The 68396-nt window shown below is 50.9% G+C and overlaps 7 protein-coding genes across 7 annotated transcripts; 5 read left to right on the plus strand and 2 right to left on the minus strand.

Annotated features, from left to right (window-relative positions):
• The first annotated feature begins 10094 nt into the window (after nucleotides 1–10094).
• On the plus strand, nucleotides 10095–13902 carry LOC142881435 (ectonucleotide pyrophosphatase/phosphodiesterase family member 7-like). The gene is made up of 5 exons (XM_076015721.1): nucleotides 10095–10402; nucleotides 10900–11045; nucleotides 11534–12163; nucleotides 12665–12884; nucleotides 13626–13902. Exons 1-5 carry the CDS (start codon nucleotides 10150–10152, stop codon nucleotides 13769–13771), a joined length of 1395 nt encoding a protein of 464 aa, XP_075871836.1. The 5' UTR covers nucleotides 10095–10149; the 3' UTR covers nucleotides 13772–13902.
• Nucleotides 13903–15711: 1809 nt separating this feature from the next.
• Nucleotides 15712–19600, plus strand: LOC142881469 (ectonucleotide pyrophosphatase/phosphodiesterase family member 7-like). Its single transcript, XM_076015766.1, has 6 exons — nucleotides 15712–15998; nucleotides 16223–16368; nucleotides 17277–17906; nucleotides 18640–18877; nucleotides 19122–19251; nucleotides 19411–19600. The coding sequence occupies exons 1-6, from the start codon at nucleotides 15755–15757 to the stop codon at nucleotides 19463–19465; spliced, it is 1443 nt and encodes a 480-aa protein (XP_075871881.1). The 5' UTR covers nucleotides 15712–15754; the 3' UTR covers nucleotides 19466–19600.
• Nucleotides 19601–20915: 1315 nt separating this feature from the next.
• cbx2 (chromobox homolog 2 (Drosophila Pc class)) lies at nucleotides 20916–25354 on the plus strand. The gene is made up of 5 exons (XM_076015771.1): nucleotides 20916–21064; nucleotides 21271–21314; nucleotides 22581–22646; nucleotides 22740–22809; nucleotides 22893–25354. The coding sequence occupies exons 1-5, from the start codon at nucleotides 20993–20995 to the stop codon at nucleotides 24012–24014; spliced, it is 1374 nt and encodes a 457-aa protein (XP_075871886.1). The 5' UTR covers nucleotides 20916–20992; the 3' UTR covers nucleotides 24015–25354.
• A 10186-nt stretch (nucleotides 25355–35540) lies between these two features.
• On the minus strand, nucleotides 35541–36889 carry nog1 (noggin 1). Its single transcript, XM_076015719.1, has one exon. The coding sequence runs from the start codon at nucleotides 36642–36644 to the stop codon at nucleotides 35946–35948; it is 699 nt and encodes a 232-aa protein (XP_075871834.1). The 5' UTR covers nucleotides 36645–36889; the 3' UTR covers nucleotides 35541–35945.
• Nucleotides 36890–52103: 15214 nt separating this feature from the next.
• Nucleotides 52104–56559, minus strand: pctp (phosphatidylcholine transfer protein). The gene is made up of 6 exons (XM_076015772.1): nucleotides 56229–56559; nucleotides 55202–55319; nucleotides 54557–54636; nucleotides 54042–54219; nucleotides 53882–53949; nucleotides 52104–52994 (listed from the first exon to the last, which is right to left on the minus strand). Exons 1-6 carry the CDS (start codon nucleotides 56355–56357, stop codon nucleotides 52902–52904), a joined length of 666 nt encoding a protein of 221 aa, XP_075871887.1. The 5' UTR covers nucleotides 56358–56559; the 3' UTR covers nucleotides 52104–52901.
• Nucleotides 56560–56817: 258 nt separating this feature from the next.
• On the plus strand, nucleotides 56818–60375 carry tmem100a (transmembrane protein 100a). The gene is made up of 2 exons (XM_076015774.1): nucleotides 56818–57812; nucleotides 59197–60375. Exon 2 carries the CDS (start codon nucleotides 59255–59257, stop codon nucleotides 59672–59674), a length of 420 nt encoding a protein of 139 aa, XP_075871889.1. The 5' UTR covers nucleotides 56818–57812; nucleotides 59197–59254; the 3' UTR covers nucleotides 59675–60375.
• A 6878-nt stretch (nucleotides 60376–67253) lies between these two features.
• On the plus strand, nucleotides 67254–68014 carry LOC142881467 (small integral membrane protein 36-like). Its single transcript, XM_076015764.1, has one exon. The coding sequence runs from the start codon at nucleotides 67619–67621 to the stop codon at nucleotides 67919–67921; it is 303 nt and encodes a 100-aa protein (XP_075871879.1). The 5' UTR covers nucleotides 67254–67618; the 3' UTR covers nucleotides 67922–68014.
• The last annotated feature ends 382 nt before the right edge of the window (nucleotides 68015–68396 follow it).

Consider the following 68396-nt stretch of genomic DNA (forward strand, 5'->3'; position numbering starts at 1 on the left):
TAGCAGCGAGCGGTGTTTGAACCACAGTTGGTTCGTCAAGCAGAGGCGACAATGTCAGTGATTCGTCAGGCTGAAGGCCACAGAGGAGGGGCCGCCGCTCGCTAAAGACGACGCCAACAAAACCCGACCTTTGACCCCTGGATTTTTTTTATCAAATCGTTTTGACCTTTTGTCGACCGACCCTCGGTGAGTGTGGCCGGGGGCGGGGGGCGGGGCTTCCTCTCCGCCGCTGATCTTTCACCACGACGGGAACGAATGAGGATGGAGACTGACTCTGCCGTGGAGAATCACATGATGAGGTCGCTCGAGATGATTGGTGTTTGTAACAACGTGGAATTCTGGCTCCTCCCACTGATTCATTTTTAGTTTTTAGTTTGTTTGTTTGTTTGTTTGTTTGTTTTTGCAAACAAATTTGGCTGGGCCCCCTGCTGACCAAAACACAGACTTGCAGGCTTTGGTTACATTTTTGAAAGTTGAAGCTCCGCCCCCCTTTTTAATACAAACAATGTATCAAACTGCTGCTGCTGCCTTCAGACTGGAATTGGTGGCCTGGACTGTGTGTGTGTGTGTGTGTGTGTGTCCTGGCTCTTGATTATGATGATTGGCACCTACTGTGAGCGAGGGGCCGGCCGGACGGGGGGGTGGGGGGGACCATATCGAGGAGGATCAGCCGGGGGGGCGGCCGCTGACCCGACTGTTATGAGCTGCCGAAATGAAATGGTGGTGGCGCCGCAGAGCAGCCTCCAGAAATCATTTAAGCAGTCCCTCCCGCTCAGAGGCACGCACGCACACTCACACACACACACACACACACACACACACACACACACACACACACAGGCCAGGCTCATACACATTGTAACTATGAGCGTTAAAAAACATCAGTGACAAAGGTCAGGGCAGAACTAAGTCCAGTTGTTTGAAATCCATCTGTGGAGGATCTGCTGGGGGGGGGGGGGGCATGGATGGAAAAATCAAAGACTGAGATTCACTGCAGATGTTAGAGGAGGGTGGGGGTGGGGGATTTGGGGGTCAAGGACAGCAAACTGGGGGTCTCGGAGGCCAGAAGTCAAACAAACCAACAAACAACAACACTTCTACACAATAAAATCCTTTCAGCGACGCAATCAGACTCAGGAGGGGGAAAAATGTAATCATTTAGCAGCCCACCCCCCCCCCCCACTGATCAGCCACATCTATTGTTGTGCCCCTCCCCCTCCCCCCTCTCCCCGGCCCGGGGGAGCGCCTCACCCGTTGCCTCCCACCGTCGTGTCTCTGCCTTTTGCACAAACATATCGATCACTTTCACCCCCCCCCCCACCCCCACCCCCACCCCCACACGCCCTCCCCCCTTGTCACCTTTTCTGTCCTGGGCTAAAAATACGTTTTCACAACCCGTCCCCGCCGCCGCCAGCGACCGCCTCCCCTTCCCCCAACCCCTCCCCCTCCCGCTTTAATCCCCCTCCTATATTTTCCGGGGGAGAGTTTACGGCTTGTCCGGGGTTGAAGGAACGTGTTCGAGTCAAAAGTGCAATTAAAGCCGTTTAACGCAGATTCAGTCGCTCGTTAACTTCCAGCGACCCCTACAGGCAGCCAGGGGGCAGCGCTGCGCCGGAACCGCGCTTCAAAACTGAAGAAAAGAAAAAAAAATTCCACCGCTCTGATGCAAACAACACGAAAGCGGTGGGGGGGGGGGGGGGAGAGAAAAGAAAGATCAAAACGTCGGGCACTCGATACAGAGAGCGTCTCAAGTCTGCCCTTGTTTAGCCCCATCAATGAGATCTCACCTGTGATCCTCTTATCGCCTTGACGAGGCTGAAAACAACAAGCGCCAAGGTCACACCGCCAGGGCGCCGCTTTGAAAAATAAACAAGTTGGGCTTCGGCCGATCGGCGGAACAACGTCCGGATCAGCGGAACAGGAAAAGGTCGTTTTATCGGCAGGTCCGGCAAGGTCGCCGTGGCCGAGGAGGAGGAGGAGGAGGAGCAAGTCACAAACTGGAAGGTGCTAGCACGAATTAGCACGTGTTAGCAGGAGCGTGAAGACGCTCAAAGTTTCATCGAGGGCGGATACACGAACCACCACCAGAGGGCCTCGTCCGCCTGGCCGAGCTCCCCCCTCTGGAATCTATAGATACATAGGACTGTATATACACACACATTTATGTATAAACACACACACACACACACACACACACACATATATAGAGAAGGATGGAAGGTTGAGAAAATCAAAATCAAGGGAATACGGCAACGTTCCAGGTACAGCGTCATAAAGATTTTGCTTTTTGGATGGAACAGCAGAGGACGTTCTGAAAACGTTGCCGCTTGTACGAATATTTGTACGCAACCTCCTCGATGACAAACGCCGTCGCAAAAAAGACAAACGAGGGAGGAAAAGAAAAAACCCACAAAGCTACGACGACAACATATTAAATCTGATGGCGGCGGCGGCGGCGGCAACGGGGGGTGGGGGGGGGGGGGGGCAGCCAGCGGTGATAATAATAAGGCCTGATGGGCGGCTCTTATGGCCCATCGATTTCCAATAGGCCGGATCATAGGAAGCAGGCCGGCGTAATTACACTGTGCAAGCAGAGGTCGTCCTCGGCAAATATCATTATCATCAGATTAGAATGAAAGGCCGACGCGACGCGGCGAGGCCCGGCGAGGCCCGGCGAGGCCCGGCGAGGGTCGGCACGCCGTCCAAGGTGAAGGAGAGCCAGAGGAGAGGCCAGCCTGACCCCGCCCCCGCCCCTGCCCCCACGCCAAGCCCCGCCCACCTCGAGGCAAGGTGGGTCACGACGAGACGAAGAACCGGCATCGGGAGGGGGCAAGGACAGGAGGCGGAGCCACGAGGAGGATGAATGACAATAGACGACCAATGAGGTTCGTTCGCTCCGCCGATCGATCGGGTGCACACGTCGTCTTCAGTTCATAAAACGAGTGCGCGGCTGTTTTACGGAGCGCTGACGGCGGTCTTGCCGCGTCGGTTGATGAGTTATCAATAAAGTTTGCTTGTAACAATCGATGTTGGAGGGACGACGCGTTAAACTCATCATTTTCAGATGTAGGATGATAATCATTGGTGCGTGACGCTCCAGTGGTTTTAGTGTCACATGACCTCTGGCTATTGATGGCCCCGCCCAGCTAAAGCTATGCTGGTGGGTATAAACCCTAATGAAGCAATAATGATGGTGTTTCCAAGGGGACAACTATCAGTGACGGACCTGCATCCCACACAGAACCATGCATGTATTATAAGAACTGGATACCGCACTGGCAATACGGTGGCGCGCTGATTATGTTTTTTTCCCAGTGGCCACTCGAGGTACTGCAAGAATGGGCCCGAAAAGCATTTTTCCCATGGAGCACAATGAGAAAAAATAAAAGGCCTTTGAAACGGCCGACGTCTGAAATGTGATTGACGATTCCCGACGTGTCTGTGAGTGACATTCTCCAGGATCCTTCTGATTGGCCAAATAGATCAAGTGAGTTACAGAGGCATGATGGGAAGTGAGGCTATTGCGCTGAGACGCATCCTCTTCCTCCCCCTCCTCCTCTTCGAGGCTCACCCATCACGTCACCCCTGGGCGCCGCCCCTCCTCCGCTTCCTGCCGCAGACATCCGTCCCGCCCAGAGGCTCCTGACATTAACATAAACAAGGCGTGCTGCTGTCAGCCGCTGCCACAGCACAGACGCCTCGGCATTAACCTCCGGGCGTATCGAGCCTCTCTGCGAGTCCCGCCAAGAAAGGAAAAAAAGAAGAAGAAGAAGAAGAAGAAGAAGAAGAAGAAGACGGAGAGATTAGCGCTTACTGTCTCTCTCACTCTTCCTCTTATCCCTCCCTCTCTTTCTCTCTCTCTCTCTCTCTCTCTCTCCCAGCGGGCGGGAATCCCCAGGGTGTCAGGGAGCGCCGGGGCTCCCTCCCTTGGCTCTCTGGCGCCCACCTCTGGCGGGAGGCCGTCACTGCGGGGCCGTAGCGCCTGCGGCTACATAAACCGCCCGAACGACTCGTCGCAGCAGCGGCTCAAGAATAAAGGAGGCCTCTTTGAGAAAGAAATAACTAAAAAATATAAATGTGAGTGAAAACCACATGAGAGGAGAGTCCAACAGAGCCCCAGTGCATCCTGGGAATGGGCCGACTTCCTGTGGAGTCCTTCCAAAGTCTCTTAGTAGGGATCCCACTGCGGCGAGCAGAGCACCACTCCTCCAGCTGAACGTCGGGACAAACAAGTAACAAATGGGCGGAGCTAAACGCTCTGATTTCTAGCCGTCTCATTCACTGATATTTTATTTGTCGATTTAACATTTTTTTTTCGAGTTTGTTGGAATTGTTTGAAACCTCTGGCAGCGCGAGGGACCGATTTAAATAAACGGTCAATGAAGTTGTTTTCATTCTTATTTTTAAGTGCATGCTGGACAATATGAGAGAAATTCCATGCAACATATAAAGTGGAATGAAATTCCTCTTGAATGAACCCAGTTTAATCGTAATGGCGTTCACTCAAGAGTTCTTTCAAAATAAAATAAAATAAACGGACTGGGGACAGAGCATTTTTGCCTTTGCTAAATGTTGCTGATGTTGATGATGGGAAACTCATAAATAAACACCAGAAGTGAACATGGCAGCGACTCCACAGGCTTCCTCTCAGGGCTGACCGCTCCTTCAACTTCCCTCCTCGCTTCCCCAAGTCCTTTCCAGTAACGCGGCGTGGCCGGCGGCCAGCAAACGGGCCTAATCCATATCTCCAGACCTCAGGCCCAATCAGACGGGCCGAGCGGACGGCGAGGAGTCAATAGCTGCTTAATTACTAACGAGCGGCGGTGACAATAGCAATCGCGCTCCTCTTCCGGCTGACGTGATTAAGCGACGAGGCGCAGCAGCAGCAGCAGCAGCAGCAGGCGGGGGAGGGAGGAGGCGGAGGGGGAGGGGGCGGGGCTTCCTCCGAGCAAGGCAGCAGACACTCACTTTCAGTGAGTGTCTGGAAACAGAATAAATATCAATTTCCCGACCTTCCGACATTTATTCCTCCGTTTATTCGGAAAAAAAGTGATGCGGCATCGCAGCAAAGGGAGCTGATGAGGGAACTGATTCCTCTTCAACAGACGACTCCTGCTCTTTAATTCCCGATCGAAAGCGACCCCGCGACCCCTCGCAGTGAGAAGGGCGGGGGGGGCGGGGGGGGTAGAGAGACTATTCCAGTAGCCCCGACAGTCACCCAGAGTTCAGGCGAGGAAAAACAGACTCTCCGCCGCCTCCAAATGAATATTTAACGACGTGCGTTGACGGCTATCGACTCGCCGTCTCGCCGCTGCGCCGTGCACGCCGCGTCCGCGCCTCCCTCAGGTAGTGCGGCTGCGGCGCGAAGGCGGGCGAGCGGACGCACCGACGCACAGGAGGACGGACGTCTGGCCGACGGTTAATTAAACGGAGTCGGGCGGCGGGCGGCCACCCCCATCCGTCACTGCCCAGCTGCCGATACGCGCTCGATACGCTTGTATGGACACAAAATATAATTAGCGGGATGCGGCGGCGGTGGCGGCGGCGTTTCTTGACGTGCAGCCACGCTGATGCCCCACCAGGGTGCGCTGTCAGCACCGGACCGAGCCGACAGTGAGGCTGTGGGTGGGACGCAGCAGCCTTTGAACTGAAGTATTTCCCACAGGAGCGGCCTGGCCACGCCCCCATTAGTAAGCCTGGCCACACACCCCATCCACTAACCTGGGCCACGCCCCCATCCTCTTCCAACAACAGCTGCGTTCCACCTGGCAAACGGCGCCTCCACATCCATGTGAGCCACCTTTTTAACAATGACACGAACCAACGCAAGCTGCTGGCGCCGCCCTGGTGGTAGTGACGGGCAATGCAACCAGAACAGAAATGCTTCTTTTGTTTTGCTGGGAAAAGTCACTCAGTGGAGAGAACAATGTGTCCGGTGGAGAATCAGAAGGAACTGTATTAAAAAATATGAGTTTTTTTTTCTCCTTTTTTCCCCAAAAACTCCAGCTAAAAAACATCTTTGTCAACACGCATGGTCTGATTTCTTTTCTTTTCTATTTCACTTTGGCAGCACTGATATATTTTTGAGCAGGCGGGCCGGGAGGGAGTCCGGTCCAGTGGTGGGGAGGCGGGAGGAGGCCACTCTGGGAGCGACGAGTGGAGAGTCGGCCCTCAGCAGCGCTGAGTCACAGCCGCTAGCTGCTGCTGCTGCTGCTGCTGCTGCTGCTGCGGAGGCTTGAGGATATTATTAGGGAGCTGCTGCTGCTGCTGCTGCTGCTGCTGCTGCAACCAGAGCTTCTCAGCTGCACAGGATGCTTCACCTGCCACGAGTTGCTACACCTGGTTGGGAGTGGGGGGGGGGGTCCTCATCCACCAAACAAATTAGCAGGTCGACGTGCTCACAACCCGCATTCAGTTATTTCCCACTGACCTCTAAATAATAACAATAAATCAGCACGGATTGAACAATCTTCAAACAGTGTTTGCCACTGTGATGAGGAAAAGAAACTCGCACAAGTTGTCTGAGGAGAGACGAGACGACAACAGCAAAACTAAAGAGGCTTGTTAGCAAACGGAGGTCAACGTGAGGAGGGAATCTTCCACTCATTAAACTGCTTATTACAGCCAATCAAAAGAATCCTCCCTACCTACTGGAGGCAGGGAGGGGGCGGAGATTGTCCTCTTCCTGGTTCAGCTGACGGCGCCTCCACTGGTGAAACAGCGGCGCTGCACTTCACTTCCCCGGCAGCGTCTTTAACGCTCTTAAATAAATGATTGGATGTGTTTGAGCGCCAAGTGGGGGGAAGGAGTGGGAGGAGGAGGGAGGGGGGGGGTGCTGAAATGTCACTGATGAGCTCCACCCTCACCCACCCCTCTTACCCCCCCTCGTCTTTTTATTGAAGTCAGACGTGAGAAGAGAAAAAAGGGTGTGGAAAAAAGAAAAACACAAAGGCGGAAAAAGGAAAATGTTAATGAATTGTCTGAGGAGGAGACGATCAGAGGAGCCGCAGAATTTCATATCACACCTAAAGACCTGGCATTTAATTAAAGTGGCCTGAAGAACGGCCGCCTGCTCGGCTGACAACACTTTCTCTTGACGCAAATTAAAGAAATCAATTACTGCAGCAAGAGAGAGAGAGGAGGAGGAGGAGGAGGGAGGGAGGGAGGAGAGGGGGAGAGTCACAGCAAGGCCCCTGTGGAGCCACAGTGAGACACCACAGGGGCTGCTGGGAGACCAGTGAGGAGGAGGAGGAGGAGGAGAGGAGGAAGGGGGGGGGCAGAGGGAGACGGTGGAGGAGTGGAGGAGGAGAAGAGGAAGATGGGTGAGGAGGGGGAGAAGGTAGAGGAGAAAGTGAGGGGAAGGTGGTGGTGGAGGAGGAGGAGAGGTGGAGAACAGCGCCCCCTGTGTGCCACTCACTCCACCCTCGGCCTGTTCCAGGTTGTGAGTAGCGGCGCCCACACGCTGGAAACCAGCTGCGAATCAGCAGAATAAAACTCTGCGGCCTCCGCAGGACCGAAGCCTCCTCCACGCCGCCGCCGCGCTGACTCACTCTCCCCGCTCACACGTGCACACGCGCTACACCAAGCTAACAACGGCCGTTTATGCTCCATCCCGCCAACCACGTCCGCCGCGCTAACCTGCTAACGCCAACGGTAAAGAGCAGAACCTGCAACCCTCCAGGTGACCCCGAGTCGAACATGTGACCAGGAGGTCTGAGGTCTCTCAGCTGCTGGTGGGGAAAAGCCGCTAGCCGCTAAAGCTATATATAGCAGATCAGTTAGCCAAGAAGTAGCGTTCATTTTTTCATTCAAACAAAAGAGCTCAGTTAAGGCCCGCCCCTACTTGCTTCTGATTGGGCTAGTTAATAGGCTTTAGGGGGAGGTCGTCGAGAGAAAGGTTTGTTTGTGTCCTTGTTTGGAGTTTAACGCTCCAATTTACTTCTGCTGGTGCCTTAAATATTTGCTCTTTGCTCCGCAATTTTGGAAAACACATTGACTCAACATGAGCCGCCAACAGCCAACTTGATGGTCTGCTTCCAGTCACCGGAGGGGGGTGGAGGACGGGGGGGTCGAGAGCGTTGTGCCGCCTTAACTCCGAGGCGAGAAGTGGAATAGAGATGGATTTGATTTTTTTCCAGCCGCGACTCGTCGGCTGTTTTCATGTATTTTACATTTAGATCTCGCTGCCGCTTTCATCTGCGAGTCTGATTGAGGAGAGTGAGGGGGGGAAAAAAAAACGTGTGTCATGTTTTTTGTAACCTTCCTGGAGAGTGCTCTGTTTGAAAACTGCCGCAATTTTTTTTGGGGTTGGCAGATTCCAAAAGGTCCCTAGGAGGCGCCGCTGCGCTTTCAGACGAGCCAGCGGGAAGGAGAGAGGATTTTAAAAGAAAATTCAAAAGGGAAATTTGACAAATTTCCAGAAACTAATCCACACGAGATGGACGTGTTTCCATGTTTTTTTTTCTTCGTGGTCGGGCCGTTCAAGTGTTGGCGGTGAACTCGGTGGCCAAAGTTTGAACGCCGTCACTCAAAGTGTGTTCTAAGTTCGGTTAATTTGACGGCCTTTTATTAATTCAATGCTTTAATCCATCCAATCGTCCGCAATCGTCTGCATGCCATGAGGTGAAGAGTCATGATTGAAGGTTTACAACCAGCTGACGTCGATCATCGGCGGGTTGGACTTTAGAATATTATGAGTGATAGTGAAGTATTAATACCACCTCCATGATGCAGTTTTCCCTCGACAGTCAAAAGGAAGGCCAAACAACCTTCAGGAATTGGGAATGAAGGTGGAGAACGACGGGTTCGGAGCTTCGGGGTCTGACCTGCAGACTTCCGATGACCCACTGACCTCATCCCAGCTGGAAAACTGTCCCGTAACTGGTTTATTTCTCCGACCTGCTGGACGGGTGTCTGGCTCCGAAGCTCCGGGAAGGTTTGTGAATCTCCAGGAAAACAAACAAACCCCAAAAAGTAACAACAGGTGGGCAACAGGGGGCACTACGGGGTGTGGAAGGATCCAAAAAGCTTGACTTGACTTCTTTAAGAGTCGGAAAACAAAGAAAACGTGAGGAAATTGCGTGCAGGGCTGCACAGGTCAGATAAAGTTTGCCCCAACCTCAAGTTTGTGGGGGAGTGTGTAACATCTGGAGTGGTGGAGCTTCTCCTGAACTGAAGATCTGAGGAGCGGAGAGAGGAGGGAGAAAAAAAAAAAAAAGAAAAACTCGAAATCCTGCTGACAGTCAGGACGAGGAGGGAAGGACGACAAACGTTGGGAGCGAGAACACGAGGCACCTGATGAATATGGAGAAGGTAAATGAAAGCTGATGAGCGCGCTTCCCCTTATCTGCATAAAGATTGGACAATTGCCTTGAACCTCCGCCAAGGACACTGCGAACAATAAAAAAAAAAAAAAAAAAGCGAAGAGATTTACGGCGATAGTGCGTGCTGGAGCACTTTGACGGACGCTGATAAGGTTACATCACATTACCTGAGATACGACTGAAGATCTGAATGAGGAGTGGATGATCTGAGCAGCGAGGGGGGAGGGGGGGGGGGTTAGAGAGGAGGGAGGAAGGGAGGCAGGGAAAAAAAAATGAAATCAATGCAGATTTTCTTTTTTTTTCTAGCAATATCCCCGAGGCTGCTGCTCACATTAAGAGTCATTAAAATGAAAATGACCATCAGGGGTCCCGAGAGAGAAAGAGCGCCGCCCTGCTGACCGGCAGATATACAGTCTCATTTTTCTGCTGTCAGATCAGCGAAGGTGAAAACCCGTCAAAAATGTCGACAAACAGCAGCGCCGGCACTTCCTGAGGAGGTCCGTCCGTCTATCCGTCCGTCTTTCCATACATCCATCCGTCCATCCGCTTTAGCTCGTCCTTATCCGGCCAAAACAGAGGAGGTGTGTGTGTGTGTGTGTGTGTGTGTGTGTGTGTGTGTGTGTGTGTGTACGTTTATGTAAAACACGAACAACAATCAGCCGTAAAGAGCCAGACTCATAAAACAGTCGGAGAGGGCGGCGCCAGAGAGCGCCGGGATAAAGTCCATCCAATGACGGGCCTGAGATAAGATAAGCAGCTGATACTTGATGTTGAGCTCGACATCCTACAGCCTCCAGTACCTCCAGTCCAGCCAGTTGCAACCACCATGCTGCTGCGGACGATCGTCCTGGCCCTCGCCCTCCTGCTCGCCGCCTGCGGCCACGGCAGCCTGGCGGCGCCGCTGAGCTCCGGGCGCCCCAAGCTGCTGCTCATCTCCTTCGACGGCTTCCGCTGGGACTACGACCGGGATGTGGAAACGCCCTACCTGGACCAGATGGTGCTGGATGGGGTGAAGGCGCCGTTCGTCACGCCGGCCTACCTCACCGTCACCAGCCCGGCTCACTTCACCCTCCTCACAGGTGAACCACACAAAAGACAGCCACGGCTGGATGGAGAGTGGGACACTGCGGCGTTGGCAGTTCAGTTAGAGGGGAGGGAGTGGGGGGGGGGGGGGGGGGGGGGCTTGAAGAAGAAAAAAAATCAGAAGGAATTAGTGGTAATTGAATGTCCCAGGAACCCAAGCAGCTTTCAGCTGAGTAGCACAATTACGGGCCGGATGAGTGAGAGAAGAATTTCTTATTTCGACTCTGGAATCATCAGCGTCGGCTCAAAGAAAAAATTTAACTTGCTTGAAATTAAATTCCTGCTAATCTGCCGAGTCGCTAGGCGAAGGCGGGGAGGGGCGGTGGGGGGGGGGGTGCGTCAGGGTTAGAAAAAAAACAGCGCCGCGCTGCTCGGCCGCCACTCGGCCCCAGTTGAGTGTGATGGAATTTTTAATGCGGTCACGAAATAACCAGCGATGCCTCTCTCTCTCCCCCCCCCCACTCCCCCCTCCCCCCTCCTTTCCCCTCCTCAGGCCGCTACATCGAGAACCACGGCGTCGTCCACAACATGTGGTTCAACACCACCAGCGGAATTAAGAAGCCCTACTACCAGACGCAGTTTGTGGACGAGTGGTGGGACAACGGCACCGTGCCCATCTGGATCACGGCTCAGAGACAGGTCGGTCCCTCCGTCTGTCCCTCCGTCCGCATCCCACTGTTCCCAAGCATCAGCAGAGTAGAGCACTGCCTCCTGATAAACAACCCTGAATAACCAAGGCTAGCGCAGCGTAGTCCAGCACCACGAGAGAAGGACCTACCAGCAGGTTCAGATGACAGCGAAACAGCGTCGACTGTGTACAATGACTAAAAGCTAACACACATATTCAGTGGCGAGGGTCAGCGGCTACGTACCAGACTGGAGTTGAGCTCCACTCCTTTCAAAACACGTTGAATTTTCTCATTAACCTACAGTGCACTGGGTGGGTTGCTCGGTCGGTTGTCACTGTTGACAACATTGACATCATTGAATCCTGGGAAGTGGAACTGATTCTGGCTTCTTGTCAAATGTTTTCAATTTGAAATTCAAACAAAGAACCCTGAAAAAAAGAAATCCAGCGTACCAGTTTAAGTTGAACGTTTTTGTGCGTCTGCCTCTCTGTGTTCCAGGGTCGAAGAGTCGGCTCCCTCCACTTCCCTGGCACGGCCGCCACTTACCAGGGCGAGACTCCCCTCAAGCAGGAAGTGGAGCCCATCGCCTACGACTACAAGAGCGAGAAGTCCTGGCAGGAAAACACCGACACGGTGATGCGCTGGTTCAGCGACGAGGACCTGGACTTTGTGGCGCTCTACTTCGGCGAGCCGGACGGCACGGGCCACCTGTACGGGCCCGAGTCGGAGCAGCGGCGCAACATGGTGCGGCAGGTGGACCGGCATGTGGGTTTCATCCGCGACTCGACCGAGCGCCACGGCCTGAGCGGGCAGCTCAACATCATCATGACGGCCGACCACGGCATGTCCACCGTCTATCGGAACGGCGAGGTGGACGAGATCATCCTGACCAAGATCCCGGGCTTCTCCTTCAGCGACCTGTCCTTCCACCTGGTGGACTACGGTCCCACCGGGATGCTGCTGCCCAAGCCGGGCAAGCTGGAGACGGTGTACCAGGCCCTGAAGGGGGCCCACCCTCACCTGCACGTCTACAAGAAGGAGGAGCTGCCCCAGCACCTGCACTTCTCCAAGAACGACCGCATCCTTCCCATCGTGATGTTCGCCGACCCTGGATACGTCATCAACGGGGTGGGTAGACAACACAAGGTGGTTCTTGGGCCAACAACTAACCCTAACTAACCCTAACCCTAACCCTGGGCCAACCAAGCGTTCAGAAGGGAACAATTAGCTCAGGTCGTTGGATCTGCCCGATAAATATTTAACTAGTCAGCACAAGTTCACTGCTAACATGAGTCAGTGATTTTTTTTTTCTGTTGATACCCTGATACACACGTAACCGTCACTGTTACCGGGCAGATTAAGAGTAGCCCGGTTTATTCATGGATCATTGATGGTCGCTGCAGAGAGGTTCTTCAGACTTGCGTGTTTTCCGGTATCGTCACGTCACGGCTTCACGCCGACTGTATTGAATAACTCCCCCCCGCTCGTTTCCCACTGGAAACAAGCAGCGCTTCCTATCTTTGCACTGGCCAACGCCTCCCTCTGCTGGCCAAGCAAGGGAACGCAACAAAGCGTACGCGAGAAGTCAAGCAGTCGGCCAATGACGGCTCTCCTCCGTGTCTCCCGCAGTACTTCCCGGTGCAGTTCAACAAGGGCGAGCACGGCTACGACAACCAGGAGATGGACATGAAGCCCTTCTTCAGGGCCGTGGGGCCGGCCTTCCACAGGAACCTGGAGGTGGAGCCCTTTGAAACGGTGGACATCTACCCGCTCATGTGCCACATCCTGGGCATCACGCAAGAGGTCAACGACGGCAACCTGGACAACGTCAAGCGAATGCTGGCGACCAGCCCAAGAACAGAGAGCCTTGCTATTGATGGTGAGTTTACAGTGCGGTACAGGCACCCGGGCCTCGCTGGGCCTGGCTGGGCCTGGCTGCTCCAGCAGCTGCAGCAGCCTTGGAGCAGTGCGGCCCAGCGAGGTCCTGGGGACGACCGGTGGAGGGGGGGAGAGGTCAAGTAGTTTCCGAAAACTAGAGTAAAATGTGATGAACCAGCAGAGCTTCTGTGTATCTGTTTGCAAGACAAGCGCGTGTTTCTCTATAAAAAATAAATAAATAAATAAATGAATATACGTATACAGTATATGTATATGTCTTTTTTGGTTTAAAAACAATTGAAACAAACATTTCAGTGCTAACATTTCAGTTAAACTAGTACAAAGTTGAGTTGATATCAGTTAACTCGGTACAAAATGTAGCAGATGAAAATATTCTAGACGGTGTTCGGTGCTTTGTTTTTTAGAAGCAAAAGTGCTTTTGACTGACCGCTTCCAGTCGCCCGCGTGGCTGTAAAAGAGTAAACGGCGCCCTCATGTGGTTACTTTGAGTTACTTTTCACAGGAACTGAAGCCATGCGGCTGAGGAGATGATAAAGTTTGTTCATAATAATAATAATGATCATCATCACGAGGCTTTGAAGCACAAAAAAACGTGTAATCTGTCTTGTGTGTTTCGGCTTGGCGAGAATAGGAAATCATGGAAATGGAGAAGGTGGACATGGAAATGGAAAAGCAGGAAACGGAGACGGAGACCACGGCCAACCGAATTACATGTACAAAGCCTTCATCGGACTGGCTGCAGTGGCGGGATTCCTGGCTTTAGCCACGATTGCCTTCATCGGCAACAAAGTGCTGTCTAACAGGAAAGGCAAAATCCCAAGGCAAGTTTGGATTTGAACATTCCAGTAACGCTCTCGTGCAAAGATGACGAAAGCCAAACCATATTTCTTCTTGTGCATCAATGTTGGTGTATTCCATTTATGAAATTATATTTTAAGGGAACTGAACTTTTTTTTTTTGGCACAATCTCTGCCAATATTTGTGACCAAATCAATTTTCTCTCTTTGCAGGTCGCGGAACTCGGAACACTCGGAACACTCGGAGCACTCGGAGCACTCGGATCCCCCGGACTACTCAGAAATTGATAAACGTATCGATCAGAAACAAACATCGTTTTAGTCAGAATCACAAGCAGCCGATGCCTTTATTACTTAGCAATCTATATTTGGGCCCGGTTGGTTCTCTCTGATTGCATAAAGTGCTTTGAGACACCTTTGGTTGCGATTTAGCGCTGTACAAATAAAGTTTTATTATTATTTCATTATTATTATTATTATTTGGGGAAATGTTCATAATGTAATGTTTGTGGTTGACGTTGGATTAAGTGGATCTATGATTATTTTATTTTATTTTTTTTTCCCCAAGTGTTGATTGTTTGAAACATCGAGTGATCGACTTGCATCATGTGTATACTGTTTGATGTCTTTTACAACATGTCTGGAATTAAATATTTGAAAAGAACCACAATTACAAACGATTCTGCATTGAGCCTTGGGTCTGGTGGTGGTGGTGATTCTTCTCTTGACTTATTATTTTCTATCAGTAACTGGCCTCACATGTGGGCTACCAGTGTTTGGAGAGGGAGGAAAGAAGATTCAAAAATAAAAAATAAAAAGAGGCTGCTGAGCATGAGGAAGTTGAACTCAAATGAAGATGAGAAAATCATAACGGGAGCACACAGAAGAGTGAGCGTTTCAGAGAGTACTGTATGTTTGAGGAGCAACAGGAGGAGCCCGTGGAGGCTGGAAGCTCTGCCGACTGGACAACAAGTCCAGCTTCTAGGTCTGGAAAAAAACAAACATCTTGTTTGTTGCCAAATAGACTGAAACCCTCCAAAAAAAACACACAGAAGACATGAGAAGGTCGGGGGAACTAAAACTGTTGGGGGAAAAAAAGGCCTGGTTTTCCCTTTGTGTTTTCTTTACGTTCCCGCTCAGACTGACAGACTCTCGGGATCGAGGTTCCACGTTTGAAGACAGATTGAAGCGGTGACCGTCTGTTTAAACCTCAGCGTCTGTGGTTGGTTCCAATTCACGCTTCCTGCTCCTATTTGTTCAGAGTCTTGGAAGTCACTGAGGTGGTTTAGGAAGCGATTGTTGCTGTCACAGTATTAGAATAGAAGAAATTAAAGTGTTGATAGAACAATGTGCTGCAATGTGATAGAATAATCTGCAGTGAACTGAGCAGAGGTCCAGCGTGAGCATTTGGATCATTTTTAACTGCTTTGGTTCTCTCGATACTATCAGGGTTTGTTTTTTTTCTACTGCAGCACAATTAAACCGTAATCAGTCACAGTTATGACAACTGGCTACACTTTTAATAACAACAAACAATGTTATTTACTACATTTCTTTACTGAACAATGACCCCCAAAAGCCAAAGTACTCTAAAATAATCTCCTTCTAAGTTTTATATTGAACTGCACACCAGCGTGTTCAGCTGCACCTCAGCTTGGGAGCAAAATAATCTGTCGGGTTCTGCATCTGTCGGGACGTCTCAGTCTTGTGTGACTTCAATCATTGGCAATGCTCCACAAACTCTGCTTGGAACACGGCAAAACTCACACTTCAGGGGGACGGGTAGAAAAAAGCAGCAAAGACGGGGACCCTCTCTAAAAACAACAACAACAACAAAACAAAGTGACAGGTGCTCTCAGCTCAGCTGTTGCCTCGCCTTCCTGGGCACCGTTTGGGCAGACGGCATCCAATCAGCGGCTGAGGCGAGATAACTGCGCTGGACCTTGCTCAGACACGACGCAGCTTCGACTCCGGCCCAAACCTCAGTCCAGGCCAGAACGACGACGGAGTTGAGTCTCGCACCATGTCGTCCACGCTCGCCCTCCTCCTGCTCCTCGCCACCTGCGGCCACGGCAGCCTGGCGGCGCCGCTGAGCTCCGGGCGGCCCAAGCTGCTGCTCATCTCCTTCGACGGCTTCCGATGGGACTACGACCGCAAGGTGGACACGCCGAACCTGGACCGGATGGCCCTGGATGGGATCAAGGCTCCGTACGTCACGCCAGCCTTCCTCACCATCACCAGTCCGGCTCACTTCACCCTCCTCACGGGTAAGAACAGACACCTTCTTCTCACTGGAGCTTAGCTTAGGTAAGATCGTCTTATTCAGAGCTTCTACCCTGCGGGTTAGGCGGGTCAGGACACAAGCTGCGTTTCCACGACAGTTTCCAATCAATACTTTGACAACTATCGTGTTGAAGCCTGAAAGCAGCATCGTGATGGTCAGCACTACTACCGACCGTCAGCGACTCAGTCTCTGCTCCTCCTCCGGCAGGCCGCTACATCGAGAACCACGGCGTCATCCACAACATGTGGTTCAACACCAAGACGGGCCACAAGACCTACTACTACCAGACCCAGTTCAACGACCAGTGGTGGGACAACGGCACGCTGCCCATCTGGATCACGGCGCAGAGGCAGGTGTGTTTGGCAAAACCCAACCCGTCTCGCCGCAAACTAATAATGAAGAGGCTGGAGGAGCCACTGCAGTGTCAACAGCAGTGATGGCTCGTTGGCAAACAAAGCAGTCCTACGAGCCGGCTCTCTGAAGTGAACCAAGAGAGCAGGGTCTTGATCGGGAGACTTCTTTTTGTCAGGAGCCGATTGTGTTTTTGTTTTGCTTAGGTTTGGTTTGGTTTTTCGAAAGTGAAAAGTTGCTTGCTGGTCACGATGTGTGTGGAGGAAGAGACGGAGAAACAGGGCAGATAATAGACTTTATACCCAACATCCTGGAAGTGAACCAGAAAACACGTTGATCCACATCCAGTCACAGAGTTGGTGGCGATTTAGAATGTGTGGAGATTGTGTGCAATAGAGAGATGTCAAAGAAAAATGAGTATCAGAAACAGGATAAATCAAATAACGAATGCCAACCTCGGCTAACCTGAACATCTTTAGCTGAAAGTTTCAGTTCAAATTTCATTTTTTATCTTGTGATGTTTTGCTGATCCAAAACTTTCCCTTGTACATAGCTGTATTAGGGTGGCTGTTTGTTTTGGTGTCGAGTGTATAAATAATACACGTTGATTATTTTTAATTTAATGAACATTAAGTCAATAATTTTAGCACATCATTTGTTAATAAAATAATATTAGCGACAAGGAGACAAAAAAAAAATTTGAATTTCCATCACGAGTCAACAGTCACCGACCCAAAGACGTGAAAAACCCGAGTCTCAGAAACTGACGCTGAAATCCAGGGAAAATAACCAGCCAGACAAACTTGTGAAATAAGTTGGTTTCCAAAATGGAAGAACCTGCCTCTGAAATCTGCCATTGCCCATAAATGTGTCAAAGCCATTTTTTTTTTTTTTTTGTCCTCCCCTCCAGGGGCTAAAGACAGGCTCCCTCCACTTTCCCGGCACGGCTCCCGTTTATCAAGGCGAAGAGATTTACAAGAAAATCGTTGAGCCGCCCTCCTACTACTATGGCAGCGAGGTGTCCTGGCGGCAGAACACAGACGAAGTGATGAGCTGGTTCCGGGACGACGACCTGGACTTCATCACCTTGTACTTTGGCGAGCCGGACGGCACGGGCCACCGGTACGGACCCGACTCTCCAGAGGTGGCGGAGATGATCCGGCAGGTGGACCGGACGGTGGGCTACATCCGCGACTCGACCGAGCGCCACGGGCTGAGCGAGCAGCTCAACATCATCATGACGGCCGACCACGGCATGTCCACCGTCTACCAGAACGGCGAGGTGGACGAGATCACCCTGGCCAAGATCCCGGGATTCTTGTTCCGTGATGTGGCCTTCCACCTGTTGGACTACGGTCCCACCGGGATGCTGCTGCCCAAGCCGGGCAAGCTGGAGACGGTGTACCAGGCCCTGAAGGGGGCCCACCCTCACCTGCACGTCTACAAGAAGGAGGAGCTGCCCCAGCACCTGCACTACTCCAAGAACGACCGCATCCTTCCCATCGTGATGTTCGCCGACCCTGGATACGTCATCAACTCGGTGCGTCCACAAACGCTCGTGCGTCACTCGCTCTTTGGACTCGTCTCGCAAAGAGGTGCGGAAAACAAACCTCATGAGAACCTGTGAGTCCTCGAGGTGCAGGAGGCGCAAGCCCGATCGATCCACCCTTAGAAGTAAACAGCTGGAAGCCGACCGCTTGGAATCCTTCCACCAGCGAACAGGAGCAGATTTCAGCCCACAAGCCAAGCAGTAGTTTACTGTTTACTGCTCATAGAAAAATGCCAATCGTTAATCATTGACGTCGGTTGATGACTTGTTATGGCCGTAACAGCCACTGATAAGCTACAATAGAAGAACGCAATTAAGTTAAGCAAGCTGGGGGAAAATTAAAAACACGATTAAAATCTTTCAGTAAATGCTGACTGTGCTGGAAATGAATAACAACAGGATGTTGGCTGGTCACGTGACCAAAACGTAGGGAGCTGGAGGGGATACAGTGTTTCCATTGGTCTGATCAAAAAGTTTCACTCTCCTGAAGTTCAATTCTGAGATTTCCTATATTGATGTTTGTCACTGAGTCTTATTTAGCGGCACTATGATGTGTTGTGACGCCCATTTCAGGAGTCTAGAGGTTGTGGGTGGGTTGCACAGTGGCAGGCTTAGCCCGCCATCATCTGCTGAGGAAACCAGGAGATCTCTCAGGTCTCAAGTAGGTCCGACAATCCCTCTCCCGTGTCTGACCAATGACGGCTCTCCTCCGTGTCTCCCGCAGTACTTCCCGGTGCAGTCCAACAAGGGCGAGCACGGCTACGACAACAACGAGATGGACATGAAGCCCTTCTTCAGAGCCGTGGGGCCGGCCTTCGCTAAGAACCTGGAGGTGGAGCCCTTCGAGACGGTCAACATCTACCCGCTCATGTGCCACATCCTGGGCATCACGCCGGAGGTCAACGACGGCAACCTGGACAACACCAAGCAAATGCTGGCGCCCAGTTCTGGTTCTGGATCTGGTTCTGGATCTGGTTCTGGTTCTGGTTCTGGTGAGTCTCTGCCAGAATCAACAAGTCTTTTAAGGAGATTATTGTCATGTGATATTTCATTTTTGAACAGCAGGACTCACGGTTGGTTAGGTCTGCCCAGTTTACATATCATTCAGGACGATGGCTTGGATAAAAATATAGAAATCTAGAAGTATCAAAGCGTTACAGTTAATATGATTAACAAAGTTCATGTGATTTGTCTTTAAAGCTTCAGTGCCGCCTCCACCGGTGGATTACGTGTACAAGACTTTTGTGGGACTGGCTGCTGTGGCCGGATTCCTTCTTTTGGCTTTCGTCTTCTTGCTGGGTCAGAGACTATTCAAGCCCACCCAGCAGAAAAAAAGGTGACCACTCTACGCCTCCATGGTTTTTTGTTTTTAGATTTACGCCTTAACGTTTATGGGCTGTGGTGTCATTACGGTGCTTTTGGTAACCCAAGATTCAAGAATCTCTCCGACTTTCAGCCTTTGTAATCAGCGGGCACGACTCTGCTTTTGTTTCAGACGAGAAAGCGTGAACAGCCTTCCGGAATATGAGAGGAAGCAAACATCGTTCTAGCGCTGCGGCCGGGCCTGATAACACACCTGCAGACTTTTGACTCCTTATCAAAAGGACTTTCCAGGAGACCCGATAACAAACCTCCAGGGGCGGAATGAATTCCAAGAGGACGAAATTATTATCATTAAATTATCGTGTGCTTATTTATCCACCTTGTTTGAAAACTGTTATCAACTTTATAACTGTGTTGTTGAAGCACTGTGTTGCTGCTTTTGAGGCTAGCTATCTCTCTCTCTCTGTCTGAAAAATGTCTACAGCACTCGAGCCGCAACACACACATCATGAAGCTGTGTTTTGAGGGAAGAGTCGCCTCTGCACTCGTAGGCTGCTGGATGTGTTGTCATCACCCTGCTGTGGGGAGGTAAAGGAAGGCTTTCGCAATGGCCAGCCTCCAAAATTGTCAAGACAGAGAGAAGAAAGCCAGATTTCTGGTTACGGCCTTCAAAATAAAACGATGCCTTTATGACCACAATAAAAAAAAAAAAAAAGGTCCTGGTATTGACCGGTTTTTGTTTGATTGTGTTTTACATAGAGGGATACGAACTTCAGAAATAAGAAATGATATGGTTGATTTGTTTTTGTTTTGTTTGTAAGTTTATTTAGACGGGAGAGCGCATTTTAATGAACACTGAGTTTATGAGTACTCACTGTAAATATGCCGGCTTTTGCACTGCTGCTAAATTTCATCTGTAGTCGTGAAAACTGTATTAGTTTTCTGCCGGGAAGTCGCAGGACATGCAGCTCAAAAAACTACATCTGGCTGTGAAAATGTGAATACATACAATACACAAAGCCACTTTGAGATACACACGTTAGAGTAACTCTTATGTGTTAATGTGTTGTATCTGACAGTGTTCTTGCTGAGGACAAAAATAAATACAGACGCTAATTTAGTACAAGCCGACAATCTCTCTCTCTCTCTCTCTCTCACACACACACACACACACACACACACGCACACACACAGTATCTAGAGGACTTCGATACGCCTGGAAAGGTTAGATCTCTTTTGAATATTTCTTTGTTTATTAGAAGCCAAATGTTGTCTATCAGATACACCCTGTACCATAGGACAATGGTTGAGGGCAATGACTTTTTTTTTTTTACTTAGCTTTAGAAAAGATAAGTTACACTACAATGAACAAACTTATAAAATATGTTTTATAACTTTCTTAAGCTTAACAATATGAGTACTCGTGTTTTCTGTTGTTGTTGTTGTTGTTTACCTCTGAACAATGTTTTTCTTTCATCTTAATTGAAGAAAACTATGTAAACAAGACATGTTATACAAAAAAAAAAAAAACAACAACAACAACAACAACATTACAATATTACGGCAGAGTAACTGAGACCAGGGCACTTTCGCATCCGCGTGGGACGAGCTTCGACGACTCTTATTGTGAAGGGGCGCCGGAGGACATCCGCCACGAGCCTGAGGACCCCCCCTCTCTCCCTCTCTCTCTCTGCTGATAAAGGAGCGGGGGAGGCTCGGAGGGTCGCAGGCAGGCGGGCGGCAGGCGGGCAGACATGGAGGAGCTGAGCGCGGTGGGCGAGCAGGTCTTCGACGCCGAGTGCATTCTCAACAAGCGGCTGAGGAAGGTGGGAGCCGCGCGCGGGACGCCCCCCCACCCCCACCCCCCTTTCTTTCTCCTCTCTTTTCTTTCATTTTTACATCAACCTATTCCTCTTTTACCGCCACTAAAGTGTTCGGCGCGACTCACAACAAAAACCTCCCCTCCCCTCCCCTCCCCTCCTCTCCTCTCTCTCCCCCTCCCTCCCTCCCCTCTGTCCCGTCTGCCCCGCAGGGAAAGTTGGAGTTCCTGGTGAAGTGGCGGGGATGGTCGTCCAAGTGAGTGGCAGCGGTTCGAACAATGAGCCTCGGCTCGCTGCGTGCTGGCCGCTTGTTGCGTGTTGCGTGTTGCTTGGTGTGCGTTTCGCCGCTGCTAGCTGTCACTAGCCGCTAACTCCGAGCGCTGCCTCTTTTGTTTTCTACCTTTACGACCCCCAGAGAGACCCGTTTCTCTCTTTCCATGTGTTTTCTTTTTTTGTGTCTCTTTTTTTTTTTTTTTTTTTTGTCTCCTTTTGTCCGTCACAACTCCGCCGTGAGGAAAGTCCTCTCACTCCTACAAGAGCTTTGGTTTCTCCTCCGCGGATTTTGATTAGAAGCTTTGAAACAAGTTTGTTTTTGACTTTTGGCACAAAATTCAGATACTTCAAAAAAGAAACAACAACAACAACAACAACAACTGCAGACTGAATTGGTGGACCATCTGTTTCATAACCGCTTCCTATGATGCTGGTCGCTGTGCTGTGATGGAGAATCTGTTTGTTTGTTGTTGCTGCTGCTGCTGCTGCTGCTTGTCTTCAGCTTTTTTGTTGTTTCTTTCTCCTCCTGCTCCTCCTTCTTCCCCTCCTCCTCCTTCTGCCGCTCCTCCACCACCTCCTCCTCCTCACTCGACCTCCTGTTCTCCCGCACATTGTTGCTGTAATCCACCATCAGTGCACAGTTGCCTGTTCTCCATGGCTTTCAGTTAGAACCACATCCTTTGTGTGTGTGTGTGTGTGTGTGTGTGTGTGTGTGTGTGTGTGTGTGTGTGTGTGTGTCAGAGAGAGAGAGAGGGAAAGGGTGGGGGTTGACTTTTTCTTCCTCCACGGTTGATCACACTCCAGAGTGCGCCAAAAAGTGATGAGGACGAAAGTCAATTTACACTTACAGTTTGTGTTGTTTTGTTGTTGTTTTTTTAAGTCTGCTTGGTTTGTTGACATCCGTCCAGACTTTCCTTCTGCTGTGGGGGGAGGGGGGGGGGGGATCATTCCTTCCAGCGCAGCTGCAGGTGGTCACAACAACTCTGCCACGGCGCTGCAGCAGCAGCAGCTGCCACTCGCAGCTCTGTGATCTGCTGCTGAAGGACTCAACTGTTATGTTAATGAAGTCAGACCTCTCCAGAAGGGGGACGGGGGGGGGCAAAAAGAAAAAAGGGAAACACATCACACAACCCCGTCGCATTTCTTTTTTCCCTCCTTCTTTCTTCCGTCTTCATGCAAATGCAACGGTGCAAAGTGTCGATTGAACTGATGATGATTTTTTTTTTTTTTTTTTTCTTCTCACCTCCAGACACAACAGCTGGGAGCCTCAGGAGAACATCCTGGACCCCAGACTGCTGGCGGCCTTCAACAAGAAGTCAGTGTCTTCACTATTACTCCTTCATCATCATCATCATCATCATCATCATCTTCATCCTGGCGACTGATTGCTGATTTTTGTTTTTCACAGGGAGCAAGAAAAGGAGCTTCTGATCCGTAAAAAGGGCAAAAGGCCTCGAGGACGACCTCGGAAAATCCCGGTGGGTGTCGCCGACCGTTTCCTCCAGTCGGAGGTCGAAGGTCAACCTCATCTCATCTCTTTCACTTCTGCCATCACATCCAGGAAAATGTGCCCGAGGCGCCAAAGTCCAGCAGCTCTTCATCGGGCTCCTCCTCCTCCTCGTCCTCGGACTCCTCCTCCTCTTCCTGCTCCTCTTCTTCCTCCTCGTCGGATGATGATGACGACGACGGCGACGGCGGGGGCGAGGAGACAACTGTTGGCGTTGGCGGTGGCCTCAGGAGCAGGGAGCTCCACCCCGTGCCGCAGAAGAAGGCCCAGATCGTGGTGGCCAAGAAGCAGCAGGAGCCGGCCAGGAAGCGCGGCCGCAAGGCTCCGCCCACCGACGCCAAGGACTTCCTGCAGAACAAAGGCCCCCGAGAGAAGCTCCCCGCCAGGGCCTCGGAGGAGGCTGTCAGGAAGCCGCTGCACCCGGCCAGCTTCACCTTCACGGGCCTCCACGGCAGGGGCCCGCCGCCACCAGGGGGCGCCGTCAGATCCTCCCTGGACGGATGCGGTCAGGGGAAGCCGTCCAGTTTGAGCGGTGGGAGCGTGGGCGTCAAGGGAGCGGCGGCGGCGGCAGCCAAGGCAGCCAAAGGTTCCGGACCAGGAGGGGGCGCCGCTCAGCTCGCCAACGGACAGAAGAAGCCGCAGGCACAGCAGGCGGCGCCGCTGAGGGCCAAAGCTCCGCCTCCTCTGCATCCCAAGGGCGGCTCGGCTCAGCCTCCCAGGAAGCCTCCCCTCGGCCTCCAGAGCAGAGCGGCGCCCCCTGGGGACGGCCTGCGACACCCCGGCGCCCACTCCAGGAGGCTGCTGGAGCTCAGCGCCGCCAAGAGGCTGCAGGCCGGAGCAGACAAGCGCAAGAGCGGCCCCGCCCCCTCCTCCCCCGCCTCGGCCGAGGCCCCGCCCCACCAGGAGAGGGCGTCCTCCAAGGTGACGGAGCTGAGCGCCGGCGAGGACGCCAGCAGCTCGGCCGACTCGGAGGACGAGGAGGAGGAGGAGGAGGAGGAGGCGGGACCGGGGGAGGAGGGCGGTGGTCCGGAGCGGCCGCTGCACGGCCACGACTGGAAGCCCACCCGCAGCCTCATCGAGCACGTCTTCGTCACCGACGTCACCGCCAACCTGGTGACCGTCACCGTCAAGGAGTCGCCCACCAGCGTCGGCTTCTTCAGCATCCGCAACTACTGAGGAGGAGGAGGAGGAGGGCGGGGGGGTACGCCCTCCCAAAACTGTTGAGATCCACGTCGTCGACACCAGTCGCTGCTTATTTATTGGCTCGCCCACTTGCAGAAAAAAGGCTCCGCCTTCTTCCTGGATCGTTTCTTTTTCTTTTTAGTAGATTTTCGAGACGCTCACGGCGCAACAACTTCACACCAGCGACAAAAAAAAATCAGTCTGTCGGACTGTCAGGTTGGACACACTGAGGAGGAGGCAGCCGATTGGACAGCACAGCTGGCCAGACAGTCACATGATGTTTTGTTTGTTTGTTTGTTTGTTTGATTTAGCGCAGCGCTAGCCGACGGCTAGCCCGTGTTCCCTACTTCTCTTGTCGTTAGTTGTGTTGTTTTTGTTGCGTTACGCCCTAATAATAGCTACCTCCTCCCTGCAGGGTCGTCCAGTACTGTGTGTGTGTGTGTGTGCGTGTGCGTGTGTGTGCGTGTGTGTGCGTGTGTGTGCGTGTGTGTGCGTGTGCGTGTGTGTGTGTGTTTTACTGATTCCATTTGGTCTCTTATCGTCTTCCGCTGCGCCGCCTCTTGTCAGGATGGTAAGCAGCAGCTCGCTGGTGTCCTGGTCGACCTGCACCAGCCTGCGATTTATCTCCTCTGGACCAAAACAAACAACGAGAAGAAGACCAAGAAGGAGGAGGAGTCTGCATCGGCAGCAGAGTCGCTTTATCGCTGTTCCCCCGAGCGTGCCGAAGCCTGCTGGGAGTCAGATACAGTATCTGAGATACAGTCTCTCTCTCTCTCTCTCTCTCTCTCTCTCTCTCTCTCTCTCCCCCCCCTCAGACTGAACACAAAGGCGTCGTCCCAAAGATAGATTCAGGTGGTTCAATACAGGGAGAAAGCAAGCAATAGCGGCGGGGGGGTGGGCGGAGCCAGTTTGGTTTGGTTTTTTTATCGTCTCATCTCCAAGAAATCTTCTCCAGTCCAAAAGCGGCCGATCGTCGACGCCTCGATCATCAAGAAGCAATAAAAGCAGGAAGTTGGCCAGGTTGACGTTAGCTGGTAGAATTCCGGGCAAAGAAAACCAGAGTTGCTGTTAATTTTATTTTATTTTCTAACTGATGAAAGAAAAAAAATAGTTTTGTATGAATACGGTCACTGTTATTGTTATTGTTTTTTCATCCCACCTTTCTCTATTCTATACTAACATCTCAACGGACTGTTTGTTGTCTTTACAATCTATTTATTTCACACAGAGAGTCTTTCAGGGTAGGACGGGGTCGCCGCCCTGGCGTGGTGCCGCCCGTCGCACAGACTAATAAACAGCTCAACCACACGTCTGGCTACGCTGTCATCAGTAGCACATCCGGTTCCACACAGGAAGCAGCGATGATCAACTGCACAGATGCAGAGATGCTTCACACAGGCAGACTCTCACTATTATTTTGAAAGTATTGACTAAAACGTGCGGCACCACATACTTTAAGCCACTCCCACACAGAAAGTGATTGGCCGAGTCGAGCAAACAAACTGTGGTCGACTTCGTGTCTTTAAAACTCAAACATTTACGACACTTGTGCAGGTTCATGCGCTGCTGAATGAAGCCGAACTGTTTTCAAAAGGAACTCAAAACCAAATGCTGCGCCTGTTCTGTGAGACGCCAACTAGCATTTTGCACCAATTTCTCCTCACTTCCAGAGAGAATCGCTCCACGATGGTAATACAGTGAACCAACACACCACGGACATGTGCAGCGCATCGGCCGCTAGATGGTGCTGTTGCACTGGGAGGGGAGCCGCTGGGTTCCTCATTCGTGCAAAAAGACGTCAGGACTCCCAGAACACACACACACACACACACACACACACACACACACACACACACACACACACACACACACACACACACACGATACAACAGTGCTACAAGACCAGCGGCTCTAAGTCTGAGGTGATGATAGAGAAGATGTACAGAGGATGAACTTCCTACAGCAGCCAAAGACAATGGTGTGGTGCAGTTCTTCACTGCCATCACTGAGTCCATCCTCACACTGCAGCCACTGCCAAGGACAAGTGCAACCTCCCACCCCAGCATGACCTGCACACCTCCAGGACTGTGAGGGGCGCAGGTAAGATCGTAGCCGAGGGCATCGAGGGAAAGACCAGAACCTCCGGGAACACCAGAACCAGAACATCATTTTAATTTTTATTGTACTGATTGACAGATTTTTTTAATTTATTGACTGTGTATTGACCTGTATGTGTCTTGGGAGGAGACGGGTGGATTGTATTTGCTCTTTTTCTTTTATCTTCACTAATATTTTATTTTAATTGCTGTTAAGCACCTTGAGTTGCAAGTCATTGTAAAGGTGCTATACAAATTTTGACCTCATAAACAGTTCCTGAGCCGCCGCGTCCCCGTTGTTTTGTTTTATAATCGTCCGGAACAATAAAATTTCAATATTTTCAAAATAAGGTCTGGTTGTTCAAACATGTCAGGGCGGAATGACGTCACGTTGGTGACTGAAGGAAGCCGCAGGTGTGGTTTGAGGGGTTTTATTCTGCTCGTTTGTTTTTTTCTCTTTGTTCCGCAGACTAAACCTACAGGGAGGCTCTGCAGCGCCCCCTAGAAGGACACCCACAACTGAGACGCTCTTATAAAAAAAAAAAAAAAAAAAAAAAAACTAAACTGCAGCAGCTCCGTCCCCACGGGCTGTGGCGACCAGGTGACAGCAGTCGTCACGACACAAAGCGGCGGCTGCAGAGATCCTCCGAGGCCGACAGAGTGGAACTCTCCCGAAATAAATCAGAGTAAACAGTCGGGCGACAAGGAGGCACTCACAGTGGCCTGGTATGCATAAACAGCGTGAACAGTGTGACAGTGTAATCCCTGGGCCGACACACACACACACACACACACACACACACACACACACACACACACACACACACACATAAGGCTGACTGCAGGCCGGCTCCCTGCAGCAGCTCCACACCTGACTCCTGAGAGCCCGGCTCTGATTCATCATCCATCACAACACAACACAACACAACACAACACAACACAACAGCCACCTCATCTCTGTTTGTGTGTTTTATTCTTTGTGCATTTTCTGCCGTTGCCTCCTTTTGATTGGTTCAGCAGCTGGAGGTGCTGTTCATCAATTCTTTCGCTTCACCTGATTCATTTCCCATGACGCACTGGGGACACTGTCTCACAATGCTTGGGGGAGGAGCTTCAAGGCACCTTGCCAGCCAAAACCCAGAGCTGTGTCTCTCTCTCACTGTTGTGTTTGATTGTGAGTCTGAAAGTCTCACCAGGTTCCAACTCTCCCTGTTTGTGTTTGTTTTTTTGTTGTTGTTGTTGTTGTTTTTTTCAGGCCTCTCCCATCCACTGCCACCACCACCACCACCACCACCACCAGCAGCAGCACCAGCAGCACCACCAGCGGCAGAAGCAGGCCCGGCTGAGGTTCTCCCACAGACAAAGGCGTCCCGGGACAGCGGCGGCTATTGGATTTCAAAGGGCCTGTTTGGAAACCTGAGCCGAGCTGCGGCGTCGAGCGGCTGCTGAGCAGCAGCAGCAGCAGCAGCAGCAGCAGCAGCAGCGACACTAAATCACTCCAAGTAAACAAACGGTGTGATACGGAGAGGCCGAGACGAGCGGCGGCCGTCCTGCGCTGTGACAACACGGCCTCAGACGGACGATGTCATCTGTCTTACCTCACTCTCCATCCATCACAGCGCCGGAGTCGACATGTCTGACAGTCCCACTCTCGCTTTTTGCCGGCTGACCGGTCGACTGGCTGGCTGGCTGGCTGAGGCCTCCAACATCTGTCACATTTTCCCTCCCAGCTGCACTTTTTTTTCTTTTCTTTTTTCGCCGTGGCGGCGGTGATGTTCGGCTCCGCCTCCTCCTGGAACCTCCGCAGTTGAGGGGACACCTGGGGGGGGGGGGGGGGGGGGGGGGCGGGAGCAGACGGAGAGCGAAGCCATTGATCAGTCACGGTATCTGATGTCACCTCGGCTCCACAAACAGCTTCTCAGTCGCCGCTCCGCTCGGTCACCTGTGACACCCTGGAGGCCGGCGGCAGAGTTAAGAAGAAACAAGGAGGCACAGTTTGCAGGTTTTTGGCTTTGGAGAATTTGACATTTAAAAAAAAAAAAAAAGTGACGAATACAAAGTTTGAACAACACTTTTTAGGAGCTTTGCTTTTTTTAAGAATAGACCGTTTGACAAGAATGAATCAACGGCCGGAGAGAAGAGTGACGGACAACCAGGACCAGCGGTTTTTAGTCATAGATAGATAGATAGATAGATAGATAGATAGAGGATAGATGTGAGCTCGTCAGCGCGGACGCTGCACCCACTCAGTCTGAATCAGAACCAATGGGAAGCCAGGAACTGTTTGCCTTTTTTTGTTTCTTTTTTTTTTTTAAGGCGACTGAAAGAAAATGTCCACTTTTGTCGCCATCTGGTGGCGGCAAAATAGATTTTTCGTTACTAAATGCCGACGTTGCCAGAAATGAAATGAATTACAGATCATCCGACTCATGAATTAACCAGCCAAACATCAGATTGCAAAGCTGTAGCTTTCAACAGATGCTCTCAGAAGAGCGCCACCTCCAGTTCACTTCAGCCCTGCATCCTAATCAGAGGGGGAGGGGGGGGACGGGGGGGGGTTGAAGGGGGGGGGGGGAGGAGGGAAGAGCTGAGAGGTGAAAATATTGACCCCCTCGCAGGACAAAAGCAGTGTAAATATTTGAAGGCCGTCAGCACAAACAGTTTGGAGAAGAAGAGAGGTCTTTGACTTTTACAAACACCGTCTGTATCCCCCCCCCACCCTCCACCCCCGACCCTGCCCCGGGGTCTGGGGTCGACCCACATTAAAAAAAATAAAAAAAAAAGTGGCGGGAAGACACCAGGAGAGTCGGCTGATAAATCAGCAGCAGGCGACGGCTCGAGTCCATCGTCAGATTTCACAGGTCATTACTCTGGCTCCAGCAAAAGCTCCGCCCACTCTTCTTCTTCTTCTTCTTCTTCTCCTTCTTCTTGTATGTCCTCGGAGACAACAGCTTAGTGAGATTTGTGCCTGTCTGATTGATGCGGAGGCAGACGGAGCCGCCACTCGACCTGCAAGAGGCCGTTACACAACCAGGAAGTGAAGAAGCCGAAGCAGCAGCGGAAGAAGAAGAAGAATGCGTGCGAGTCTGACGCCGGAACGCTGTTCTCCGGAGACGCTGGTCTCTGGGGGCGGAGTTTAGCACCGCTGTCGCCACCCCGGACTCGTCGCGGTTTGGCTTCGAGGATTAAAGTCCCAGGCGAGAGTCAAAGCCGCTGGGTGCTTGGAGGGGGTCAAAGGTCAAAATCAAGCCGAGTCATTGAACACAAAGGCAAAAGCAAAGTGAAATTGCTCCATTATATTGGCTTCTCTCACATTCAATAGGCAAACAAACAGTTTGGCGTGGAGTTTTTTTGTATTTTTTGGTTTTTTTTTCGAATTGAAAATGGAAAAATCAGATTTTGTGGTTTCTTCGGGTCGTTGACGTCGTTAAAAGTCGCCGCCGCTGAACAAGCGGCCCACTGAGGTGCCGAGTGTTCTCGAAGGTGGCAAACACACACGTGAATGACGGTAAACAACAACACAGGATCTGCGGCTGAGACACACACACACACACACACACACCTGGCTCTCTCCTAATGTCTTTAAGCCCTTTCAGACGGGAGCTGTGGACGGGAACTAAAGCCTCCCAGGCCGACTGGGGAGGGTCTCTGTGAGTGGCAGCCGCCGCTGACAGGGCCGCCGCCACTGCCGCCGCCTCCCAGCACACACACACACACACACACACACACACACACACACACACACACGGCTTCCACAGAGGCGCCAGCTTGTAATTAACACGTTGCAGATTACGTTTACAGGACCAACAGGGTCTGCCTGACTTTTATTGCCCTGCCGGGTTTGTAGCTGCTGCTGCTGCTGCTGCTGCTGCTGCCCTCCTGGGACACAGAACAGCCTCTGTTTGAGACGGCAAGGCCCGCCTCCACCGCACACACGCACTCTTTTTTTCCCCCTTGGCTCAGATAATGACAGGCCTCCCTCGGCCACGCGCCGCAGCCTGACAATATTCATCCGTCTCGACGTCCTCCCGCCGCGCCGCCGTAGCGCTCCCATTAGCCCGCCGCTCCAGCTAATCTGTTTCCTGGCGACGCGCAGCCGACAGCTGCTGTCCGGACCGGGACAGCAGGTTTACGTGATGAAACGAGCTGGCGGCCTCACAACACGAGAGGGCCGAGTCGACAACTTGACCTTTGTTTTTATTTATTCATCATTTTGGGGGGGGGGGGGGGGGGTTGATATTTTTAAAAGAGGCAGCATTAAGAGACTCGGAGCTATTATTAGCCTGGGCCAAACCCCCAGAGTCCGAAATGGCTACAATTCAGTTCAATGTAGTTGCTCACCCAGTGCAGACGCAGAAAAAGTTTTTGACTTCCGCACCAATGAGTCCATAGAGCATGAGTAGTAGTGTTGCCTCCTCACCACTAGAGGGCATACTTCCCTGCTCCATATTTTTAGCGAAAACAGACGACTAGCCTCAGACTACTCACATAACGATAGGAAGTAAAGCCATTTTTCTATCTGTAAAACTAAATCCTCCACCGTCAGCGGGAAAAAGTTCGTAAGGAGCGTAGATGGAGACAGAAAAAACAGCAACAAGCTTGTTTTCCTCTTGCAAGGCTTCCCGGTGGGAGGCTGCCGAGTCGTCCGTCCTGCAGACCAGACGGCTGCCGCTGTTTACATCTGCCGTGACACAAATCCATAAATCTCCTCGTCCTGTTTACACATCCAGACACGTTTGGTGCCAATATCTCGGCGTGGAGAGGAGCTCCGCGCAAAAATCAGCACCGGAGCAGCGGAGGGAGAGCAGCTCAACTTAGCTTAGCATAGAGCTTAGCATCAAGGCAAGGGAAACGCAACTGTCTGGGGCCAACAGAGAATCCGCGACACCTGACAAAAAGTGCCGGTAAAAGTCGAGACATCCAAAACGCTCATAGTTGGGCGACAAGTTTGTACACTCTGACCTTCAGTTCATTCAAAAACAAAGAGAGGAGCAATGGTTGTAAACAGAGGGCTAAATATAGATATAGATCTTTGAGGAGGTTGTAGGTCATCATGTGAGTCTGGGATGAAGAATGAAGATCAGAAAAGTGCAGTGATGCTACACTCAACACGGAGGAGGAGACAGAAGCGACGGCGGTGCTTGTGACCCTCTCCCAAACTCAGTCGGAATTTCCAAAAGCAGACACCTCAACTTCAGATATTCCCGGCCAGATCAGACCACCACCGGTGACCGGTGGGTGAAGACAAGGAAGCCCAGGACAGGAAGTAAAGACCTGCCCCAACTCTTCCACTTCCAGGAAGTAAAAGGCATTGCTTCCCTGGAAGGACGGCGTCCGAGGGACTAAAAAAGAAAAAAAAAAAGTGGGGAAAAGAAGCAGAGCTGGAAACAATTTGGACCTCCGAGGACTGAAATGGCAGGCCAGACAGCGAACATGTGATCAAAGCCGAGGAGGCCTGCGAGTGTGAAGAGGCAGAATTAATAAATAACCTCAGGCAGCTTGTTTGGCCGCAGCAGATGGCAGAGCGATAGGAAAACCACTGGGGGTGGGGGTGGGGGGGTAGGTTTGGGTGGGGGGGTGTAGGTGATGGACGCCTCACACGAAAACCATTGTGAGGAAATTATCGACGAGCGGCGCTAAAACTGAGGGAATGCAAGAGGCGGAATCCCCAAAGCTTCATATTTCCATGCGACGCTCCGGAGTTGATCGCAGCAAATTCCTGGGGGGGGTGGGGTGGGGGGGTTGCATCTTTATTTTACATTACAAACACGGCTCAAATCTGCTCAATCACGACGGCTGGCATCATCACGTCAACACATTCCTCCAATCACGACGCTGTTTTTCCTGAAGCTCCTGAAGATGGAGGCCTTGGTGGAGCTCCCTCTCTTTCTCTCGCCCTCTCGCCCTCTCTCTCCGCCCCCTCCCGGGTCGAACCAGGTGGAGCCGGGTGGAACCGCCTGACCTCGCATTCCAGGTGAGGTTGGTTGGCACTAACGAGCTGCGGACATCAAACGGCAGCAGGGAGGTCGACCTCCCACCAGTCAGCGTGACACAATTTACAGCTCCTCACTTTCACTTCTGTTTTTTTTCAAACCAACGTCCGACATCTCGGCGCATCGCAGCGTGAACACGGTGACCGGTGGCGAGCCAGGAGACGTCTCAGGAGCCAATTAGGAGCCGGCGTGGGAGGACAACGAACAGAAACTTCAGTCTTCAGCTCGTCTTCCTTCCAACAGCAGCGCAACACAACAGCAAAACTGGAGGGAATAACAACAACAACACAACTCAAAGCTTCCCGAAGCCTATCAAACAATCCCGCCCTGACACAAACCAAAGGTCACTTCCTGTCCCACAGCAGCCCCTTGTGATGTCGCAGGGGGCACCTCTGATACCTCTCACCCTGCTCAGCCATCACACCCACTCCACCCAGCTGTTGGCCCCGCCCCCTCCGCGACCACCTTTCCGCAGACGCGTGGAAGATCCGACGACAAAGCAAAGTTTTATCAGGAGGCTGCAAACACAGGGCTAATAACAGAGGCCCTCTGAAGGTCTGCAGAGGATTTTTGGGACAATTGGTTGCAATCGGGTCACACCAGCGGCGTCTGGGATGAAAAATGAGACATGAAGTGAGGGACAAGTCAGAATCAGGTTGAGATTAATGTGGATTTCTGGAGAAACAAGGAATAAATACATTCATAAATGAATCAATCCATGAACATTGCAGCCGATGACTGTTTAAACTGTCTGAACGATGTCGATTGCAGGCTCCTGTCACACAACTCAAGGACCTCAAGCAGCAGCAGCAGCAACACCAGATCGCTCCGGAACATTTGTTCGTGTTCCGGACGGCTCCTCATTATGGGAACGCTGACTGGCGCTGTGGACGCTCCCACTCCCGCTCCCACTCCCAGCCACTCCCACTGCCACGGAGGCCTCCATGAACCAGCCGGCCCCACTGACTCACAGTCAAAAGTTTCTTTGCGGTGAAAAATGGGGGTTTGATAGTGTTGGCACGGCAAACAAAGAGAAGTTTGGCTTTGATCAGGGAAAATATCTGAAGCCCGTGGCAGAATTTAATCAGCGGCAGACGCAGAGGGCCGATTAGCTCCCAGAGAGGAGGTGGAGGAGCAGGAGGAGGAGGAGGAACCCAGCGAGCAAGTGCACCGAGGAACCATTAGGCTCACAAATTAGCGGCGGTTTAAGGAGTTCCTCCGGCTTTCGTGCTGCCGAAGGCTCGGAGAGATTAAAGCAGTTGCAGTTTTGTTTTTGCGCACTAAAGATCACTCAGAAATTGGATAAATGTAACAAAGTTCCATCGACACACACAAGAGAAACTGGCATTATGAGTGAATCAGGACAGTCAGACTGACACATGTATTTTCAGACACAGCAGGTGTAGAGAGTCAGCACTGTGACAAGTCGGTAGAGTCGCCAACCGTCCCTTAAAACACAGAATTGTGCAGTATCTGACGGTGTAATGGTGCGTCCAGCTTTGACTCAATACAGGACGAGGTTCGACCAATATTTCTGAGTTGTCTTGGACGTCAATTTATTGTCCAAGCAGTTCAAACTATGTGAACCATATAGATTTTTGAAAGCCTATTTTAAGTTCTGATTGGCCACCACTGGGAGCCACTGGCCAGTGATGGCCACGGCCCCGAGCACTGCGGGAGGGAGGCCTCCTTTATTTTTCTGAATGAAAGTTGGCAACACCAGGCCCCCCCCCCCCCGTTGGCGGCTTCACGCATCGACACTTAGCGGAAGCTTTGCGCTTACGAGCTGAACTTCAGTTTGGTTGAAAAGCCGCGTTGTGTTTGTGCCGGCTAGCTGGTGGCTACCACAGGTTCAAATGTTTGCAAGATAATAATGCAGCAGCATCAGATGCAGCGGCACCAGGAGCAGCAGAGAACCGGTGGTGGCGGCAGCGGCAGCAGCGGCAGCAGCGGCAGCGGCAGCAGCGGCGGGAAGGCCTGCAGGTATTTATTGTGTTAGTCAGCGGCGAAGATCCCCGGCTCGCCGTCTCTCCCCTCTGATTGGTCGGCCGCCGGCCTCTGAAGCCGGGGAGCATCATTACCGACTAAACACAACTAAAACAAAACCCAGGCTCTCTGGTGCCCCACAGTCTGACCCGCCTGGGTGGGGGGGTGAGAGAGAGAGAGAGTGAGAGAGAGAGAGAGAGAGAGAGAGAGAGAGACAGAGAGAGGGAGGGAGGGAGGGAGGGAGAGACAGAGAGAGAGAGTGAGAGAGAGAGAGACAGACAGACAGACAGACAGACAGAGAGAGAGAGGGAGTGAGAGAGTGATAGAGAGAGAGGGGAGGGAGAGAGTGATAGAGAGAGACAGACAGAGGGAGGGAGAGAGACAGACAGACAGACAGACAGAGAGAGAAAGAGAGAGAGAAACAGACAGACAGAAAGAGGGAGTGAGAGAGTGATAGAGAGAGACAGACAGAGAGAGGGAGGGAGAGCCAGACAGACAGACAGACAGAGAGAGAGAGAGAAACAGACAGACAGAGAGAGTGAGACAGACAGACAGACAGACAGACAGACAGAGAGTGAGACAGACAGAGACAGACAGACAGACAGAGAGAGAGACAGACAGACAGACAGAGAGAGAGAGACAGACAGACAGAGAGGCAACGGATGATTTGCTGAAAGTCCGGACGGGACGTGAAGAGACGGCCAACAGCTGGAAGAACCTCAACAACTTTAATGTCCTTTATTATGGACCTGCAGTGCAGATTAGAAAAACTAAATGAACAAATAGTAACTTTTGGTTTATTTGCACACCTGACAGCAGTGTGTGTAATTGTATCACAACACATTTTCGTGTCTTTTCAAAATGAAACTCCTCCAGCGTTTGCATGCGGCTCTTCCTTCCGCGATCCTTTCGGTTCGAGGACGTCATTGGTTGGAGACAATTCAAAGTTTAGCTTTCCAACAGCCACACGGCTGCGTTTGGATGCGACTCTTTGACCTCTGACCTCTGGCACTGTGAAAACACCATCAGAAGCTCCGTTTTGTTCTCCGTTGTTGTTTGCTTTTGAATTTCATGAGTTCTTTATTCTTGTTTTGTTTAGTTTTTTTTTTCAAACAAAGCTTCAGACTTCCAAAGGTCTTGTTTCTAATATATCGTGACGCTGTAGTGTTCAACCATGGATGCATGAGAGCATGCAAGAAAGTCATTTTTTGCAGTCACTCTCTTCACCTCCCACTGGGCTGAGGAGTTCAACCATCAGGCCTCCTCTGATGTGACTCGGCCTGATAAGATAGCCGAGGACCAACCAGGGATCAATTCATCATCACCTAACGGACCGCCAGGAGACCCCCGGACAGAGAGCGCCCACCTCCCCTCCCCCCCACCCCCTCCCCAACAGGTGACATCCAGGAAGGAAGCTGCACTTCAGTGTTTTCTTTGGGTTTTTTTTTTTATTGTACGAATATAAAGAATAAATAAAGCATCTCTTTTTTTTCTTCTTCTTCTCTTCACCTTCCCATAATTTACAGGATAAAACCAGAAGTGTGAGTGGAGGATCGGCCGCAGCCACTCGCTGAGGTGGAGCAACAAGGTCTCCATAAATACAAAAAAACAAACATTTCTCCACAAAATAAAGTAGCCTCTGGTTACACATAATACTGACTCTGTACACTGAGATACATGTACATACATACATACATACATATACATATATATATATATATGGCACCGCATATACACAAAATACATTCCTACACTCGGTAGTGCACGTCAGAGAGAAACAGGATCAAAACCGGACAAAAAAATAATGAAAAAAAAAAAAAAAAAAACAATCTCGAGCTTATCGTCGACTTCTAGCTGGAGCACGCGCACTTGCAGTCCGTGATGACGGGGTACTGCACGGGGATCCACGCGCACTTGAGCCCGCCCTTGCGCTGCACGCACCTCCAGCGCAGCAGGCTGAGGTGCGCGGAGCCGGCGGGCCGGCACACCATGCCCTCGGGCACCGAGCACGAGCGCTTGCTCGGGCAGCTGCCCGCGCGCACGTAGCGCGGCCAGAAGCGGCTGCCCAGGTCGGTCCACGCGTGCGCCACGGGGCACGCGGTGTACGCCCACAGCCACTGCTGCAGCCGCCGCCGCAGCTTCTTGCTCGGCTTGTGCCGCTTGCCGAGCTGCGCGTCCACGTCCACGGCGCGGAGCTCCTTGGGCAGCGCGCCGCCGAGCTTGAGCGCGTCCCAGTCGTCCAGCTCGTCCGTCGGGGGTCTCCCGAAGCCGCCGCCGCCGCCGCCGCCGCCGGCGTCCTCCTCCGCCGCGGGCGGCGGCGCGGCCACGGACATGAAGCGACCGTCAAAGTCCCCGAGCGCGGCGCGCAGCTCCGTCTCGTTGAGGTCGCGCTCCCGCGGGTCGAAGAGCGGGTCCGGGTCCTCCTTGAGCTCCAGCAGCGGCAGGCTGTCGCTGGGGATGGGCCGCAGCAGCAGGTAGTGCTGGCAGCGGCCGCGCTGGGCCAACACCAGCAGCCACAGCAGCAGCAGCGCGGCCGCGCGCTCATCCATGGCGAGCTGTGTGTGTGTGTGTGTGTGTCTGTGTGTTTGTGCGCAATGACGCGCGAGCCTCCTCCGAACGTGCGTCTCCCTCTCTCTCTCTCGCTCTCTCTCTCTTTCTGTGTCAGTCTCAGTCTACCTCCACCTTCCGGTCACTTCCCCATGATGAAGCAGCACTGTCTCCTCGCGCTCCGTGCGCGCGGCCTCGGCATGATTCAGCCCCAGCAGAAGGAGAAATAAAATCACACACTCGCGCTCCTCCCAGCACCTCCTCAGCGGACTGAGCAGCTCCGCGCGCCGCCCGCCGCTATATTCCCCGCTGGAGTGTGACGTAGCCGGCGTGCCCCCCCACACACCCTCACCCCACCCCACCCCCACCCTCTTCTGACTGCGTGTTTGTTGTCGAGGAGGAGATCCCCAAGAGCTCCTTCTGACAGGGAGGAGGAGGAGGAGGAGGTGACGCCCCCTGTCGGCTCTCCAGACATGACCTGGATCAGCCTCACAGTGGGACTGATTGTTGGAGCCTTTGCATGCAGCAGCAGCAGCAGCAGCAGCAGCAGCCATACAACCATCACTTCAGCCTCAAGTGGTTCATTTTCCATCATTTCCGCTATCTGCGTTTAAAAGCGGCCTCAGAACCCGTGCACAGCTCCCAGCTGAGAGGGACTCAGCCAAGGCAGGTCGTCGGCTGGAAGCACCGAGTCCACTCATCATTCTGCCCGGAAGCCAAATACAAGTCAAGAACAGGAAATAAAGAATCGATTCCACGGCTGAGAAAGTGAACGCATGCATCCCCCACTGCCAGTAGGGGGAGACCTGAAGAGTGTGAGCTGAATATGCACCCGTTAATGAAACCATAGAATACATCCTGTTGTTCCGTAGAGGAATAAAGTGAGAAAACAAACAAACACGAGTGTTGCAGATTGAAGGAACTGATTAAAAAAAAAAAAAAAAAAAAAAACCTGTCGAGTTGACGAGTGAACGGCGACGGTGGACGAAACATCGGCGTATCAACACTGTTGCTAGGAGAAAAAACACCTCCACACGGCAAAAACCGTTTAAATATGAGAAGATGTCTTTCATAATGGGCAGACAACAGCTGCGTTTCCATGACAGTTATTCAGAAAATAAAAGTGATTTTTCGAAAAAAAAATAAAAAAAATAAAAAAGAATAAACAAAATTTCGACAAAGTACAATTTGCAAGGTGTTCCCATTGAATGGTGTGAAGTGCAGAAGCCATAATTCTGCTTGGTTACGGTTGTTTGCCGTCAAGAATGGTCGTTATATTTCCTCTTTGACTACTTGGGAAAAAAAAAACGTAAAAACGTAAAAACGGTTTTTCCAACTCTCGCTGTTTCCATCACCAGGTCTTTATCGCCATATTTAGGTTTTGCACAATTCCAGGTGCGACGGAAACACCGCCGGTGAGTGACGGGAGGAACTGCTTCCAGCAATAAAACACTGTTCACCGTCAAATTTCGCGTCCACGTCCGACTGAAAGCCGGACAATATTTTCCCCCATAGAGTCCAGCCAATCACAGACAGACAGAATCCAGCCAATCAGAAAGCCCCGGTCAAATTGGCGCCCAAATAAACAGTGAACGGCGAGCAAGCCAGCACAGGAAGGAAACGACGTATCAACCGCTTTATAAAAAAAAAAAAAAAAAAAAAAAAAATCTGTCCGAAGCCGGAGAATTATTATTATTAATAATAATAATAATAATAATAATAATTTTAGCGCAGGCAGGATTTCCTTCCTGCCTGCCTGATAAATGATTCTCTGTTCCGATGTTCAATAAGCTGATTCACGGCGTTGGGTTTTCGCTGCCAAAAGGAACGCAGGAGTGAGGAACTCTGGGATGTGTCATCCTGCAGCGCAACAAGGAATGAAAGAAAATACACATTTATAATAAATCCTTGATCGGCAGGTTTGGTTTGTGCAGAGGAGGAAGAGCAGAGGAGGAAGAGCTGCACCGCCACGGACCCACGGCATGGGCAAACTACGGCCCGGGGGGGCCATATGCGGCCCATTGACCTTCTTATTCCGGCCCGCCGGACTTGAAGAAATTCCATTTATAGTGAGTGAGTCACAAAACAGCTGGATTGGTTTTTTTCAGAGGCATTTCAATAAAGAGTTAAACACCGCGGGGCTTCAAAGACACATTTGTTGTAAAACTTTGGTTCATTTTCAATCAACATTAAAAGCAACATGTTTTCTACATATCCCATAATATACAGATTTTTGGTGGCTCACCAAAACATTCCATCCATCTGCTGCTGCTGCTGCTGCTGCTGCTGCTGCTGCTGCTGCTCCGCCTCCCCCTCAGTCAAATTTTAGAACCCATTGTGGCCCCACCAGTCGAAAGCTTTGTCCAGCCCTGGTCTCACCTTGAGCACATCCCAGAACAAAACCAGGACTCGTCGTGTTTTGGGTTTTAAGTTGTGCACTCTGCTTTCTGGAGGGAACCAGCGTGAAGCCGGACCGGCTGCTGATCTGGGACCACGGACTCTGAGCCAGGCTGCTGGTGGACGGCCCGGAGTTGAAGGTAGCGAAGAAATAACAAAAAAAAAAGGTAAAAAAAAAAAAATGTTTTAATTGATTTTAAAAGCGAGCCGGACAGGAAGTGAATCCCAGCTTCTCTCCGCCACTTTTTTTCATCTCCACGCAGCTTCACACCTGGAGCTAATTGCTGGCGGCCTGAATACGCAGCCAGACGTGTGTGTGTGTGTGTGTGTGTGTGTGTGTGTGTGTGTGTGTGTGTGTGTCGCTCTGTTGACTCTGGCACTCTGAAGGTGTGCAATTTGCTCGTTTGTTTACTCCCCCTCCCCCCTCCCTCACTCACTCTCTCTCTTTTCCAGCCCTCGTTCATCCAAGAGTACACAATCACAATAATCACTCCTGCTGGGAGCTTCATTAAAATTAATTGCCACTTTGGGCCTTTTTTTTTTTTTTTTTTTAAACTGACCACGGGTACCCCCCCGCCCCCCCCCCCCCCATTCCCCTCATCCCCCCTAGACCCGCGGCCCCTCAAGACCCCCCACTCCCCCTCCTCCACCCCTCACCACCGTCTGTTTGTTTGTCTGCTGTTTATTGGAGAACAGGGTTTAAAGACTTGCTCGCCTCCGCAGCGTCTGACTGAGTTCCCTCAGCTTCGAGGAAGAGAAAGTCGTGTTGGGCCCGTAAAGAAAGTCTGCGCCTCTTTAACGAGCGCTACCATTAGCGTCTGTTAGCCGCCGCCCTCTCCGGAGAAACTTCTCACCAACTGCATCCACGACGACGACGACGACGACAACAACAACAACAAATCACAATCGATCACGGCAGATTCGTCGCGTTCACCCTGAACATTCCAACTGCTTCCTGTTTATGGGGTGTAGCGCCGCCTCTTACCAAGCCCTCAAAGAACACTGATTGGTCCGGTCCGGGTTGCACTCTGAGCAGCAGGAAAACAACACAAACCAGGAGCTTTTCAAGGCGGATCTGCCGCCTCGACTGGGACTCCATGCCAGTGGCACAGCTGCAGCCACAGGCTCTGAGGCTCCGCCCCTCAGTGGCTCTGAGCCCCCGCCGCTCATAGGCTCCGCCCCCTTCACACCGTTTCACCATCCGTTGCAACAAACTGGTGCCGGAGTGTTTGTGCGGCTCCTCCATCGCCTCGATGAAGCTGTGCTGTGCTTCCACATGACCACCAGGGGGTTGTCACGTGACCGGGGCCTGATGATCACATGACCAGACGGCCGCTCCCTCTCACCAACACCGCAGAGCCTCTTCTAAAACCTTTTTTTTTTTATATATATATATATATTCTAAAAAAAAAAAAACATTCTCTCAGTTGTCTTGTTTTCTACTTATAAAAAAGCTAAACAGTCTGGATTAAACGAGCGCCGCCGCCTGATTGGCCGGTCGGCCGCCTGCTGCTGCGTCTTAAGCATTTGTTTTTACTGGAACGCCGCAGCAAATACCTGCGCCGCTGATGGATGACTCAGCTCTCTGCCCGCCTGACACCAGCGAAGCCCGGCGGCTCAGCCAGGCATTCAGTGCACGCCGACGCCCCGTGGGTGGGGGTGGGTGTGGGGGACAGGGGGTGGGGGGGGGCGAGGTGATGATCCCCCACGGCTGCACACGCCACCGGCAGCCAGAAGCGTGCTGAGCGTGGTGGTGGTGGGGTGGTGGGGTGGGGGGGGTCGGCGATGGGAGGTCGCAGCAGCGTCTGCAGCCGCTGCAACACAGACGGCTGTTTGTACGGCGCCGCCGTGGTGAAAAAAAGAAAAAAAACTCCGGCCTCCTCTCCCTCTCTCCCTCTCTCTCTCTCTCCTTCCCTACCTCGCTCTCCCTCGCTCTCTCTCTCCACCCCGCTGACCCCACCTCGCTCTCAGACCCTCCGACTCCTAATTCACACTCCATAAATCACGGCCAGCCGTCCCCGGTGTGAATTCATCCCTCTCTGCGCCCGATAATAGTGGCGCTATTGTTCCGCCGTGTCAGGGAGGAGGCCTATGGCTCCGCCCACCCCGCCACCGCCGTGCCAGCGAGGAGGCCTCAGGCTCCGCCCACCCCGCCGTGTCAGGCCACCGTGTCTGGCTGCCAATACCTGCAGCGGCGTCCAAAAATAAGAAGGCTAATTGGCCCGTGTTTATTTCTGCCGCACGGCCGAAAAATTCTAAGTGTTTCTTAGCAGGTTGTTTGTGGCGGCGGCGGCGGCGGCGCTCAGGGAGGTATGGCTCCGCCCACACCGCGTGGAAAAAGAGCCCACGACTTCTCCTCTTTTTTCCACTCACTCTCTCCTTTTGAACGTAAATAAGGGCTTTTTATGCAGAAGAAATTTGTAATAGCGCCCGCGTACGTGTGTGTGTGTGTGTGTGTGTGTGTGTGTGTGTGTGTGTGACATCATGACTGTTGAGTCATGAGCAGATGAGTGATGCACACCGAGACTTGTGTTCAGCGGCAGCAGCGGCAGCCACACAGCAGACCTCTGTCACCTGTCGCCGCCAGCTGGGGGGGCGGAGGGAGGGGGGCTGCGGAGGCGAGGGGGAAGGTGGGGTTGTGGGGGGGGCAGTGGGCCAAGTTCCCAGTTGGTGAGCTGCACCGATGGGGGCAGCGATGAACGTCGTACACACATTTTTGTGTACAAACGGCGAGGAGGGAGCAACTGACCGGCCGACCAATCAGGCGATTTCTCACCATCGTGGCTCTGCTGTCTGATTGGCTCCCAATCCGGTTGGAGGCGGAGCCGTGGCGTTTGGTTTTTCCCGCCCGTGGTGCCTGTGTGTTTGGCCTGTCTGCACTTTCTCCTCTCTTGAAAAAACTGACAACTGCCAAAGATTTTGAGAAATGGTTTTTCTCTTATTTAAACATTTTACCAGTCAGTCACAAATACACCACTGTCAATATGCTATAGTTATTATTTGCTCAATTTATTATGTTGTGCTTTTATTCTCATCATCATCATAAATAAATGACTCCTCAATGGAACCAAACTCTCCTCTCTTTCGCTGCTCCTGATGATTTGAAGCACTCCATGCTCGTCGCACACCGAGGGCGGAGTTTAACTCCAGGGGGAGTTGAACTACGGAGCCTTCAGTTATCGAAGCTCCGCTGGTTCATCCAGGCCAAAGTCACCCTGAGTGACGGCCTGGTGCGTCGGGGGTGGGGGGGTGATGGAGGACTTTCCTGCGGTCCATCAGTCCAGACAGAAAATCTGCCTGTCGTTACGAATAAAATCTACTTAAACCAATTAATAAATCAGCCTTTATTCCTCCGCCGTGTCCAACCAGCGGCATTAAAGAGTGAAATATAGTGTTTGTATCCGCGGCTGCGCTCCAATATTTGACTTTATTCATGTTCTTGGCTCTGCTCGACGACTTTCCACAGTTTTGTGAAAATAAGGCCGGCAGAGTGTTTTTTTTTGTTTTTTTTTCTTCCTCTTCATCTCATTTTTTTCTGCTGCCATCCTGCCGACAAACAAACCAACAAGCTGGGACGAAAAAGCACACGACGTCTCTGCTGGAAAAAACTGTGAAAAATATTCCAGACATGATGGAGAGGGGGGTGGAGGGGGGAGAGGGGGGAGAGGGACGGGGGCTTGTTGTCAGCACCTATAAAGGTTCAGAAAAAAAAAAGAGGCTCCTGAACAGTGAAAAGCATTTAAAAAAAAAAAAAAAAAAAAAAAATGCGGCATTCTGAATTTACGCGTCTGCTGGTCTTTTCTAATTTGTCTTGACTTTTAGATGACAGCGCTCGTAAAGTTTTAGAGGAAAAGCAGCCCAGAGAGAGAGAGAGAGAGGGCGGCTGCAGAGGGGCGGGACAAATGAAGACTGACAGCGAGAGAAGGGGGGGGTGGTTAGAGGAGATGGGGGCCGATGGGGGGCGAGGGGGGGCTGCAGCCCTCAGCCGTGGCAGCAGCTGCACTGCGAAGGGTTAACAGCAGACAGTAAAGTGAATCCAGATGTGCCGTTATTATTAATATCTCTGGCTGATGAATGGGAAGGTAAAATTACAGGCGCCAGCCAGGGAGGCCCCGCGCTGCCCTGCCACCCAGGCATCAGGCTGCCCCGGATCACCTCCACGGCTCCGGCCCGGCCCGGCCCAGCCCGGCCCACTGGCTGGCTGCAAGGGCGAGTCGCAGGCCCGGCACCAGGTTCCAGAGCCTCAGTCAGAGAGCTCCTATCAGGAGCAGGAGGACGGGCTAGTGTTGCTAGAACCTCTGCTGGAGGATCCTGATATACCAGAACCTCCAGCAGAGGATCCTGATCTACCAGAACCTCCAGCAGATTATCTGGATCTACTAGAACCTCCAGCAGATTATCTGGATCTATTAGAACCTCCAGCAGATTATCTGGATCTACTAGAACCTCCAGCAGATTATCTGGATCTACCAGAACCTCCAGCAGATTATCTGGATCTACTACAACCTCCAGCAGAGGATCCTGATCTACCAGAACCTCCAGCAGATTATCTGGATCTACTAGAACCTCCAGCAGAGGATCCTGATCTACTCGAACCACAAGCAGAGGCTCCAGTGTTGGTTTTCTAATGTCTGAAATTCATCTTGTGCCACACTAACATGATCAGAGATAGAAGCGACCGGTAGATGTGAAGCAGTTCATGGCCACAAGATGTCAGAGTTTTGTGCTGCACATCCAAAACTACCAAAACAAAGCGGCTGCCTGCAGGTCCTCTGCAGTGTAGATCTGAAGGTTGCCCTACGTTTTTTTTGTTTAGTTCTTCTCAAGCAAACTTGAAAACGGCCCGGTGGGATTTTATTGTCTCTTTAAAAGTCAGACTTTGACTCCAACTTGATCAACATTCTTTTGATTTTGACGCTCTGATGCCAGCAAAGTGCAACGATCACCCGCTTTGGGCTAAATGCCATCGCCCCCCCCCCAGCACCAGCCGGTGACACTTCTTCCCCTCGCTGGGCAGTAAAACGCAACGCTGAATCCGACTTCCAGAATTCAAGAGGGAGGAGAGTCGCGGCGAGTCGGCTGCCCGCCGCTCAGCCGAGACGGCGACTGATTCCAGGAGTCGGAGACGCGAGCGGGGCCAGAGGAGAGAGAGGAGACTTTGTGAAAACACTGCAGTGCTCTGATTGCTCCCCGGGGGCACATTTTCCACCCCAGTGTCCCACAAATGACATGTTTGTGTGCAACACGATATGCTTTCTTTTTCTTTCCCCCCCCCTCTCCCCCACCTCTTCTTCTTCTCCTTCCTCTTCTGGAGGCGACACTTCCAAAGCACCCCGCGGTTCCAACGGCCGGAGAAATGTTCTGTCGTTTTCACTTCAACCGTCTCTCGCAGTCCAGATGCACAAGGGACGCTGCTGAGGGTGGGCGGGGCCCGAGTACAAGCAATCACAATATCACTTCCTGCTAAGATACTGATAACAAACATACAAAAAAAAGCCTTTTAGTCACACATCGGGAGGGCTGTTATGAAATATGTCCACCGGAGGGCAGAGTTTGCTCCAAAGACTATAATATTATGAAATAAAAAAAAAAAAGTACTGGAAACTTTATCCACAAGGATGGGGCCGTCACCTACGGCTACACCAGCAGGACAAACCACGACCACTCTGGTTGCGTTTCCATGACAGTTTATCGCAAAATAAAAGCCATATTTTGAAAATGTTATCATAATACAATTGCGATGTGCAGGAAAGGTGGCAAACGTTTCACCGCAGCTAATTATCTTGAGCACCGGGTCGCAGTCAACTGGTCCCAGTAGATAAACGCTGCCTCACGGTGGGAATCGGACGTTGACGGATGACCCCGCCCCCCCGCCGCTGCCTGCCTCGTGACACAGCGATTTGCGGCAGAACGCCGAGCGCCCCAGCGATCAAAGGGAGCCGCTGGGGTCAGAGGTCACTCAGTCGTCCTCGCGCCACCACCGACCGGCCGGGACCAGCAAAACATTTCTCCACCCCATCCCAGCGGGAACATCCGGCCGAGCAGCCACAAAACCCAACGGCGGCGCCGCCGCCGCCAGTCACCGTCGGCCAATCGCGGGGCAGTTATTGTTAGCGCCATTTGTGAGGGGACCAGAGTGAGAAAGTCTCATGTGGATCAGGATCAGGAGATCCAGACACCCGGGAGAAGAGTTGACTGCTGTTTGATTGGAACAACTTGCTGCTGCCTTCATCCTGAAGCCAGGCTTCACTCTCACTGCGTCTGGCTTCTTTTTAAATGGATTCACTCCACTCTTCCTCCTGACCTAAAACTGTTTCTGAGTGCACTGCACATCTCAATGTCCTCCTCGACACATGGCCCATCCATTTCTCACTGTCCCAAAAACCGAACAGAAAGAAGCAGGTCACAGGTCATTCAAGTACAAAGCCATCCACTGACTGGAATCACCTCTTCTTTTCTTTTCTCTTTATTATTTCCTATACCGCAGTCACACTCCTGATGTTTTACTGTGATGCATTTTTGTATTGCTATGCGTGTACATATGATTGGCATGTGTGCATAAACATACTGTAAGCTTATTATTCAGAGAGCCTGTGATGTGGTGGGTGGACAGCAGTTACTTGTGTGTGGGACCTCCTTGAAAAGGAGATGCTGCATCTCGAGGGGCCATCCTGAATAAATTAAATTGAATTAAAATCAGTGACACCCAGTGTCATTTTTTTTTGTTTTTGTACACTTTGGCCTTTCGGCTTAACGCCATCTTTATTTTATTTTTTTACATTGAAGTCCTTCTCCCTGCCCGCCGTCCAGTCGTCCCAGTCTTTGGGGCAGCAAAGTGGAATGCTGCCTTTGAGCTCCTGATTAGACGGGACTCTCGCTGGGAGATAGCGGTTCTGGCGGGGTGAGGACGGCTAGGGGGCGGGGGTCAGAGAGCAAAGAGCCAGCTGCCAGTGTGATATACGTCTGGTGCCCAGCGGGGGGACGGCAGAGACGCTCGGCTTCAGACTCCTGGACTGGCGGCGGCTCGCCGGTCCGCAGTTTTTAGCCACGTTGAAAAGAAAAAGTTGTGTATCGGCACCGAGTGTCGGTAAACTCACGCGTATATTTCATGGCCGAGTTATAAGAACTGGATACTGGACGGCCAATGTGTCGGCACGAAGATTTTTTTTTTTCTTCCAGTGGCCACTCGAGGTACTGCAGCAAAACGATTCTGGCTGGACAGGACGACAGAACTGAAACGCAATTCATAGCAAATCTTTCTATTGTAGATTTTTCAGTCTTTCGTGGACTTTGTCTTTCAAAAAAAAAAAAAATAAAGGACAGAAAATCACCAGAAAATAGATTTATATTCCCACCGTGATGTCTGGTGTGAAGCGCTACATGCTCTCTGGCGCCCTCTAATGCAAAAGTCAAAAAAACCTTTCGGCATCTGCACTGAGTGAGCAACTCTATTGAAATGAATGGGCCGTGATATTGGAGCCTGGGGGCCTGGTTTATTTGTTTGTTCAGATGAATGACATCACAGTGCGCCTTCATTTCATCCAGTAGAGATGAACTACAACTTGGTTTCACAGTAAACGGCACATTGTTTGTTTACCGTTTGTTGACACGGTCAGGAAGGTGGGCAGCTGCTTATTTTTTCAATAAATTTTGTATTTATGAATTTCATTATTCACAAACGATTCACTCGATAGTTTTTTTTTTTGTTTGTTTTTTTTTCGCCAATTTCAGCCAAACGCTTGCACACAGACGTATCAACTTTACCGTCGTTATTACCAGCGAGCGTCACAATAACAGGAACGGCAGAAATAATCAAACAGACAACCGCTGCTGATTCACCGTCCAGGCCGCTCAGACTAAACACAGCCGCCGCCGCCTCCTCAGGGAGCTCCGCCTCCAGATTAGCGGTTTTAATCAGCGGCCTGTATCCCCGCAGCGCCCATGACAAACACCCTGTCACTTCAAAGGCGGCGCTATCCGCCCCGCTATCGCCGCCACCCGTCCAAACCTGGAGAAATTGCGGCTCGTTAGGACTAATCGAGCGGCAAAAACGATAATTGCGCCGGGACCGAAAGGAAAACGACTTCCTGTTTCTGCGGTTTCAAAAATATTTACACCCCTGATTGATGGCTCCGCCGTTCCGACGGGACGAGTTGGAGGAGAAAAGAAGGGGGGGGGAAAAGTAGTAGAAGAAGAAGAAGAAGAAGAAGAAAAAGCGAGCGATGACCACGTTAATAACAGGACTCATTAGCCATCCTGCGGAATTCCTGCAAACAAAAGCAAGCAGAAATCCGAACTGTCGCAGACTGAGTGAGAGCAGCTTTTGTGGGGGAAAAACAAGCAAAGAAGTGCAAGGCTGGACGTTTTGGTTTTTTTCTGGGTTCGGTTCAGACGGCAGAAATGTTTTCACTGCTACTTTAGCGGATTTGGCAGTTTTAAATGTTACCCCCTCGATCAAAGGTTCAACCCCCCCCCCAGGTATCTCACACACACACACACTTCCTCGGATCACAGTGAGCGTTAGAGATTCCCCCACGATTGTGTGTGTGTGTGAGGCAGAGTTCTGCTGGAGGAATCTCCACACACACACACACACACACACACACACACACACACACACACACACACACACACACACACACACACACCTTGCAGAACGCTGGAACAATGCAGGGTTTCTCTACCAATCAGAGTATGACCAGACCAATCGGCATCCATTAAAGAAGAGTAGGCGGAGCTACTGCCAGAAAAAAAACCATTAGCCAGCGCGGCCAGAGGCTGGACCAATGATGGTCATCTCTGAGGGGAAAAGAGGCGGGGTTTAAAATGTGACCAAACAGAAAGACGCTTCTGACCAATCAAGCATCAAAAGAAGGGAAAAGCAACAAAACCCTGAGTGCAGCTGCATTCTGGGTAAAACTCAACTCAACTAGATTGTTCTGACTTCAGCTGGAAGTCGTCTGTCCATGGATCCCACCGCCGCCTTTAGGAGTCTCCTCCACGTAAATCACCGCGAATCAATGCAGCTTTTCTTCCTCGAAACGTTCAGAGCCACATGACGCTGTCAAACAACAACAACAACAACAACAACAAGAGTCGGTCCATCACAGCGTCCAGCAGGGGGCGCCAGCCTCGCTCTGCCCAAGTGGGAATCAGTCCGTCAGTAAATCACGGCGGCTGTTTGTGTGCTTGGCTTTTTATTGGTCCCTCGGAGCGAGGCGGGCGGCGCCGTTGTTGTCGGGGCCTTTATGGAGGGGGCGGGGCCTAAAGGGGTTTACAACCGGCGGGCGGGCAGGCAGGCGGCTCCGAGGCCCCGGGGCCCCACCGCCAAACAACCGCCGAACAACCGCCGATTAGCCCTCTGTTTGCAGCCTCTTGCTAAAGCTGAGGCGCTTCCTGGCCAAGGCGGCAGTCAGTCACTGAGGGGCGGAGTCAAGAGAACTGGCTGGGGGGGAGGGGGGTGGATCATGAACTGAAGAGGGGGTGGGCTTCAGGCCCTTTGTGACATCATAAAGGGACTCCACTAGAGACTTTGAGCAAAGAAAACCAGAGTTAGAGGGGCATTTCGCTAAACCTTCACTGCTGCCCGCCGTCCGCAGGCAGACAGGAAGTGAGTTTTCAGAAGGGGGCGGAGCCTCAGGTTCCTCCTCCCTTCAGCCTCCCTCAGCGAACACTGCTGCGACTCTGCTGCTCCGACTGCAGCGACGGACACGCAGGAATCTGCTGCCGGCTGCCAGAAACCACAGAGGAAGAAGACGGAGCAACAGGAAGTAGCAGCGGCGGCAGCAGCGGCGGCAGCAGCGGCGGCAGCAGCGGCAGCAGCAGCGGCAGCAGCTGACTTTGGCCGCAGAGGCGAGTGGCAGCGTGGGAGGAGGAAGGTGTCTGTCAGCGCTGCAGAGGCCGGAACAGTTTTATTTCTTTTCAGCTATTTTCTTTAATAAGACACAGAAAATGTAAAGAACTCTGGCCAAAGGAAAATAATCAGCAGCCATTGGCCGAGCCGAGCGACGCCTCTTTTCCCCTCACTGGATGCCGATTGGTTCGGCCAGAACAGGACCAGCTGAGAGGACCTGAGACGGGTCTTATGGGAAATTTAGCTCCTGAGAGTCCATCCATCAGGTGCGAAGAAAAACAAAACAAAGCAGTTTTCTGAATTAAAAAACATCCAACAAATTCTTACAGAGTGAGCCGAGATTTCATCACTTTCTTTTTGCAATTTCTAAATATAAATTTTGATCCTGGATCAGAAGAAGTAGAAACGCTCCATGCAGTTTCCAGCTGTTCTGCAGAGGTTGAGCCATGTCACACTGCAACAGCAGCCGCGAAGGGGACGCAACACCAGTGAAGAAGCAGCAGCAGCAGCAGCAACAACAAACAGCAGCAACAATAGCAACAGCAGCAACAACTTCAACAACAACAACAGCAGCAGCAGCAACAACAAACAGCAACAACAACAACAACAACAACAGCAGCAGCAACAACAAACAACTACAGTAGCAGCAGCAGCAGCAGCAGCAGCAACAACAAACAGCAACAACAAACAGCAACAACAACAACAGCAGCCACATGATGAATCATCTCCAGCTCCACAAGGTGATTTACTGCTTCACTCCGTCACTCCGCCCAGGGAGAACACACAGCGAGTTGCAACATTGCCCGAAATATTAGGAACAACCTCGAGAGTGTGTGTGTGTGTGTGTGTGTTTGTTCACATCCATACACTGAGGCTTTAATTGTGACGTATTGAAGAGGGCAGTGCATGATGACGCCTCGCCACTAGGTGTCGTAGTTCAGCGTCGCAAAAACTACAGCAAAACAAACCACACACACACACACACACACACACACACACACACACACACACACACACACACACACACACACACACAGTATCTAGTGCCTAATGGCACAGCGCCCCAACATCCCCCGAGTTCAGAGGAACACAACCTACACTCTTCATACGTACATACTGTATTTATTTTTATTCACTTCATCTTGAATCTGATAAAACCTCGTTTGCGAAAAATAACCCAAAAAATGCAAGCAATGTAATTTGAGCAAACTCCCCTTTATTGTTTAGCAGGAACATTTTGCTTTCTGATTGTCTGTCAGTCATTTCTTCACTATAATCTTAAAGTCCCGACAAAAGGCTGCGTTGTGTTGCACTGAGTTGTTGTGCAACTTGAAAAAAAAGCTCACAAAAATGATGCAAAAACTCAGTGTTGTGGACTGAACTCGGTTCAAACTGAAGACTGGGTTTGGAACGGCGGGCGCCTCCTCCCCCTCCTCCTCCCCCTCCTCCATTCCTCCTCCTCCTCCGTCAAGAGGCGGCTGATTAGCACAGAGACGGCCCACTCACAGACCCACACTCCGGGGTCAGGGATCCCCCCGAGCCCCGGCCCCTATCTCTAATAGTCATCTATTAAAATCACAGAGGGAAAACAGAGAGAAAAGCAGCTTGTCCAGGGCCGGCCCATTATTTTGTTACCTCTGGCAGACAGAGAGGCACCTGGGAAATCTGAGCTGACATTAACGGGCCGCAGCAGCCGGGCACAGCGACTCCAGCGCCTCCTCTGGCTAATTAGCCCCGTATATTACCAATCAGAGGAGCCTCGCTGCCAAACGCAGCGGCCGGCCAAGAAACATATTTAACTTCTTGGGCCAGAAGCTGGCAGTGGGAGCCGCTGCATCGCAGGGAAAAAATTCCAAGAGAATTAAAAGTCTGCAGTCGGGTCGAACCGGCCAGCATCTGACTTTTGTCTCTCACTCGCACACACACACACACACACACGCAGACACACACGCACACGGAGCAGTAGGCTGGAAAACGTTGTGAAATCTCAAAATATAACGTCACGTCACTGGGCAAAGGGGCCGCCAGGGGTCATCTCTCTCTCTCTCTCTACCCAGCATGCCGAGCAGCAGCTCAACTTTGACCGGCACACCCCTGGAATGTGTATTAAAAGTGTGTGTTTGTGTATGTGCGTCTTCACCATAGCAACACTAAATACACAGTTTGTGTATTAAAAATCATTCAAAATTAAACCATTAAAAATCCCAGGAACTGCCACTTATTATTATTATTATTATTATTATTATTATTATTATTATTATTATTATTATTATTATTTCTGGACAAGGACAACGTGTGTGGGAGAAGCAGCAGGTCGAGGCTCAACCCGGTCAATGCGTCACTTCCACCAGCAGAGGGCGGGAGAGCGACACGAGGGCGAGTCAGAGGCTTTTAACGGCTCACGCAACGAAAAGAAGCCCGCGGCTCGGACTAACATTTCATTGTTAGATTATGCGTGTTTTTCAACTTAAGTTCTGTGTCGTGTGTTTTGGTCACTCACAGTTCTGATGGTCCGGATTCTCTCCGGTGACTCATTGCTCTGCTGCTGCTGAATTGTGTCCCTCGAATCCAAATCCAAACTTCGGCAACAACAAAACCGCCGCCAGGATAATCAACCTTTCGAAACTGGTCCAAACCAGCGGAGAGAGGAAGGGACTCGTCGAAGTGGACGAGAGTCAAACCCAATTAAACTTCGAAACCGTCAAATGAAACCGCCGCCGCCGCCATTTCCCACCCGCACCGTCAAGCACACCTGTGCTAATTATTCGGGGGCTCGCGCGCCGTGAATCAGGCGATAGTACTGTGCGCCGGTTGTCTCCCGAACCACCACTAGATGGCATTAGACTTTTAGAAGATCGCTTCACTCTTCTGCTATGGTTGGACAAAAAAAAAAAAAAAACGAACGGATTTTGTGTTTTGTTTGTCAGAAAAAATAAAACATCGAACAGGGAAGTCAGCGTCATAGTTGTCTATCACACACACATGATTTTTAAGAAATTGTCAGCCTGACGAACAAAAGCGCTATTTTAAGATGCCGAAATGGAAAAAATATGAAACTTCCTCCGATGGTTTGCATTAGTCTTGAACAATATTAACAATATAAGTCAGACTTCCTCTCCTGTGATTTCAATCACATTTCTTGGAGCAACTCATTCTTACCTCACTCGACTAGCGCTGGCATGATGTGCGCAACAAAATCCAGTCTTCAGTGTTTTAATTCCAAACAATCTTTTATTGATTTTTAACAACAGCGCACGTTTAAAATTCATTGCACCACATTCTGATTATCAGATAATCTTCAAAGTTGTCGCCATTCGATTTTTGAGCAAACACGCAATATCACAGAAGCGAGTTCTAAACTGCTGCTGGCTAGGTTCGATCAGTCACGATTCCAGCTGATGACAATTCGGGTCGATGCCAGAAGGTCAGAGGTCATCAGGTTCTGGCAGGAGGAAACAATTAAAATAGGATTCGGAGAGTTTCAACTTTAATTTTTAACTTTAAATTAAAAATTTTCGACTTTTGAGATGAATATTACAGCATATTCAAGATTGTCCAAAACAAACGTCAGAAAATTATGTAAAATAATTTGTCAAAATAAATTATCAAAATAATTTGGAAAGGGGGAGGGGGGGTTCTGGCCAGGGCAGAAGTCTTGTAATGACCTCCAATCAAATATACATTCACTAATAATGATTCAGTGCAGTTTGACAGAAGATTCCAGTGATTCCAGCAGCTCAGCCCACTGCCGCTGAGGTCAAAGTGCATCGAAACAAAAAAAATAAAAAGTGCCAAGAGAGGATTTTCATTGAAGCTGCAGATTCCTGAAGGGAGTCGAGGTCACACGGCGAAGAATAAAAACACACAGTAGCCCGTGGGCGAGGTTCAGAGGACGCAACATGCTAGTAGGCATCATCGGACGCTGACATGCGAGGAGGAGGACGAGGAGAACGAGGAGGACGAAGAGGAGGACGAGGAGAACGAGGAGGAGGTGGAGGAGAGTAGGTGTTCAGCTGCTCTGTTGAACTTTTCTCTTCTGCTGGTAGCTGCTGTAATTGTTGCAAGCCTTCTGCATGTCGGTCAGGAAGGCCGCAACACCGCTCTGGATGACGACGACAGAGAGAGAGAGAGAGAGAGAGAGAGAGAGAGAGAGAGTTTTCAAAAGCCTTTTATTTTTTAGAAAGAAATTCAAAGATAAAAAAACAAATAACCAGGTAACCCGCAAAATAACTAAACTAATACAGAAAGAAATTCAATTCAAAATGTGGCAAAAGCAACTCAATATTTTTTTCGAAAACACAACATTTGTTTTGGGCACCAGATTCTGCCACATGATTTGTTAAACCAAAGACACTGAAATCACTCTTCAATCTGGCGCTTAACATGCATTGAAAAAAAGAAAACGTAGCATCAACACCAACTGAGTTTTCCACCTTTTTTCCAACTGAGGTAGAGAGCAATTTTTGCTTGGCCTTTGGCAAAAAATAAAAAAGTTGAAATATAATTTTTTTCTTATTTTCTTTTATACATATATATATATATATATATATATATATATATATATATATATATATATATATATATATATACGTTCTGACATTGTTTCTATGCTGGTATTTCCCCGCCAGCAGAGGGAGCTGCTGACAAGACTACCAGGCTCCGTCTGCAGCATCCACAGCCACTTCTCGGGATCCACATGCACTGAAAAACCCTGACTGCGTTTTTGCCGCGGTCTGTCATGTGTCACGGCGCAGAGCGCTGTGACGGCATCTGGCGCGTCCAATCAGAGAGAAGCTGCGTCTGAAAGCTCCAGCGGCAGCCTGCTCTCTCTTATTGGACGAGCCAAATGCCTTCAAGGAGCGCCGCGCCGAGCTGGCAATAAAACATTTTAATTCCAGCGCGGCTCGTTGCTCTTGCGCCGTCAGCTCGTACACAATGAATGGGCTTCTTTTCCAGCAAGGCATGCTGGGAGATGAACTGACTTATTACCTTTGCGGCCCAGTTGATCAGCCAGGCAGGAATCATCCCTCCAGGGTTGTCAAAGTAATTCAAAAAAACTGAAACCAGCAAAACAAACACACATTTTTTTAATATATTTTTTTTCTTTACAACACAACGTCTTCTCGCATCTCCTCCTACAAAGTCCCACCTCTGGTGCCGCCCTTTCCGTCACACTCCATGGCGACGCTCTGCTTGTAGTCCTTGACGCGCAGCACGCCGCTCTTCTCGGCGCACCACGCCGTCGCGTCGGCGGCGCTCCTGGCCAGCACCACCCGGATCCTCCGGCCGTCCACGTCCAGGTCTCGCCGCTCCCTTACGTACACGTACTGAGGCAGCGGCGGTCAGGGACCAACACAGCGTCTGGATTCACCCATAATCCCCCAGTACAATAGGAAGATTTGCTATGAATCTCGTTTCAGGTCGCAGTCGTCCGGTCAGCCGTTTTAAAGGCCTTTATTTTTGTATTGCGGTCTACGGGAAAAATTACTTTTGGGCCCATTGGATTTCTTTTTTTTGCTGCAGTACCTCGAGTGTCCACTGGGACAAATTGGTGCGCTGCTATGTTGCCAATGTGACACCCAGTTCTTATAATACAGCTATGGGATTCACTCTGCGTGTGTGTGTGTGTGTGTGTGTGTGTGTGTGTGTAGGCCAGAAGGATACGTCTCTGTTGGACAGAGGAAACGGGTATTTCACCTCCCAGTAGATGCTTTTCTGTCCGCTGTGCTCCTTCTCATAGAGCTCTGCGGAAGCAACACAATCAATCAATACAATTAAAACTACAACATCAACAATCGATACATAAAGGGCGGCTCCACCCCCAAGTCCCATACAATTGTTTGGTTCTGAGTGGAGCGGCTCGCTGATGGACACACACCACAGCTGGCCTCTCCATCAGTCAACAAACTACACAACAACTACACTCTCCGCAGGGACAAACACAAACACGCCCACAGGACAGACGGCGGTGAGGTGGCGAATGCTAACAGAGCTCAAGCTAAACAAACACCTGAATCACTGGAGCCAACTTCCAAAGCTTCCTGACTTGGCTCGGCTACGGGTAGCAACATAGACACCTAGTGGCTAGAGCGGGGTACTCTACGCTACAGGAATAATAGCCTTTTACCTGCAGGATGCTGGAGAGACGCATGCTGGCAACCAGTAAAACAATGTAAGGATGTTTAAAGATGAGAAACGTCAACAAGACGCACAGAAAGACCGACTCAACAGCGGACGGGACGGACGTCGCCTCAGAAAAACTGCTGCTGCTGCTGCTGCTGCTGCTGCTGCTGCTGCTTTCCAATTTACCTTTAGCGTATTGGTCCCAGTCTTTGCGATACGTCAGGTCCATGTAGACATCTGCACACAGATCCGGGGGGCAGGAGGGTAGTTCGCCAAACACCTTGTACTCGTAAAGGCCCGTCGCCTGAAAACAACACACAGGCAGCCACATGACCCCAAAAACCAAATCTCATCAATGTGAAGGAAAAGCACAACAAGTAGTCGTCTCAAATATGTACCTGAATCAACAAGAAAAACGAACCAACGTATCCACCTGAATGTTTATTGACATCAAAATGAGCTACTTTAAAGCTAGTTAATTAGTGGTAGTAGTAGTAGTAGTAGTAGTAGTAGTAGTAGTAGTATTAATAATAATAATAATAATAATAATAATAATAATAATAAATAAATAAATACATATTTCTAAGAACTGGGGAATGTGGACTTTCTTGGGAAAAAAGGCGTGTCGGCAGATAATCAGATAATACCGTTGGATTACGTCCAACTCGGGAATAATTACATCACGTGGTGCTCATTACCGGGAAGGAGGTGGAACCGCTGACTCCTGATAGAATCGCTGCAGTGGAAGTGGAGTCCGCAGCAAATGTCTATAATGAAAGACTATTTAAAAAATTCAGCGCCATTACGTGGCCTTACGTGTCTAATGACGCCGATCGGAAGGAAACTTCATCCTGAGTTCTTCCATGTAGTGAAACTTTTATAAACGCGATCGCGTATTTGGTTACCGGGACACAGGTCAATTAAAATGGGTCTTTTTGCAGATGGAATTTGGCTTGACTTGACTGGACTGCGGCGGTCTGTGTTCGGATCTCTCGCTCGTTTTCCCTTCCTTTTTCAGTTTCTTGAGTTTGACCACTCACAGTTGACACACTAACATCAGTCAACGTCACATCAATCCGCTGTGACAACGGATAAATTTGCTAAACTGCTAAACAAACTGGAAGCGACGGGATTTTCTCTCTCTTTTCTCTCTCTCTCTCTCTTTCTGAACCAATCGCTGGGCTTCCGGTTGCCGCTGTTGCGGCCGCCGTACCTTGTCGAAGAGCCGGTAGATCTTCACACCCATGGTCTCGGTGAAGAGCTCCCAGCCGCCGTCCAGCTGCGGCTCGTCCAGCTCCTTCCAGGCGAGCTGGAACTCCTCGTCCGTAAACAGCAGCGACATGACGGCTTCCCCACAGCTCCCACTCCGGCCAGCAGCAGCAGCAGCAGCAGCAGCAGCGGCCACCGCCGTCAAGCACAGGGGTTACCCGCACGCAGCGCTTCCGTTTGCGGCCCTCACAGAATAAAATACCCGGAAGTGTGAAGGGTGAGGGTTGTGTTGTGTTGGCGAAAGAGGGCAGAACGCACAGGTTCAGTGGTGGACTTTAAAATACACGTTCTTCTGAGATCACACGCATGACATGAATGTTTTAAAAGAAGTTGCATCACGCTGAGGTCGATGATCCGAGGAGCACCAAAGACCCCCATTCTGACATTCTGAGAGTCAGAATGCTTACAAATGTATTTATTTTACACAGGAGTAAAACTCAAACTTATCAGTTCATGAAATAAAAATATGATATTGACTGCATGTACAACAATGACAAGTCATTATTTAAAAGTAAAAAATAAAGTATTCCAAAAGAATAGGAAAAATGCCAACACTTGGAATTTTAATTCTATCAGCAAATTCACAAGGGAAATAAATATTCTAAGAAGCTCTTTTGTGCCAGCAGATGGACTCTGACCATTTATTTTAAATTCAAAAGACTGGCGCTCTGGGGGAATTCACGGCCCTGTCTTCAGCACAAAGGAAAGAGTCAGGAAGAGATTCCAGAGCGGACCCCTCTTCACCCCCAAACACACACACACACACACACACACACACACACACACACACACACACACACACACACACACCTCCTGTTTTGTTTGTGTGAGATGATCAGTGTTACACAACAGAGACAGACACGCAAAAAGAGATTCCTCTCATGTGGGGGAAACCTACAGCGTGGAGGCATTTACAGCGTGGACAACAGGTGTTGTGTAGTATATCCACCACTGTCGTAGGACCTTTTACACAATGCTGACAGCAGCCGCCACGTGTCAACTCCAACTCCATGTTTATCTAGATTCTGGATGTTTGTTAGGGGCAGAAAAAAAGGACCTTTCTGAGGTTGTCGTAAATGCCCGATGTGGTTCGTATGTTTATACCATGACATCAGTCAACGTAGATATTCACTGATGAATTACAAAACAAAACAAAAAAACTACCCACATCCTTGCAACTTGCCACCAACCTTTTTTTTATTTAGATGTCTTTTATTTTGTAATGCAGCGAGGGCAGCCCGTTTCCGGTTCGTGTCGGGCTTCACGCTCTTCGTCACATTTGGAACACTTGAAATAGTTGCGCCGGCCGGCCGGACGGAGGGATGGCAGGAGGGGCTCGATCTTCACGGACGGGACGCAGAGGAGCAGCAGCAGCAGCAGCGGCGGCGGCAGCAGCGGCGGCGGCAGCAGCAGCAGCAGCAGGACGCCCGAAGCAGCGCGCTGTTCCCCGGACCGCAGCGGCGGAGGAGGCTGTCCAGTCCCGGTTCTGGTTCTGGTTCTGAGGAGAAACATGGAGAACAGCTGTGAGGTGAGAGGAGCAGGGAGGAGCAGGGAGAAGAAGAAAGACAGTGTGCTGTTTGTTTGTCGTAGCGCTGTGAGAGACAAGTGAAGCCACTTGGGTGCAGTTTGAAGTGAATTCTTCCACCTGATTTAAAGGACCGCTTGTTGACCACTGTTGGTGACAGGAAAGTGGCGTGAAAAGACGTTTTCTTGTCCTTTACTTTGTTTTGTTTTTTCTCTTTTGCACATTTAGAACCATTCAAAACAACTTCAAACTATGTTTAAGCTCAGAAACTCCGGAAAGCAGCTGGAGGTTGCAAATGAAAATGAATACTTGCACGACATGTCATTGTACATCTGGACCAGACCTCCAGCAGTTGAGACTATTTCACAGCGTGTTCATGTGCAACGAGAATCGATTTTCATAATGTGATTCTGTTTGTAAACAAGGGTTTCCGAATCTTTATGGATTTGAAAATGCTTTTTATTGTTGAGTGTTGTTACAAAGCAATTATTGAACATTAAATTAATCATTTAAGTGTGGTTAAAAAATAACAATTTTTAACCTACTGAAAAAAAATTGAAACACCCTTAAATGAAACGCACAAACATCAGCAAAGCATCTAATGACACTTACTTTTGAAATACTGTTGGTAAAAGTTAGAAAAAGAAAATTCCCATGATTCCTCCAAGTATGGAAAGACCCTTGGAGGGGGGGGGGGGGGGGGGGGTTGGGCGGGAGGAGCCTGCTGGACGGCTCCAAAGTGTTTTCTTCTCCTCCCACCAACACGTGTTTCCAATGACGGAAAGTGGAAGCGACACCGTCCAGTCGGCTTATTGTCACCGAGAGCCGGCGGCCGGCGGCGCGGGTGGCGGGAGTCGTGCGTGTGCGTGTGTGTGTGTGTGTAGGGGTGGGGGGGGGCTTGTGAAATTGCTGGTGATTTCGTGGCTCCTCGCATTTCACGGAGCAGTTTGTAATGTCATATCCTGCGCTCTCCAGGGAATGTCTCAGCTCGTGCTGCGCTGAGGCCTTCTGCGTCATTCGGGCCCAGCCGGGTCAGCGGGAGGGGGTGAGGGGTGTGTGCGCGCGCGTGTGTGTGTGTGTGCGTGTGTGTGGAGGGGACGTGGGGGGGGCCTTAGGGGGTGGATGTCGGTGCCGATGATTGTGCAAAAGCATCAAGGGTGGCGGATGGGAATTGTGAAACCGCCGCCTTGAATCCTAACAAAAAGCATCTGGCAGCTGGTTGTGCAACACATTTCTGAATATTAACGGAGGCCTGTCATCTTCTTCTTCTTCTTCTTCTTCCTCCTCCTCGTCTTCTTCTTTTGCCTTCTTCCTTGTCTTCTTTCTCTTCTTCTTCATTGTCTTCTTCTTCTTCTTCCTTGTCTTCTTCGTCTTCCCGGCCCCGCAGGTCAGGAGGCTGTAGCCACCACGAGGAGCCGTGCCGTGATTGGTTCAACGCCCCTGCGATGCCAGAGGAAGCCGGCAAGGACGCCATGAAGACGCCAGCCGGACCCGAGAAGCCAGTCTGCGGTGGTAGCGACGGTGGCGAGCGGCCGCCGTGCCCTTCCACTGCCGTCAGCATCCCGCTAGTCAACGAGGTGCAGCTGACGGCGGCCACCGGGGGCGCCGAGCTCTCCTGCTACCGCTGCACCGTGCCCTTCGGCGTGGTGGTGCTCATCGCCGGCGTGGTGGTCACGGCCGTGGCTTACAGCTTCAACTCCCACGGCTCCACCATCTCCTACTTTGGCCTGGTGCTGCTGTCGGCCGGCTTGGTGTTGCTGGCCTCCAGCGCCATCTGCTGGAAGATGAGGCTAGAGCGCAAGAAGGAGCGGCGGCGGGAGAGTCAGACCACCCTGGTGGCCAACCAGAGGAGCATCTTCAGCTGAGCCAGACACACTTCCTGCTTTTCTGTTGTTGGTGGTGGTGGTTTGGTGGGAGGCGGAGGAGGACCAGCTGTGGGCAGATGTTGTGTTGGGAGGATTTTTAAAGCCTCTTGGGAGGGGAAAAAAAAAACCCAAAACAACTTCCAAGCATTGAAGAAACTGCGAGAGACTCGTTTGTCAAAGAGGAGCAGGCCGGGAACGAGGCCAAGAGGAACGCCGTTAAATCTACCGGTGAAGGATTGTGGGTAGAAGATCCAAGAAAAGAGGAAATATTGAGGACAGTGATTGACTGCAGCCGTAATCCAGCCGGATTATAAAATGTCCTTCAGGGAAAAACGGTACCCGATCCCAGAACTCTGCTTTTAAAAACTGGCCGATATAATTTGCTAAGACTGACAGAGAGAATATTTAACCTCTGGCACATGTTCTCTGAAGGCACTTTGATCATTATCACCATACTCTTGTTTTTGTATCGGTATCTATTAACTCTTTACAATAGGCGGGACTCGGTTTTGCCCATTTTATGGCAACTTCAACATTATCGCCATTATCGTTCTTGTTGTAACGTCAATGTATGAAAAGTTATGAAATGTCGAAAGCATTAGCGCTATTAGCTTTCGCTGTAATCGTTTGCATGTGTAAACTGTTAGCGGGACACCAGGAGGTTCAATAAACTCGCTGAAAGAATAAAAGACAAAAAATATGTTTTTGCTTTTAAGTTTTAAATAATCAATCATTTGTTTTCAACAGCTGACCCTTGGTAGTAACAGAGCCATCCGAAGACAATGGAAGTGCTCCTGGAATTGATGACTTTGCTATGACTCTTTCATAGCAAACTTGCTACGACCCCCTTAGCCAGCGGGCGATAATTATTTTTATTGCTGCGTCAGAGTAGTTATTCACCAGTTTATCCTTTTTTTTTAAGGCCGTTGGTGGGAGGGGCCACTCTGGAAGATGCACGGCAACTGCAGGAATGACGTGCCGAGTCAATCTACAGCGGTTTGCACGCTCGCGGCAGCTTCCAGTTCCTGTCACAGTCCAACCCTGGCTGTAGCTCTGCCTCCATCTCCTCGCAGGTCCAGTCCGGTTCTAACGGACTGGAGGAGATTTAGATTTGGGATTTTCCCAGATAGATCTTCGGATTTTGCTGTATAATCTTCAGAAAAAAAACGTTACACGTGTTTCCATCACATGTCCTTAGTGTCCAGGTGACCACCAAACATCTCGGCACCACACACACACACACACACCTCTACCGTGTTTGAAGGAGTAGCAGAAGGAAGCCGAACTCTCTGTGTTTGACCCCGCCGATGTTTAAAATAGCCTCGGACGAGGAGCCATATTTATAGGCAGCATTTGCGTTGCTATGCGTCCCGGTGACACCAGACACTACAACTGGACGACGTCCTTGCGTCAGAGGAGGAGAACCTCCGGCACACTTTGGGGAGATCTCCGTGCCACATACACAAACACAGACACACACACGGAGGCCTGCAGCGGTAAGTCAGCGCTGTGTGGACAGGACTCGCGACACGCTAGCTAGCCAGTTGGAGAACTGGTTTTGAGTGGATGAGGAGGCGGACAACCAACAACCACTGGACAGAAGTATATTTCTCTCATCCTGAGGGCCAGCGGTGGAGTCCCAGAGGGCGAAGCCCTCTCCTGGTTCTGGGGGTGTGGTTGTTGTACCAGGAGAGCTGTGATGAGTGTGTGTGTGTGTGTGTGTTATGACGACTAGAGGAAGAAGGAGTGGTGAAAGGGAGGGAGAATAGGCTTTTTCCCTCATATGTGGGGAATGCAGTGACAGCATGGAGACACGTGGCCAACGTCCCTCACGGCTGGTTGGGGCTAAAACCTGCCGAAAGTTCTCGGCGCCAATGTGACCGGCTGCCTGTCCATCGTTTGAATCCAAGACACTGACAGCTCGTAATGAGTTCTGCATTTTGGGGGGTGAGGAGGGGAAAAACAGCAAACCCAGCTGGACACAAGGAGACTGAACCAGAGCCAAGCCAATGTTCTCCTGGAGGAGGAGTCTGGCGTTGGCTTTGACCCTGCAGGTCCAGGTCGACCCGACCCCAGAGATGCCAGAGGTCACACACTGGGCACCTGCTTCACAAACAATACTTCTGATTTGAACTGGACACAATCTTTGAGATATTAGTCCATCTATGCTGCAAAGAATCCTCATTCTTCCTTACAGATACAGTGTTCTGTAGTCTCCATGTCCCTTTTAGATGTGTATTTGTTCACCAGAAATATAAAGCACTCTGAATGGCTTTGTTTAGAAAGGCGCTATATAAATTAAATTGGATTGATTGTTTGATTGGCAAAAATTCAAAACAATTCCAAATGACTTTCGGTGCACTCTGGAGGTGACCGTGGTGCCCTCCGTGGTCTCTCCACCGCACTGCCGGCCAACAGAGACGGAGGTCCAGAGGTTGGCGCTCCCCCGGTCACGCCTTTTTTCCACGGGACGCTGGAGGACGCAGAAGCTCTCGCCTTGACGCAACCAGAGTCAGCGGTCAGCGGAGACGGGACGCACTGCTCGGCCCGCCGTCCTTTCATGTGCTGCCAGCTGCTCAGAGGGCGTCGGCCCGGCCCGGGTTAGCCCAGCCCTCTGGTCCCCCAGGTGGCGTTGCCTAGGTCCGCTGTCAAGCGCTCCTCCTGAGCACTTCCTCCCATTTTCACAGTCCACCCCACGTCAACAGGACGATGGTGTCCAGGCCGCCCTCCAATACTTCAGGAGGCAAAAGTGAGGAAAATTTGGGAAGAAGAGGGAACATTGTCAAGTATCATCGGCGTAAAGCTTTACTCCACAGTTCCACACGCTCAAGGGCAACATTTCTGCTGTCACCGCTCAAAGATGAAACAATCCCCCAACAACAGCCACACGCTGTGTTTGACGTCGTCGCCAGTTTGTTGGGGTGAGTGTCAACGTGACGAGGTCAGGGCGGTGTGCAAACCTGCTGAGGCGGCACCTGGACTTTCCAGCAAAGCTGCTCTGATGGGGCCGCTTCTTCTCTTTGTTCCTTCGGCCTCTGAGGTGAAGCCTCCACTTCCTAATCCAACGCCCCTGAGTCACTCCCCCTCCAGCCCCTCCACACACACACACATGCACACACACACACTCACACAAACACACAAACACAACATCCGGTATTCATAGAAGTTCAGTGGTGGGAGCTTTTTAACACTCGGCAGCAAGTGAAATATGGCTTAATATGCTGATTAAAAACCGCCCGGAGAGTCTGTTTGTCAGTCCAGAACCAGACCAGGTCTTTCTTAACCTCGTCGCCATGAGTCAAAAGTCTGTGGTCAGCAGAAGAAGAAGAAAGAGGCGCAGCTCCCATCACGCATCAAGAATGATTGCGTCCATATGTGTCGGGGGAGGGTTGGGGAGAGTCTCTTCGTCTCTTTACGGGTTGCCTGTTTTGGCTCTTCCACTCATGACGCACGCACATTGCAAAGGCGGTCCTCTGGTGTGTCAGCGGCCGCCGCCCGGCCGGACTGATGAGACCCTGCAGGAGACTCCCGAGGCTCCGAGGCCGAAGCCAAAAGCTGTTTCTAATCTGCCGCCTCCCACAGCGAACACCGCACCGTTACATAAACGTCAGGCTGCAGGAGGCTGTTGGGCAACTGAAAGCTGTACTCTCCTTTCAAGCCCCGAGGAGCTTCTTTTTTTTTTTTCTTTGGAGACTTTCTCAACAACTGCTGCTCTCAGCGCTGATTGTTTTTCGCTGAAGCAGGATCAAAACCCGGTCACATTTCTGTTTATTAACCAAGGAAACGCGATCCACACATCTCTTTGGCCTCCTGAGGGCGCTGTGGTAATCAACATCGCATGCACCCGGGACAGTAATCAGGCGCGGAACACGGATTTCAGCAGGTTCCAGGAGGTTCGGTCTCCTCGGGCCTCCATCTGTCTTCTTCACGCAACGTCTTTGGCAAAGTGTGCAACTGAAGCCATGAAGACAGAACCGTCCCGACGGCCATTCAGCACACTCCCGAGTTAAAGAGCGAAACACAAATAAAAAGCGCACTTTCAACTTTGACAATCGTAATTTCACTCATAAAGTTTTTGGCCCACGTAGCAGGAAGCCAATGTTCAGCACAGAAGATTGACACAACGTTTTCACCTTTGTCCCTTGTTATCACACATCCACAGAAAAAGAATAGTTTAGTTTTCTTATTTTGGCCTCATTAACTATAAACAACAAAATAATGTATATTTGTTTGTGTGTCTCTGATGCAGGAAAACCTTTTGAAACACCAAAACAAAAAATTGGGAAACTGGGATTTGATCAAATTTAAGGATGTCTGACAAAAAAATCCAGGACTGTATTGACCTGGAAGAAAAGCCAGTTTATCTTAAGGTCGTTCACCTTAAAGATTGAAAGGGAAACTTTTCTTCAAAACATGAAAGGATGGAAGGATGCGTCCCGAACTCTCTTCCGGGTTGGAAAAGAAAAAGCAAAGTCAGTCAACACTTCATCTGCTGCCTCCACGGCGCTGATGTTGGCAGCTGTTCCTCCCGCAGCCCATAAATTAGGTGAATGATTTGAGTGGCCGAGGGAGGAAATGAGAGGGCGTGTCCGACATGCCCGCCGAGGTCGCTCAACAAACACAATGATGTCATGGGAAGTAGCTTCTTCACAACACTTGGTTTCCTTTTTCATGCCGACAGCTGAGCGAGCTGCTCCACGGTGTGCAGACTAAACTTTTTTCCCCCCTGCCCCTGAAAAACAGCCCGTCTTTTTTTCTTTCTTTCTTTCTTTTTTTTTTAAACGTGCAATAAAAGTTGCACATGTGCAGCTCCGTTTCCATCCGTGTCGAGGTTGCGAGGCTCCCATGATTGAAAACGAGTCACAGCACGCAAACACAGACAGATGTGCTTGGATGCCGTGACGAGTGCAGAGGTTTATTTGGAGTTCTGGAGTCTGATGACTCGACAGCATCACAGGAGGCCTCCCAGACCGGCAGTCCTGCTCGTTAAAACACGGCTTAACCGGTTCCACCAAAAACACGAAACCTTAACTTTTGGAAACACGATTAAGTTTTTCCTTATCAGGGTTCACTTAGGTTCATGTGTGTTTTCGGCCGCATCGGTTAAAGGAACAAATCAATCTAAAGTTTTTCCAGTTTTGTTAATGAATACTTATAATCTGTATGTTTGTTGAGTGCAACTGCAAACGTAAAGTCAGTTTTTGCTCTCTGCCCTACATGTGTGAAAGCTCGAGCTGCAGCAGGTCACCCAAACGTACTGAGGAAGTTCTACGGAAGAAGAGTTGTGCCGTCTTCTCCCAGCTGTTGACTGCGGAGCTGCTGCTGCTGCTGCTGCTGCTGCTGCTGCTGCTGCTGCTGCTGCTGCTGCTGCTGCTGAATGGAGGAAGCGGAGAACCCTGGGAGGAGCAGCTTTCCCACAGCCAGGAGAAGAGACACAAACAGCGGCTCGGTCAGGAAGGAAAGGGCTCTCTAGACCTTTGTCAGATCTGAGAGCCCCTCCACCTCAGCGGGAGGCCACCAGCACCAGGTGAGGTCAGAGAACCAGGTGGAGGAGCAGCAGGTCTCAGCAGAGTTTGGCCCTACGAGTCAATGATTTATCCGGACGTATCGTCCAAATGTCACGTGACTATGTGATTTATACATTTTTTTGCCTGAAATTGAAAAGTCACGTGCCCAGTGAGCCACTCACTGATAATCCAGCAGGGGGGGTTTTGAACACGTGCACCAGGAAACCAGGAGATCCAGCTAAAGTCAGGCTCTACTGGCTCCACTGGAACCTTTTCAAACCTCCAGTTTCACACTTCCGACTCAAACTGTTCTTGTTTTTGTTTTTTCTGCACGCGAAGCCGATTGTCCTGGTTTGCCTGCACCCAGTGTCGGGGAGGTTAGAGGGGTCGGGGGGGTCGGCGGGGCGGCGCAGCGGGAGCCTTCCTCAGCTGTCTGCTGCTTGCGTAACAGCACCTCCTCGCTGACCTCATGGAAACATCTCAGGAGACCCGGCGGAGACGAAGGATCGCATTCGCTGCAACGCCTCCCCACCGACCTCTGACCCCGCAGACTGGACTAAACACCTCTCTCCTCCTCCCCACCTCCCCGCTGTAGGAACCAGAGAGGCGGCCCGGCTGGATTCTCCAGCGGAGCGCAAAGACCACGCGGCCTGATTCTTCTGCACCAGCGTCTGTCTGCAGGTCCCGGCGGGGCAGCCGGACGCCTCGGCACCAGCGTCTGGCGCTGAGGAAGATCCATCAGTGAGATACGGGCAGGAGAAACCGCACCCAGCCGGCCGGCTGTACACACAGACAAACTGGATGACATCCTCTGGGCTAATCATTCTCCGAGGCTGCCACAACACAAACATCCCCAGGAGAGAAAAGCCTCGGCCTTCCTGCGGCCCGCTGCTGTTTTTAGAGCTCTAAATCTCGCCAGGAGTGACAGTCCATAAACTCTGGCCCGTCTTTGTCTGACTGAGGCTCCGTCCTGCCCGAGAGCCCAGCTCCAAAACACTCTCCCCTCTCATGCGACATCTCCGACTCGGTAAAGGGGTTGAAAAATTCAAATTCAAATTCATTGTTACATTAATTCATTGTCACTTGCAAAAAAAAATGGTCAGCCGGAAACAGCGAACGCCGGTTGTTTTTCACTGACTGCAAAACAACTGTTTACATGACAGAAGTAACTTAAACGGCTGAAGAAACCAAATCAAAGCGACGGTTTCCCCTCCTCATTTTGTTTTCTGTCTCAAAGTCTTCCAGAAGAATATAAAACGCTGATCTTGAGTCTGTCAGCACCGGCAAGACGGTATTATTATTATCTAGAAATGATGGTTTCAGGGCAGAATGGAAGCCTCAGTCGCTCACACAGCGCCCCCTGTTGGCCTGGTTTAGGACAGCACAAATGTGTTTGGTCCCTTGCTCAGCTGTCTTTGCTTCCCTTTCTTTTATACAATTATTATTTTGATTTTAACTTTGGAAAACAAACCTTGCCAGCTCTCCAACGTGTCTTTTTATAAAACTAACACACAAACTAACACACCAACTAACTCCTCTGGTCCACAGCATCAGCCTCCTTCTCTGACTCTCCTCCTCCAACACTTGACTCTTTTGCTAACGTTGCTAATTGCTGCCCTCCGCTGGCCAGAATCATTGCATACAAGAGCTCGCCGTTCTTCCGACAGAGTGAGTTTCCCTCCATTGTCAGGCATCAAGGCGGATTATAACCCCCCCCCCCAGGAGGAGTTTGCCGCTCGCTGATAATCCCATCAGTGATTCACAGATTTGCTAGCACACAACCATGAGAGTTCCCATAAAATTTGTTTGGGGAACTGTTGTCAACAAGTGGTGGATTTTTTTTATTTTTTTTTATTTTGAAAACAGTACGTCTCTCACCTTCACCTGCCTTTCATGAAGTGTCTAGCTTGCATGTTGGCATTTCCTTAGTGGCTTTGATGCCGGGGCTCCGTTTCGCCAGATGGCCTCCTCCCTCAATCCCCACTCACAATCGAGATTAAGATTACTCTCCACCCTCCAACACACACACACAAACACACATCCACTCAAACACATGTCAATGTCCTCAAATACGTCACATAGTCGTGTAATTAATGTACACTAGCTCAGAGAAGATGATATAACACACATTCTGTCGCAGCTACAACCAAGGCTTAAGTTATTAAAGGGAGCCATCGATCGCAGAGACGGCAGGGCGGGAGGAGCGGCGCGGATTAAAGTATTTTTACCACAAAGCTACGCATTCACGGCGCCGGTCTGGAAGCAGGCAGGCAAGCAGGCAGGCGAGAGGCAGAAGCCGAGCAGCGAGGATGGAGTGAGGACGGGCCGAGGCTGAAGAGGACCCACAGGCTTGTTCGGCGCAGCGCCACATCCGCCCTGAGGCCTACGAGGCTCCTTTCTCCCAGGCCTCGGGGAAGCCCAGCATGCAGACATCGCCATGGGCTTTCTGGAGAACTACCAGGAGATCGACCCGGTCACTCTGAACCTCTGCATCCTCATCGCCAGCTACGTTATCTTGCTCCTGGTGTTCCTGATATCGTGTATCATGTACGACTGCCGGGGCAAAGATCCCACGAAGGAGTACGCCCCGGATCCGCAGCCCACACAGTCTCCCATCAGGCTGGTGGTGATGCAAAGCTCTCCGGCTCCGGTGGCACGGTGGGACACGGCCAACATGATCACCACCTACCACGAGCCCACGCACTCGGACTTTAGGGAGAAAAAGAGCACGATGGTCTGAGGGACGATTCGGCGGACTCATCCTTGTACATACCCCATTTTTTTGTGCGTGGTTTTCTTTTGAGTTTTTGTATTTTTCTTTTTGACCTATTACCCCCCCTTTCACCTTGTGCTGGGACAATGTTAGGACTTGACCTACGGCGGAGCAGATTTGCACGGTAAGGGAGAGTGACGTGTCGGTGTTGTGTGTGTTGCAATCCTTCTTTATCTCCAAGCCAAAGCTGTAACATACCGTGCTGCCAAGGCTCTTCAAGCAAAGGCATACTAAAGATAGACTGTGCACTGTGGTGTTGACAGACAGACAGGCCAGGTTTAGAAATCAATACCAGAGAGATGTTATAATCAAGGAAAACAGGAATGATGTGAGTCCAGTTTTGCACTCAGGCAAACCGCTGAGACAAGAGGGGGAAACTCCACGACATCTTCGGACTTTGCTCTTGTTCTCCCACAAGATAAAAAATATTATCTCTGCTTGT

This window comes from Nelusetta ayraudi, unplaced genomic scaffold (genome assembly GCF_046127955.1).
Source record: "Nelusetta ayraudi isolate G7.1 ecotype Tasmania unplaced genomic scaffold, CSIRO-AGI_Nayr_v1 ptg000195l, whole genome shotgun sequence".
Lineage (NCBI taxonomy): Eukaryota > Metazoa > Chordata > Actinopteri > Tetraodontiformes > Monacanthidae > Nelusetta > Nelusetta ayraudi.

Excerpts from the sequence above, each read along its gene's own strand:
- nog1 (XM_076015719.1), bottom strand. The coding sequence starts at position 36,644 with ATGGATGAGCGCGCGGCCGCGCTGCTGCTGCTGTGGCTGCTGGTGTTG.
- LOC142881467 (XM_076015764.1), top strand. The coding sequence starts at position 67,619 with ATGGGCTTTCTGGAGAACTACCAGGAGATCGACCCGGTCACTCTGAAC.
- LOC142881435 (XM_076015721.1), top strand. The coding sequence starts at position 10,150 with ATGCTGCTGCGGACGATCGTCCTGGCCCTCGCCCTCCTGCTCGCCGCC. Across the intron at positions 11,046-11,533 it reads GGATCACGGCTCAGAGACAG|GGTCGAAGAGTCGGCTCCCT; the intron begins GTCGGTCCCTCC and ends TCTGTGTTCCAG. Across the intron at positions 12,885-13,625 it reads CAAGCGAATGCTGGCGACCA|ACCACGGCCAACCGAATTAC; the intron begins GCCCAAGAACAG and ends ACGGAGACGGAG.
- pctp (XM_076015772.1), bottom strand. The coding sequence starts at position 56,357 with ATGTCGCTGCTGTTTACGGACGAGGAGTTCCAGCTCGCCTGGAAGGAG. Across the intron at positions 54,637-55,201 it reads CTGGGACCAATACGCTAAAG|AGCTCTATGAGAAGGAGCAC; the intron begins GTAAATTGGAAA and ends TTGCTTCCGCAG. Across the intron at positions 53,950-54,041 it reads CGGAAAGGGCGGCACCAGAG|TTTTTTTGAATTACTTTGAC; the intron begins GTGGGACTTTGT and ends TGCTGGTTTCAG.
- cbx2 (XM_076015771.1), top strand. The coding sequence starts at position 20,993 with ATGGAGGAGCTGAGCGCGGTGGGCGAGCAGGTCTTCGACGCCGAGTGC. Across the intron at positions 21,065-21,270 it reads TCAACAAGCGGCTGAGGAAG|GGAAAGTTGGAGTTCCTGGT; the intron begins GTGGGAGCCGCG and ends TCTGCCCCGCAG. Across the intron at positions 22,647-22,739 it reads CTGGCGGCCTTCAACAAGAA|GGAGCAAGAAAAGGAGCTTC; the intron begins GTCAGTGTCTTC and ends TGTTTTTCACAG.
- LOC142881469 (XM_076015766.1), top strand. The coding sequence starts at position 15,755 with ATGTCGTCCACGCTCGCCCTCCTCCTGCTCCTCGCCACCTGCGGCCAC. Across the intron at positions 15,999-16,222 it reads TCACTTCACCCTCCTCACGG|GCCGCTACATCGAGAACCAC; the intron begins GTAAGAACAGAC and ends CTCCTCCGGCAG. Across the intron at positions 18,878-19,121 it reads CAGTTCTGGTTCTGGATCTG|TGCCGCCTCCACCGGTGGAT; the intron begins GTTCTGGATCTG and ends TTAAAGCTTCAG.
- tmem100a (XM_076015774.1), top strand. The coding sequence starts at position 59,255 with ATGCCAGAGGAAGCCGGCAAGGACGCCATGAAGACGCCAGCCGGACCC.